At 41.6% G+C, this 72,089-nt stretch overlaps 1 pseudogene; it reads left to right on the plus strand.

Annotated features, from left to right (window-relative positions):
- The first annotated feature begins 17,660 nt into the window (after positions 1 to 17,660).
- On the plus strand, positions 17,661 to 28,876 carry LOC130463716 (uncharacterized; annotated as a pseudogene).
- The last annotated feature ends 43,213 nt before the right edge of the window (positions 28,877 to 72,089 follow it).

Below are 72,089 nucleotides of genomic sequence, written 5' to 3' on the forward strand. Positions count from 1 at the left end.
GACGTTGTGTTTTTTATTTGCTGCCCTAAATGCTTGGAAATGAAGGCTTAAATATAAAATTAGCCAGCTAAAATCCAAAAGCCACATGCGCCCTACGTAGGGCCCTGCGCCTGGCGCAGGTGACGTGGCCCAGGAAACGCCAAAGCAAGGACGATGACAACGTCCTTGCATTTGTCTTTTGTGAATGTACCTTTGTACGAATCGTACGAATGTTGGCACGTAGTGAATGCTTAATAATTAAGGATTTGATTTTGCGACTAAAAACAAGCCGTTTTCGGGTTTGAACTCGGTTATACGGGACGGGGCCCGGCATTCTCGGTTTTGTGGGTCGGCCCCCGAATTTAGATTGCTTAGTGTCATTTCGACTGGAAAAGGCTTTGTAAAACCAATGGAGAGGTCCATTGGGTGAGATTGTGTTTGGATTTTGAAATTGATTTTTGGAAATTGAATTTTGTACCGAGTTCCGAAATGGGAACGAGCTCGGGAATCGGACTTTGTATGTTGGATTTTGGAATATAATTTAGCAATTGGGACTTCCGCACGGAGTTGCACCAACCACCTAGCAAGGATAATAGTATCATCATCATCCCTTAGGGGAGACACGATTTAGGTGTCTACAGTACCCCCACTTTGACTGAGAGTTCGGTTAGGAGAGCGATAGTCAAAGTTTTCGAATAGGAACGGAGAACGATCAAGATGTTCTGCAATTAAGACAATTCTTTGTACGCCGGTACCTGCACAAGACAAGCATTAGGAAAAAGAATAGAGTCTACCTCCGTGTGGTTGTGACGACTCTGATCTTTGTATGGATTGTATTGCTTTTCCGCCTTTGATTTAGAACGGAGCTTGGCATCGAAAATTTTGAATTTTGAATTTTTGAATTTTTAATTTCGAATTTTGAATACTCGGAGTTGATCCGCTGGGGATGTGTCCACTGGGGAAAGAGTTTTTTGTATTTTTTTAATTTTTTTACTGGCTCTTGGAATTTGAATTTTCCCGGAGCTTGGGTCCGCTGGGAGTATGAGGCTTGATAATGCTTAGTACTTTTGAACTTCCCGGAGCTTGTGTCTGCTGGGATTGTTGTATTGAAGATTATACGGTAGCCCTTTTGAGGTTTGAAGTTTGTACCTTGGATTCTGTACTTTGGAATTGTAGATTCCTTGCTTGGCACAAGCTTGCTCGGTTAGAGATTATAGAACTTGAATTTTGAATTTTTGTACTTTGAATCTTGTACTTGGAACTTGTAGATGACAACTTCACTAGGGACCTTTTTGGGTCTTGTAAGAATAGGCTTGTATAGCCTAGACGTTGGTGTAGAATTTTGAATACTTGCTTCGGCATGGATAGCCTAAGCGTTGGTGTAGAACTCGAATACCTTCTTCAGCGTGGATAGCCTAGGCGTTGGTGTAGAGCTTAAATACCTGCTTTGGCGTGGATAGCCTAGGCGCTGGTGTAGAATTCTATTGGAGTAGAGGTCCCTGGCTAAACTTGTTTTGCCACTGGGGATTTTTTTAGGCTTGCTTTATATAGACTTGGGATAGTCTAGATTGAATTGACTATGCTAGTCGGCTTTGTGCATGTGTCACCCTTCTGTTGGGGATGCTGGTGCTCTTGATTTCGAACTAGGCTTAGGATTAGCCTAGATAAAATTGACTCTGCATAGTCAACTTTGAAGTAGGCTCCGTGTAGCCTCTTGAACATAAGCTCTGAATAGCCTTTTGTACTTGAAGAGGCTCGGAACAGCCTTTTTGCATTTGAAGAGGCTCTGAACAGCCTTGGCATTGAAGAGGATCTGAATAGCCTTTTTGTACTTGAATGGACTTTGAATAGCCTCTTTATAATTGGAGAGGCTCTGAATAGCCTTTTTGCATTTGGAGAGGCTCTGAATAGCCTTTTTGTACTTGAATAGGCTCTGTATATCCTTTTTGTATTTGGAGAGGCCTTAAATAGCCTTCACATTGAAGAGGCTCTGAATAGCCTTTTTGTACCTGAATAGGCTCTGAACAGCCTTTTTGTATTTGGAGAGGCTCTGAATAGCCTTTTTGTATTTGGATTTGTATGGTTTGAATTTTGATTTTGTATGGTTTGTATTTGGATTTATATGGCTTGTATTTGTATGTGTTTTGGCAGGGTTTGGATTGAATTTCGTATGCGTTGTGTGTGCTTTTGAAATTTGTTGTTATGTGTATGCATGCAAAATGAAAAAAATTGCCATTTTTTTGGGTGTACATACCCACTATAAGCCTCTACTTTGAGTTTTTTGGTTAGAAAAACGCAAGTCGAAGTATATTCAACTCTTGCTCATGCACATGCTGAGACTAAAAAAAATTTGCCCATTTTTTCGGGTGTATATACCCACTATAAGCCCCCACTTTGACTGAGGTTTTTCGGTTAGAAAAAGCGCAAGTCAAAGTATATTCAACTTTTGCTCATGCACATGCTTAATCGACTTAGGACGCCGATCTAGGACTTGAACTTGACTCATGAGCATGATTTTTTAAATGCCCTTTGACTGACTTGGACTCGAAACTTGGAAGAGTTTGACAAACTTTGAAGATTGGACATTGAATGTGCATGCTAATGTATCTAAGACCAAGATATTTGATGGGAGTAAAAACCCAATACACAGCCGCTTTGACACAATAAGGCAAGGTTGCGCTAAGTTGCCACTTGAACTTGGAAATATTTGACTCATGCGGTTTTGACGCTTCGAATTCTCTGAATTTGCTTTGATTTGAATGATGCTTGATGTGCTTGGACAAATAGTGCTCGTCTGACGCCATTGGGTGTGACAGAAGCCCCCAGCAGACATGACTGAATGAGACCTTGGATCTTGAATTGATATGTGCTTACTCGATTTCGAACATAGGATTCCATGCAAGGGTCCTAGACGGAGGGCGGTCATATGGTCGTAGCTGTGAAGTGTGTGAAATTGCAATGCAATTGATGATACTAAGGTTGGATGCAAAAGGTTTTGAAATTGAGTTAGGAAAATTGAATTTTGAAAAGGTGAGCCATGATTGATTGGCTCACGAGGCTGGTTAGGTCATGATGCGGGTTCAAGCCCCCAGTCTAGCTCTAATTGTTAAGGTATGAGCATTGGAAAACCTTTGAATGATAGTCTTTCGCATAATCATCATGTTCTTTCTTCATATGCGGGGGCGCAATCATCATATTCTTTCCTCATGTGCGACTTATGTGTTCTTGAATTTTTTGATCTTTGAATTTTGAAATTGAGTTTTTGAAATTGAAATTTGAATTTTGAAAAATTGGCTTTGAAATTGAAGTGGTCGGGCCCTGCGAGAGGTTGCCTACGTATCCATGGTGGAATCAGGCCATACGTAGCTCTTGGTTTTGGAAATTTTGCAATTGATTCCTACACCTTTGGTTGGACACCTCAATTCAGCTTTGGAGGGTTGTTACCAGGCTAGGTTTTGAAAGATAGATGGGATAGAGGTTCAGATTCTCGCCCCAGGCTTTATTTTGATGCTTTGATCTTGGATATTGCCATGCCAGGTTCTGGCACATTGATCCTTGAACTTTGAACTTTGAAACTTCATTGTTAAAAATTGAATCTTGAATGCTTGCCCCTTCAGTTTTCGGCAATTTTGAATCTTGTATGCTTGTCTTTTCAGTTTTTGGCAATTTGTATTCTTGAATGCTTGCCTCAAGTTTTCGGCAATTTTGAATCTTGTACGCGTGCTTCTTCTACCTTGGCACTTTTGAACTTTGAATGTTGAATGATGGATTCTTGGACTTGATGTTGTAATTCCTCTCCTCATCCCAAGGATAGAGTAAGGGAGGTTGAATAGAAAGGCTTTTTTGTAAGGTTGTTTTATGAGGATATCTTATAAGGATTTTTGTATGGTTGATTTTGAAAAGAGGGAGTGAATTCCCGGTTTGAATTTGAAGGGTGCTTTTGGAGTGTTGGGCTTGCCGTATATCATTGGCGTTCTGGTGCTTTGAATCAATTGCAAAATTTCGAGCCCTTTTGAAAGATCTTTTGAACACATGCTTTTTTTTTGTAAAGACGATCAAGTTAGGTAGTAAATGCTCATGTTATTGAATGGAAATTGAAAATGCATACATAGAGGTCCTTAATGCTAGACTTGCGGGGTAAGCTTAGAAAAAACATAGAAAAAAGACATAGAATCCTGAGCTAGACTCGAGTTTGCGCGCTTGCGGCTTTTTAGTCACCATCATTGTAGGAACCATCAGTTTCAATTTCTTTTGGCTCGCTTGTTGGGTCATCACTGAGTTGATCATCATTGTATGGGTCCTCTTCAATGTCAGTCTCGACCTCACTGTCTTGGTCATCTTCTATATCGATCCCAATGTCGTATGCCCTTTTGAAAGTCTCGAGGCCCAAGTAGACCATATGATTCTTGTACTTTGGAAGGAGACTTGCAATGAATGTTTTGACCAGCTTCTTCTCTGAAGGCCTTGATACTATTTGGGAAGCAACCTTTCTCCACTTGTTGGGGTAGGCGGTGAACCCTTCTTGATTGTCCTGCCGGAGTACTTCCAACTCACGTAGAGTGGTTTGAAGTTCAATGTTAGGCTTGTACTGGCTCATGAATGCTTGAGCGACACCTTCCCAAGTGCTAGTTTGATGGTCCTTGAGGGAGTAGTACCACTTCGGATAGACCGGTTCTTGGGACATTGGGAACACCACGGGGTACAACTCAGGATCAACCCCCTTGATGGCCATGATGGCTCTGAAATTCTTGAGATGGTATTTGGGATTATCAGCTGACTTGAATTTTGGAATATCTTTGGCAGAGAATTTGTCCGGCAAGTTTGCCCTTCCCTTGAGATTGTCTTCCATCGAAGTGTCGAAATAGTTCTCTTGATTGGTAACCTTGTTAACCATGTTTTCGATCTTTTTGGTCAGATCAACCGAAGGTGCAGCCTGCTCTACCACACCCAGACGGTTGCTCACATTCTCTAGGTTGGTGTTAAGGTTGGCTACGGCGGACATGAGCTGAGTGATTTGATCGAAGGTAGACATTTGAATTGATTCTTGAAAGGGGCTGGAAGCTTGATTTGTGGAAGGTGAACTTGCTGTTCGTTCGATGCCGGCTATAAGGGAGGCTAGGGCTGATGGAGCTCTCTTCAACCTTTCTCCTCTTCGGCGAACCCACAAGATCTTTGGACTCCTGGTTAGGACACATGACATGATTTTAGACCTTGGACTTCCCGACACATGATATGATATGCATGCAATGAATGAGACCTAGACTTGACTCTAAGCACCACGTCGAAGATTCGAGATTTTGGATTTTGTATTTGTGTCCGGGATTTGCAACCCGTTGGAAATGTTTGAAAGGAGCTTCATTCTTTTGTGGAGGCTACCTCCTTGTACTAGAACTTGGAGTATTGAAAGGGGGTTTCGACCCATTGGATTTTGTATAATCTAAGGGAGTTTTGACCCAACATAGAGTATAAAATATTCTCGGGGAATTTCAACCCGATAAGAACGTAGAAATTGGATATGTATAATTTCAAGGGATTTTCAACCCGGGAATAGAATTCGAAGATTGGACTTGTATTATTTCAAAGGATTTTCAACCCATTTGGAAGGAAAATTGGATTTTGTACTATTTCAAGGGGATTTCAACCCGTCAACGGAACTTGGAATATTTTAGGGGAATTTCAACCCATTAGAAATGTTTTTGAAGGTCGAATTTGTATAATTTATGGGGATTTTCAACCCGTTGGAATTTGGGAATCGAATTTGTATTATTTCAAGGGATTTTCAACCCGATATCGGATTTGGAATATTTTAGGTGAATTTCAACCCATTCGAAATATTTCAGAGGGACTTCAACCTATTGGAATTTGTACTCGTATCGAGATTTACAACCCGTTGGAAATATTTTTGAATTTTGTATTCGGGAGCAACAGAAAACAAGAATTTTTGTAGTTTGAAAGTGAATTTGTGATATGGTCATGAATGAGGAAGGCTCGTTAGGTGATGGTCGTGTACTCACAATTGGAATCGAAGCTTATTTGGTTTCGATGGCTCGTTGTGTGTGTGTATGGTATCTTGGATTGAGTCCGTTTGATGGTCCGTTTCACGGTATACATAATCTGGCAGCAACAAGTTTATTGCTTTTGTTTCTTATGTTTTTATTTAACTTAATAAGGGGACAATAGGTTAAATGCCCCATTTAGTTCATTCCTTTAACTAGCTTTATTTTTCTGCATTTAGAGGGGCTTTTGAATCAGCTTGTAACTGCCAATTTTGGCTAATTGAGTGAGGCTTTTAAAGCCTTGTAACCATCAGCTTTTAAACCCTTTAAATGGCTTTTAAATTGCTGTTTAATAGAGGCTTATTAGCTGCTTGTAACAGCCATCTTTGGCTGCTTTGTTTGGCTATATATAGCCACTTTTATAATGAGAATAATCATCCAACATTGAAGATAAAACACTTGTGTTCAGTTTCCTTCAATTATAGTTTATAAATCGGTTTTGTCATTGTTTAGGACATGCTTCCTAACCTTGGCTTCGATTGTGAGTCAATAGGTCTTGCCTTGCAATCACGATTAACGAGCTACAGGTCTAGCTTGTTAATCTACTATCCTAGTACGTATTTTCAGTTTGTTAACTCGTATCATTTGTGGTATCAGAGATAAAGTTCGTGATTCTTACGAGCTAACATGGATTTTGACGATCCTGACTTTCTACAACATCTCCGTGAGGCCTTGAAAAACGTCCAAGATGGAGGATTTCGAAGGCAACCAAGACGTGATCCACTACGTGTTGTGGATGAAATCAAAGTCACGGAACTTCCTGAATTTGTTGGTGGAACAGATCCGGAAGTTGATTTGGAATGGAAACGCAAGATTGATCGAATGTTCGATTTCAAGAACCTTGAAGATGAGAAGCATTGTAGATATGCAATATTGAAGCTAGGACCAGGGGCTTCATTGTGGTTCGAATGATTGAAAGCCAAGCGAATTCGTGATGGGAAGGAGAAAATCACATCTTGGGAGTCCTTGAAACGTAAGCTCTGTAAAAGGTATGTGCCAACAACTCATAGGATAACTACTTATCGTAAAATTGCTGAGTTGAGGCAAGGGAAATTAAGTGTGGCAGAGTATATTGATGAATTTGAAAAGTTGTATTTGATGGGTGATATTGACGAAATAGAGGAACAAAAAATGTCACGATTTCTACGTGGTTTGAATTACAATGTTGCTAATACGGTTGATCTATACCCATATTCTGATTTTGATGGGGGAGGGTCGAGTATGGATTACGGTAAGGCCAAATCTTGGTTTAAACCCGAATCTACCTTGAAATTAGCCACATCACCTAGCCCCGTAGGCTCTAGTAGTTCCATAGATGCTCCAAAATTGGCTAGTTCGACCAAAGAAACAAGTCTGTCCAAAGTTCGTTGTTTTAAGTGTCAAGGGTTTGGGCATTATCAAAATGCGTGTCCAAATAAAAGGGTAGTGACCTTAAGAGAGGCTGTTGAGTGCCGTGAGGGTTCGTTTGAAGAGGAGAAAAGGTTGGTGTTGTGGGAGTTTTTCCTTTGGATGATGACGAGGAGGTATCAGGTTCCACGTAGTGTCGAGTCCAGTCCACGTCGGCGGCGTACCTACAAAACAAGAATATTCCTGAAGGAATATTCCCTCTGATGCTTAAGTAAGACACGGGTTTTTAGGAAGATGTAATCAATGAACATAAAGCATTAAAGGTAAGTAGTAGAATGTTTCTCTATCTAGAATTGTGTGTCCATTTCTTAGGAATTGGAGGTATTTATAGTCTCCCCCTTTTAGGGGAAAACCCTAGAATCATGTCACATGATTGGCTAGTTCATTAGATAATGACATGTGGCACTATCACAACATTCCTTATGGGCCATGGGCCTCAAAAGGGACTCTTTCATCAGCATAGGCTGATTCTTGGGTGGCAGCCAAGATATGCAGCTGACCAGTGATCGGGTGCCACGTGTCGCGTGACGTTGATGCCACGTAGGTGGGGTATTTTTACCCACATCATTTCAGAAGGTGAAGGGAGCTTTCACGTAGGCTGGTGCGCTTTCAGAAGGTGAAGGGAGCTAAAGGTTGGTTCCAGTTGGCTAACAAAGGGGAGTATGCCACCACCTTTGACAAGCCGTCAAAACACCATTTCTGGAGAATGAGGTGGGTGGTGATGTGGACCGCCGATGAGGAGGCGGAGCTGAAGTTTAGCCGTTGGCAGCTAAATCCTCACTTTGCCGGAGGGAACGAGGAGTTGCCGACCTTAACGGCGCAGGAATGGGATCAAATCACGGTCCATTTCCAGGCTGAGGCCGTGACGGCCCAAGCCAAGAACTTAAACATTCCCCTATCCTGGCTTCCGTCGAGTTCTGAGCTCAGGGACTCTGTGTTTCTGGTGGCGGCTGGTCTAGACCATGGGTTGGACCAAGGTATCTTGGCCTTACTGTCTTTATGCATTGGATGTTACTTGTTTTCTAACTTCTATAAAATCGCCTTTTGCAGCCGTTGCCATGTCCAAGCTTCCGCCGCAAGAGAAGGGGGTCATTAACACCAAGGAGTGGTTAACCCAGATGGTTGACCAGAAGCTGAGAGGACTCGGCGGGGGTGCCCCGGCGAAGGTAAATTATCTTACTTTCACTGAGGTTGGTCTTATTGGTTCGTCATTTTCTTTATGGTGCTTGTGTCTGTTTTTGCAGAAGGGTGAGAAGGGTCCGGCTGGCTCAAAGCGCAAGGCCGACGAGGGGGATGCTTCCGCAGCGGGGAAGCGTCCTAAAGTCAAGGCGGGGATCCGGCGTCCCAAGAATGAGGACGTGCCGGAGAAGTCTAGGATTCTCCGGTTGAGGTCGTCCCCATGGCTGTGACTCCTCTTCGACAGCACCCCCCTCCAGAAGGCTCGGCCAAACGGGGGGATGCTAGGGGAGGAGCTGGGCCCAGCAGGAGGGCTGTGTCTCCTATGCCGGTTGAGATCCTCGACGGCGAGGATGATCACCCAACGGCTCAGGCAGCCCAAGCCCCAGAAGCGCCTCGTCCTCCTCCGCGAGGTGGTGACGATCCAGGTATGCTTAGTATCCTTCTAGGCTTAGTTGTTTTCTGGGTTAAGGACTGGTGTAATACTCTTGCCTTTCTTTCGTACAGCTTTTGGCCGGCAGGCAGCTTTGGACGAGGAGGTCCGCAATATTCCTCCGCCTCGGCAATTCTCATCCCGAGATAACGCTAAGATCATATCTTCAGTGATTAAGGCCGTGCCGAAGGAATATGTGGACCAATTCCCTCCGGCGGCAGATGCCTAGTTTGGGGCTATGCAGGCGGTTCTTTTGGATGTAAGCATCTTACTTTCTTCTCCATCTTTTTACTTAGCAATTTTATTCCTTCTTACTTGTATTTTTCTCGCAGCTGCTTATTAAGGCCGAGGGCTTTAAGCGCTGGCGAGCTGACGTCACCAGTCAGCTTCAGCGGCAGGTGCATAAGGCCACCAATGCTGGTGACTATGCCATGGCGACGGTAGAGAAGGTTCGGCTGGAGATGCAGGAGACCATTGAAGCTCAGAGTAAGGAGCTGGCCGTCCTGAGGAGTGACAAGAAGCAGTGCTTGGTCAAGATTAATGAACAAGTTCTAGCTATTGAGACCCTGAATGCCGAAGCACTTTCTACCCAGTCGTTCCTCCAGGAGGCCGAGGCCAAGGTGAAGGAAGTTGCAAGCTTGCGCCAGCAAGTGGCCAGTCTTGAAGAGATGGTCTCGGCTTCTCAGGCCGAGGTTTCTCAGGTGAAGGCCGAGGGCAAGTTGGCCGCGGAGGAGGTGAGAGAGAGAACTCGCCGAGCCTGGGACGCCTGCATGGAGGACTTCTCATTCGCCTGGTTTGAGCGGCAAATTCAAAAGCAGGGTGCAATTATTGAGGCCGAGAGACAAGGTCTTCCTCCTCCCGTTTTCGAGGATTTCGACGCCGAAAGTGAGGAGGTGAACTCACCGGCTCAGGAGGAGGAGATTTCAGCTCAGCCAACCTCAAAGCCTGTTGTCGACGGTCCAGATGGTGTGGGCACGTCGACTTCCGCTCATTCTGCCGCCGCTCGTCCTGCTGGGTCCTAACTCCACTCCCCCTTATCAAAATCACAATTTTTATGGCGCCTAGAGCGTCTGTAATGAATAATTTTTAATTCTGTTTTGACGCCTAGGGCGTTTGTCTGGATAATTTTTATTTTAATTTTTTGTTTGAATTTGGCGCCGTTTTGAGCGCGAACCAGTGGTGATTCGTCACCTTTTTATATTATCTTTTTCAGTTTTGGGACTTATAAACGCCTTCTCTGTTATTTATGCCTTGTATGATTAGCCGTCCATTTTATGCCCCAGAGCAGGTGTTTGCAAGTCTCTAGATCAGACTCCCATGCCCAAGTTTATTTTAGTTGATTGATTGACGCAAGTCAATCAATCAGTATGATTGCCGCTGAACTTGGGTATGGGGATTATTGTGCGGCTTTCTCACAGTTGGGTTACTTTTTGTTTCGGCATGTAGGAGTAATCCTACTTGCCTTAGAAAAATATTCGTTGTTCTAAGAAAACGACAAATTGTATGGGGTTTGCCCCCGTCACAAATTGGGCGCGGCATCTTTGATGCCGCGGCGTATGACTTAAGTGGGGGTTTTGCCCCCGTCGTCAATGTGAAGCGGCATGTTTGTTGCCGCGGCATACAGGAATGAGCCTACTGGCCTTAGATAATATTCGTGTTTTTTGAAAAAGCAACAAATGACGAGGGGATTGGCCCCGTCACAAATTGAGCGCGGCATGTTTGATGCCGCAGCTTTGAATTATGTGGGGGTTTGCCCCCGTCGCAAATTGGGCGCGGCATGTTTGATGCCGCGGCGTATGACTTAAGTGGGGGTTTTGCCCCCGTCGTCAATGTGAAGCGGCATGTTTGTTGCCGCGGCGTATAGGAATGAACCTACTTGCCTTAGATAATATTCGTGTTTTTTGAAAAAGCAACAAATGACGAGGGGATTGGCCCCGTCACAAATTGAGCGCGGCATGTTTGATGCCGCAACATTTAATTATGTGGGGGTTTGCCCCCGTCGCAAATTGGGCGCGGCATGTTTGATGCCGCGGCGTATGACTTAAGTGGGGGTTTTGCCCCCGTCGTCAATGTGAAGCGGCATGTTTGTTGCCGCGGCGTATAGGAATGAACCTACTTGAATTAGATAATATTCGTGTTTTTTGAAAAAACAACAAATGATGAGGGGATTGGCCCCGTCACAAATTGAGCGCGGCATGTTTGATGCCGCAGCATTTGAATTGTGGGGGTTTGCCCCCGTCGCAAATTGGGCGCGACATGTTTGATGCCGCGGCGTATGACTTAAGTGGGGGTTTCGCCCCCGTCGTCAATGTGAAGCGGCATGTTTGTTGCCGCGGCGTATAGGAATGAACCTACTTGCCTTAGAAAATTAAGACGCTCGTGTTTTCGGGAACGATTTTTACAAATTAATAGGTGATCAGCCTATGTTGATGCTAATCTGGGCCACTTCTTAGGCTTCAAACGATTAGGCTTGTAAATGTTGTGCTAATCTGGGGCCACTGCTTAGGCCCCTTATTCGATTAGGCTTTTTGCATGCATATGTTAGATTAGTAGAGAGTAATAAATAGGACGAAACAAGAGTAGTATTATTTATACTTGGTAAGGCAAATTTAGCCGGTTACAAGAGAGACTACTACTCCATTAGGACCATTAGCGACTGTTGTCTAGACCACAGATTCTTTCATAAAAGATAATCAGAATAAACCCTAGAAAAAGTATTTTTTGAGATTGTCTGCATTCCAGGTGCGTAAAATAGGCCGTCCCTGCATGTCTTGAATGCGATAAGTTCCATCTCTGACTTCGTCATAGATCTCATAGGGTCCTTCCCAAGTGGGCGTCAGTTTACCCTGTTCATTGGCTCGTCCCACAGACTCCATTTTTCGGAGAACAAAGTCGCCTACCTTGAGCACTCTTTTAGAGACTTTCTTGTTGTATTCCCTTGCCATCCTTATCTTGTACAGCTGTTGCCTCAACGCTGCATTTCCTCTCACTTCAGGTAAGAAATCAAGGGCCAGCTTCATCATTTCCCAGTTGGCATTCTCGTCATATAACATGACTCTTAGTGTAGGTTCACACATTTCTATGGGCAACACGGCCTCTGCACCATAGGCTAGCAGGAATGGGGTTTCGCCGGTTGAGTTTTTGGCAGTGGTGCGGATGGACCACAAGACGTTTGGCAGCTCGTAAGCCCATAGACCCTTGGCCTCATCTAGTTTCTTCTTTATCCCTTCGGAGATGATTTTGTTAAATGCTTCGACTTGGCCATTGGCTTGAGGTCGTCCTACTGAGGCAAAACAGCTGTGTATGCCGTGATCTGCTAACCACTCCTTCAGTTTAGGCGTTTCAAACTGAGGCCCAATATCAAAGACGATAGCTTGTGGTATTCCAAAGCGAGTCATGATATTTTTCCAAATAAACGCCCTCACATCACTTGTCTTTTTGTTTTTGAGAGCTTCTGCTTCAACCCACTTGGTGAAGTAATCAACAGCAACTATCACATAACGCCGGCCTCCAGGGGCCGCTGTATACGGCCCTAACAGATCCATCCCCCACTTGGCAAACGGAATAGGACTCATAATAGGAGTGAGTGGGTGGGCCGGCCTGTGGATGAGATGAGCAAACCGTTGGCACTTGTCACATTTTTGCACCATGACTAGGGCGTCTTCTCTCAAAGTGGCCCAATAATAACCAGTTCGCAAAGCTTTCTCTGCTAGGGCTCATCCTCCAATGTGGGAACTACATAATCCTTGGTGCAAATCGTCTAGAATTTCCTTTCCTTTCTCGGGAGTGACGCACCGCAGGAGAGGTCTGGAAAATGACTTTTTGTACAAAACTCCATTCCACCATTCAAACCAAGAACTCTTTTTTTGTATTTTGGCAGCCAAACTTGAATCGTCTGGAAGCGTACCGTCCATTTTGTAAGCAATGATAGGGTCCATCCATGTTGACGACCGATCCAGGACAGCTACTATAGGAGCGCACAATTCCTGTTCAATACTTCGCTTATCCTTTACTTCCCAAAACACGTGACGCGGAGTATCACAGGAAGCCGAGCTAGCTAGTTTCGACAGGGCATCGGCCTGATTGTTCTCCGTTCTGGGAATCTGCTTAGCTTCGAAGCTCTTTAGATGTTCTACTTCTTGATGCACAGCCTGCATATATTTGATCATGTTAGGGTCCCTTGCCTCATAGTCCCCATTCACTTGGCTCACAATGAGCTGAGAGTCAGAGAAGGCAAGTATCTCTTGAGCTCCAGCGGCTTTGCACATTTTTATACCGGCTAATAAAGCCTCATATTCTGCTTCATTGTTGGACGTTTGGAAGTTGAATCTCATGGCATATTCATACTTGTCTCCTTCAGGAGACTGAGATATTATGCCGGCTCCACACCCGTTCTGGGTGGACGAGCCATCTACATAGACTGTCCAGCGAGTCGCCACATTCTTTTCAAAATTCGGCCTCGTCATTTCTGCAATAAAATCAGCAAATGCTTGTCCCTTGATAGCTTTTCGAGGCTCATATGAGATATCAAATGCATTTAGCTCAATTGCCCATTTCAGCATTCGCCCAGCAGCGTCTAGCTTAGTAAGGGGTTGTTTCAAGGGTTGGTCTGTGTATACCACTAATTTGTGTGCCAGAAAATAAGGGCGCAACTTCTTGCTGGCCATAAACAGCGCAAGTGCGAACTTCTCAATTGGGGAATATCTTAATTCAGCGTTCTGCAGGACATGGCTCACAAAATAGACGGGGAGTTGCACTCCTTCCCTTTCAGTCAGCAAGACAGCACTCAAGGACCACTCGGAAATGTCCAAATATACATACAAAGTTTCCCCCTGGAGAGGACTGACAAGCCGAGGTAAGGTGTGGAGGTGTTCCTTTAATCGGACGAAGGCAGTTTCTGCCGCCTCAGTCCATTCAAATTTGCTCTTTTTCTTGATTGTGCCGAAGAAGTAATGACACTTGTCACCTGCCCTCGATAAAAACCGCCCTAGGGCTGCTAGACATCCCGTCAGGCGTTGGACTTCCTTGACTGATTTTGGCGACGTCATATCTATTACTGCTTGTACTTTGTGAGGATTGGCCTCGATTCCCCTTTCATCAATGAGGAATCCCAAGAACTTTCCAGCCGTCACTCCAAAAACACACTTCTTTGGATTCAACCTCATCTGGTATTTTCAGAGCGTCTCAAAAGTTTCTCTTAGGTCAGCCAAGTGTTCTTCACGTTGCTTGCTTTTTACTATCATATCATCAATGTAGGCTTCAATATTGCGCCCTAACTGACCAGAGAAGACAGTGTTGACCAGACGTTGAAATGTGGCCGGCGCATTCTTTAAGCCGAACGGCATTACTTTGTAGCAATACAGGCCTTGCTCAGTAACAAATGACGTTTTCTCTTGATCATCTGGCCACAAGGGAATTTGGTGAAAACCCGAGTATGCATCCATGAAGGACATCAAAGCATGACCTGCCGTTGAATCTACCAGCCGGTCTATCTTGCACAAAGGGAAGCTGTCTTTTGGGCAAGCCTTGTTTAAATCTGTATAATCCACACACATTCTCCAGGATTTGTTGGGTTTTGGCACCAACACTACGTTTGCCACCCAATCTGGATATTGACTTGGCCGAATGAACCCATCCTCTAACAACTTCCGAACTTCTTCCGCTGCGGCTTTGTTTCTTGCTTCCCCATGATTTCTCTTCTTCTGACGAACAGGTTTTAAAGACTCATCTACATTGAGTTTGTGGACGGCTATGCTTGGATCGATGCCCGGCATTTCTTCCACAGCAAAGGCAAAAATGTCTTGGAATTCTCTCAAGAGAGTGACCAATTGTGCCCCAAGCTGGTCGTCAGGAGAGACCCCTACTGGTACCGTCCTATCTGGACGTGCTTCATCGAGGATGATTTCATAATGCCCACCAACCGGCTTAGGTCGTCTGGCTTCCATGTGCGCAGTGGCAATGGTGAAGGTTTCTTTCCTGACGTTCTCCTCTATCTCATCTAGCTTTCTTTTAGAGCTTGTTCGTGCTTCGTCGGTTTTTCCCCAAGCCTCGGGGCTTAGCGTAGTGAGATAACAGTCTCTTGCTAGCTGTTGATCACCATGAATAGTGCCGACCTGGCCTTTATCGCAAACATATTTCATAAGATGAGTGACGACCACCGCTTTGGCCTGGTTTAAAGTTGGACGCCCTAATATGATATTATAGGCTGTGAGGTCTTCCACAATTAGAAATCGGACGTTCAGGTTCCTGCTCTGATGCCGACTTCCCACCCGTAGGGGCAAAGTGATTATCCCTTGGGGATGAATTATGCCGCCTCCGAATCCAATGATCAGGTAATGTATCTTTTCAATGGTCTTGGGGTCATGCTCAAGACGATTTAGACAAGCTGTGCTGATAATGTCAGACGAACTCCCCGTATCTACTAATATGCACCTTACCTTGAGGTTTGCTACCTTCAATTCAATAACCAGGGGATCGTCGTGTGGAGTGGCGATCTTGCCCCTGTCTGATTCACAAATCTCCACGTTAGGGAAGTGGTCCATTGGGGCTTTTCTAGACAACATGACCTGTCCCAATAGGCTTGCATAGTCCTTTTGACCTCTCATTGTTGGGCCACCAGCGACCAGACCCCCAGAAATGACGGCCACAATTTCTGGATCAGTATCATTGCCGTCACGGCGGTATGACGGTGACTTGCTTTTCTTGTAGAATTTCTTACCACTTCCTCCTGCACTTGAACTGAGATACGACTTCAAGAACCCTTTGGCAGCTAACCCATCAAGAGCCCTCCGCAAACTCTTGCAATCTTTTGTTTTGTGTCCTACATCACAGTGGAACTTACAATAAAGAGAGCTGTCCCTAGTTTCCACCGGCGACTTCATGGGAAATGGACGGTCAATCTCATATCTATCGCTGACATCCAGCAATATTGTGTACAGGTCAGTGTTGTATTCGAATCTTTCTTTATCATAGGGACGTCCTCTCTTCAGTCCTTGAGACTGAGTCGCCTGATAACCTCTCTTTTCAATGGCCCATGTTCCATTAGGACGGCTGGTCTTCTTGTCCGATTTGTCCTTTCGCTGCGGATGGTCAGTGGTCTCTGTTCCCTTAGACTCTTTCGGGACGGAGCAGATTTCAGTGGCATGAATGAAGGACTCGGCCTCATCTAGAGCGTCTGCCATAGTTCTAACACTTTTCTTAACCAAGTCAAACTTAAAAGACCCCTTCTTAAGTCCCCCGAAGAAATTATCAAAGGCCACACCGTCAGGTAAGTCTGGAATCTGTCCAGACTCCAAATTGAAACGTCGAACATAGCTTCGCAAGGACTCATCTTTCCCTTGCTGTATTCGGCCCAAATGCATGCTCGTCTTCTTCTCCTCCTTATAAGCCATAAATCTTGCAGAAAACAACATCTCTAACTCCGCATAAGTATTGATCGTTCTCGCGGGCAACTTCTCGAACCATTTTGAGGCAACTCCCTTCAGAGTGGACGGGAAGTATTTGCACCAGGTTGCATCGGTGGTTCCTTGGACATACATATGGTGCCGATAGGCCAAGAGATGCACATCAGGGTCAGACGTGCCGTCATAGGCGTCAATAGCTGGCGGCTTCACTTTAGGCTCCTTGGGAGCGTTCATGATATCAGTACAGAATGGAGTGGTGTAATCAAGGATAATGCCGGCCACTCCCTGCTGAATATGGCATATGGGATCCTTCCTCCTATTCTGGGATGTCCTACGCCGCTCGCTGTCCGCACGGCTGGCATGAGTCCTGGTGAGACGGCGCGAAGGGGCAGCGAGGGGTGAATCCTGCATGACGGGAGTGGAACCAGTATCTGACAGCTCAGTTTCTTGTGGCCTATCCAGCTGAATGATCGGTACTCTTCTGGACGGTTCAGGTTCAGGCCAAAACGTTGGTAGAACCCGACGCGGAGCTATGGGCTGGAAGGAAGTTCTGGTTCTATCAACGCGTCTGTCATGATCGTCATTTCGTGCTTGGTCTTGCCGCCAGACATTAGACCGAGTGAGTCCATTAAAGAATGGTATTCCCGTCCCCTGAGACTGAGAACGGATAATTTTGATCTCATCTTGTAGAGTGTCCATCTGCGCCTTGAATCCAGCGAGGATATCTTTAAGCTGCCCAGCAGACACCGGCAAATCTGGGTTTTCTTCCATAACTGTGTCGGCATCAGCTCTCAAATGGCCGCCTGGAGGAAGCAAAGGTTGACCCGTCTCATCGTCTACTTGAACCTGCTCAAGTTGAGGCTCAGGAGGAGGTTCAGGACGGCCACCTTGTCCTACAGACGGATTGCTTCTGTCGTCCCTCCCTCGAGGAGGACGATCACCATTGATTGCAGTTTCATCGTTTTCGTTTCGACTGATGGGCCCGTCTCCGAAGTGTTGGACGTCTACCATGTTACCTTACCTCCCCACAGACGACGCCAAATGTTGTGGGAGTTTTTCCTTTGGATGATGACGAGGAGGTATCAGGTTCCACGTAGTGTCAAGTCCAGTCCACGTCGGCGGCGTACCTACAAAACAAGAATATTCCCGAAGGAATATTCCCTCCGATGCTTAAGTAAGACACGAGTTTTTAGGAAGATGTAATCAATGAACGTAAAGCATTAAAGGTAAGTAGTAGAATGTTTCTCTATCTAGAATTGTGTGTCCATTTCTTGGGAATTGGAGGTATTTATAGTCTCCCCCTTTTAGGGGAAAACCCTAGAATCATGTCACATGATTGGCTAGTTCATTAGATAATGACATGTGTCACTATCACAACATTCCTTATGGGCCATGGGCCTGAAAAGGGACTCTTTCATCAGCATAGGCTGATTCTTGGGTGGCAGCCAAGATATGCAGCTGACCAGTGATCGGGTGCCACATGTCGCGTGACATTGATGCCACGTAGGTGGGGTATTTTTACCCACATCAGTTGGGTGACATATTTGTATTTGATGAGGGCGGCGAGGATGAGGAGGTGGAAAAGTATGAAGCTCCAATGTATGATACGAATCTGGTTCTTAGAACTCTACAAACCCAGATTGTATCTACTGATTCGGACCAACGAGATCAACTATTTCATACTAAATGCCTAATAAAAGATAAGTGGTGTAGCGTGATTGTTGATGGGGGGAGTTGTACTAATGTTGCTTCTAGTGAAATGGTTTCAAAATTGGGCTTAATCACTACAGCCCATCCCAAACCATACGCACTCCATTGGCTCGATGATGGTAATAGTATGAAGGTGTCGAAACAAGTGAGGGTTGGTTTGACTATGGGTTCATATGAGGATGAAATTCTTTGTGACGTTAATCCTATGGATGCTTGTCATATATTATTGGGACGTCCTTGGCAATTTGATAGAGACGTCGTACACAAGGGGTGAAGCAATGAGTAGGAGTTGAGAGACAAAGGCAAGAAAATTGTGTTAAAGCCTATGTCGTCACAAGCGATTCGATCTATGAGTACGAAACAAAAGAAGAAGCTAAATCTCACCATGTTGGCTAGTGAAGGAGAGATTGAGCAAGCCCTTGATCATGGAGAAATGGTGTATTTTCTCGTGGCTAAGGAAGATTCAATAAAAGGTAAGAACTGGAAGGAGGGAAGCCCCATTGCCGAATTGCTTTTTGAGTACAAGGATGTGTTTCTCGACGACTTACCACCAGGTTTGCCTCCAATTTGTGGTATTGAACATCAAATTGATCTTGTTCCAGGAGCTTCTTTGCCTAATAAGGCTGCCTATCGCTGCGATCCGGAGGAAACAAAGGAGTTACAAAAGCAAATTGATGAACTTGTAAGTCGGGGTTATGTTCGAGAAAGCTTGAGTCCATGTGTGGTTCCAGTTTTGCTTGTGCCTAAGAAGGATGGAACATGGCGAATGTGTGTTGATAGTAGGGTTGTGAATAACATTACCATTAAGTATCGTTTTCCAATTCCAAGACTTGATGATATATTAGATGAGCTCCATGGTTCGATGGTATTTTCAAAAATTGATTTGCGAAGTGGCTATCATCAGATTCGAATGTGTGAAGGAGATGAGTGGAAAACAACTTTCAAAACAAAACATGGGTTGTATGAGTGGACCGTCATGCCATTTGGTCTCACTAATGCTCCTAGTACGTTTATGAGGCTAATGAATGAAGTGCTTAAGTCATTCTTGGGCAGATTCCTTTTGGTTTATCTTGATGATATATTGGTGTATAGTAGGAGCGAATAAGAGCATCTGATCATCTGAGGCATGTTTTTGAAACCCTTAGAGCTCAAAAACTCTATGGGAAACAAGAGAAGTGCTCGTTCCTTGTTGATAGTGTGGTATTCTTGGGTTATGTAGTTTCGAAAGATGGAGTTTCCGTGGCAGTCCAAGATCGAAGCTATCAAATCCTGGCCTAGTCCTAAAACTATAAGCGAGGTTCGTTCGTTTCATGGCCTTGTGATACGGTCATGGATGAAGGTGATGGTCAAGATGACGGTCTTATGCTAACAATTGGAACCAAAGATGATTTAGGTTCGATGGCTCATTTTGTGTGCATGGTGACTTGGATTGAGTGAGTCGTTTGATGGTCCGTTTAATCAAGTTCGTTTGGTTGTCCGTTTAGGCTTATCTTTATTTGTTTTCGTTTAATTCAGTTTAATAAGGGGACATTTGTTTTAATCCCATTTAAATTCAGTCTTGTACTTAGCTTTAAATATTGCTGTTTGTAAAAAAGGTTTTAAGCCTTTGTAACCTCCAAATTGGTGACTGAATTAGGAGGCTTTTAGAGCTTTGTAACCACCGGTTTTAAAGGCTTTTAAATGGCTTTTAAATGGCTGTTTAAAGCTCTTGTAACCACCGGTTTTTAGCTGAGTGTTTAGGCTATTTATAGCCAGCTTGTTGAATGGAATAAAACAACCAATTTTGAAGAATAAATACTTGTTTTCAGTTTACTTTGAATTATTGATTATAATTCAACCTTTACTTTGTTTTGGACGTGTTTCCTACTCAAAGAGCCGATTGTGAGTCAATAGGTCTTGCCTTTGAATCACGTTTGACGAGCTATAGGTCTAGCTTGTTAATCAACTATCCTTACTCATACAACGAGCTTTTAAACTATCGAGCATGTCTAGCGGCAATCATACCTATTGATTGACTTGCGGCAAAACCACGCTCGTCAGAAAATGTGACGAGCCCAACTGCTAACCCAAGCGGCATAATCGTTCCTCCTTGCGGCAAAACCACTTGAAACTAAGGATTGTTAGCTATAGGACGCAGTGGCAAAGTACCAAGCCGCCCGTGATGTTGCCGTCCATCTTTTTCTGACGAGCTACCCGTTTTAGACGCGGCATTAAGACCTGCCTCACGACAATCATACCTGTTCACTTGAATAATGGTTAAGAAGGATCTAACGTATAAAACACAGATAGAAATAAACTAAAGGAGGCAATGTGTATCCCCATTCATTCAAGACGCCTAAAATGGCGCACAAAAACAACAAAAAATAAAGTGTTAGTGCTCAGCAGGCACAAAAGTACATACGCCGGCGGCGCAAAACATAGATAAACTTAAATTGCTTTTCCCTCAGGCACATAAACATCAAACTAAAATGTTTTATCCTAAAAGGCACATAAATAAAAAATCAGGAGGCAGAGGCATCATCTTGTCGTCAGACGGCACAAACTCTGGAGGCGGCAGACCAAAACGTTCAGCAGCAAGAACAACAGAACTATGCTCCAAACGCCGCTCAAACTAGGCGAGGTCATACTCCTCCATGTGGTTCTTCCACGCATGCTTGACAACATCCTTCATAGCCTGCTCTCACTGGTCATAAGACTCAATCAGACGCTCCTTCAAAGCACGAACTTGCGAACTGGCGGCTTCCAGCTCTCTCTGCACACGCTCGGACTGATTGGCTAACTCCTAAACTTGAGGATAGTCCTCAAGTTGAGTTTGGAGCTCCACCTTTTCAGCCGTGGACTTCTTGTTCTACGCCACCATCAATGTCATGTCCTTGTCCTGTTGAAGGATCTTCTTGAGTAGCTCCGCCTTGCTCGACTTCAGCGCCGCCTATTCCTTTGTCTGGAGATCTATGGTCGTCTTCTTTCCAATGCGAATCTCTTCAATGGATTTGAAGGCATAGTCACCATGGTGGACGGCATCGGAGGTCTGCACTTTGAGTTTAGCGGCCTTCTTCTTCCTCCAATTTTTGCAGAACTCCATACGAATGAACAACTACAGAGTAAGATCGATATGTTGGCAGGCACCCCCGAAAACAAAATAAAAAACCTAATGATACGAGTTAACAAACTGAAAATACTGACTAGGATAGTAGATTAGCAAGCTAGACCTGTAGCTCGTTAATCGTGATTGCAAGGCAAGACCTATTGACTCACAATCAAAGCCAAGGCTAGGAATCACGTCCCAAACAATGACAAAACCGAATTATAAACTATAATTCAAGGAAACTGAACACAAGTGTTTTATCTTCAATGTTGGATGATTATTCTTGATACGGTCATGGATGAAGGTGATGGTCAAGATGACGGTATTATGCTAACAATTGGAACCAAAGCTGATTTAGGTTCGATGTCTCATTTTGTGTGCATGGTGACTTGGATTGATTGAGTCGTTTGATGGTCCGTTTAGTCAAGTGCGTGTGTTGGTCCGTTTAATCAAGTGCGTTTGATGGTCCGTTTAATCAAGTGCGTTTGATGGTCCGTTTAATCTTATCTTTATTTATTTTCGTTTAATTCAGTTTAATAAGGGGACATTTGTTTTAATCCCTTTTAAATTCAGTCTTGTACTTAGCTTTAAATATTGCTGTTTGTAAGGAGGGTTTTAAGCCTTTGTAACCTCCAAATAGGTGAGTGAATTAGGAAGCTTTTAGAGCTTTGTAACCACCGGTTTTAAAGGCTCTTAAATGGCTGTTTAAAGCTCTTGTAACCACCGGTTTTAGCGGAGTGTTTAGGCTATTTATAGCCAGCTTGTTGAATTGAATAAAACGACCAATTTTGAAGAATAAACACTTGTTTTCAGTTTACTTTGAATTATTGATTAATTCAACCTTTTCTTTGTTTTGGACGTGTTTCCTAATCAAAGAGCCGATTGTGAGTCAATAGGTCTTGCCTTTCAATCACGTTTGATGAGCTATATGTCTAGCTCGTTAATCAACTATCCTTACTCATACAACGAGTTTTTAAAATCGTATCATTTGTGGTATCAGAGCTGTTGTTCGTGATTCTTACGAGCTAAAATGGATTTTGACGATCCTGACTTTCTACAACATCTCCAAAAAGCCTTGAAGAACGTTCGAGATGGGGGATTTCGAAGGCATCCTAGACGTGATCCACTACGGGTTCTGGATGAATTCAAAGTTACGGAACTTCCTGAATTTGTTGGTGGAACAGATCCAGAAGGTTATTTGGAACGGGAGCGCAAGATAGAGCGAATGTTCGATTTCAAGGACATTGATGATGAGAAGCGTTGTAAGTATGCCATATTGAAGCTAGGACGAGGAGCTTCATTGTGGTTCGAATCACTGAAATACAAGAGAATTCATGATGGGAAGGAGAAAATCACCTCTTGGGAGTCTTTGAAACGTAAGCTACGTAAAAGGTATGTGCCAACAACTCATAGAATAACGACTTATCGTAAAATTGCTGAATTGAGGCAAGGGAAAATGAGTGTGGCTGAATATATTGATGAGTTTGAAAAGTTGTCCTTAATGGGGGAGATTGAGGAACAAAAACTGTCTAGATTTTTAAGGGGTTTAAACTACAATATTGCCAATACCGTAGACCTTTATCCATATTCTGATTTTGATACTCTTTGTGGACTTTGTTTAAAATTGGAAAACCAAGGGAAGGCAAAATATGGGGGAGGGTCAAGTATGGATGGTAAGGACAAGTCTTGGTCTAAATCCGAACCTATCTTGAAACCAAACACATCACCTAGTACCGTAGGTTCAAGTAATTCTATGGCTGCCCCAAAATTAGTTAACTCAACCAAAGAAACAAGTCTGTCCAAGGTGCGTTGTTTTAAGTGTCAAGGGTTTGGGCATTATCAAAATGCGTTAATAAACGGGTATTGACCTTGAGAGAAGCTGTTAAATGTCGTGAGGACTTGTTTGAAGAGGAGTAGAGGTTGGGGGCGTATTTGTTTTTGATGAGAATGGCGATAAAGAGGAGGAGGAGGGGTATGAGGCTCTAGTTTATGACACAAATCTGGTTCTTAGAGCTCTACAAACCCAAATTGCACCTAATGATTCGGACTAACGAGATCAGTTATTCCATACTAAATGTCTAGTGAAAGATAAGTGGTGTAGTGTGATTATTGATGGGGGGAGTTGTACCAATGTTGCTTCTAGTGAGATGGTTTCGAAATTAGGCTTAATCACTACAGCCCATCCTAGGCCTTACGCACTCCATTGGCTCGATGGTGGTAATAGTGTGAAGGTGTCGAAACAAGTAAGGGTTGGTTTGACTATGGGTTCGTATGTGGATGAGATTCTTTGTGATGTTATTTCTATGGATGCTTGTCATATTTTGTTGGGTCATCCTTGGAAGTTTGATAGGGACGTGGTTCACAAGGGGAGAAGCAACGAGTATGAATTGAGAGACAAAGGCAAGAAAATTGTGCTATATCTATGTCATCACAAGCGGTTTGATCCATGAGTGTGAAGCAAAAAAAGAAGCCGAATCTCACCATGTTGGCTAGTGAACAAGGGATTGAGCAAGCTCTAGATCATGGAGAGTTGGTTTATTTGCTCGTGGCTAAGGATAGTTCAATCGAAGGCCAAAATTGGAAAGAAGGCAGTCCCATTGCCGAGTTACTTTTTGAGTTCAAGGATGTATTTCCCAACGAATTACCACCAGGTTTGCCTCCTATTCGTGGTATTGAACATCAAATTGATCTTGTTCCAGGAACTTCTTTGCCTAATAAGGCTGCTTATCGTTGCAATCCGGAGGAAACAAAGGAGTTGCAAAAACAAATTGATGAACTTGTGAGTCGAGGCTATGTTAGAGAAAGCTTGAGTCCATGTCCTGTTCTGGTGTTGCTTGTGCCTAAGAAAGATGGGACATGGCGTATGTGTGTTGATAGTAGGGCTGTGAATTACATTACCATCAAGTATCGTTTTCCAATTCCGAGACTTGATGATATGTTAGATGAGCTCCATGGTTCGAAGTTGTTCTCAAAAATTGATTTGCGGAGTGGTTATCATTAGATAATGATGCGTGAAGGAGACGAGTGGAAAACGACTTTCAAGACAAAACATGGTTTGTATGAATGGACCGTCATGCCATTTGGTCTCACTAATGCTCCTAGTACGTTTATGAGGCTAATGAACGAAGTGCTTAAATCATTTTTGGGCAGATTCGTTGTGGTATATCTTGATGACATCTTGGTGTATAGTAAGAACGAAGAGGAGCATCTCATTCATTTGAGGGATGTTTTTGAAACCCTTAGAGCTCAAAAACTCTATGGGAAGCTAGAGAAGTGTTCATTCCTTGTTGGTAATGTGGTAATCTTGGGCTATGTGGTTTTAAAGGATGGGTTGTCCATGGACCAGTCCAAGATCGAGGCTATCAAATCATGGCCTAGTCTTAAAACTATAAGTGAGGTGCGTTCATTTCATGGTTTTGCTTCATTTTATAGATGTTTTATTCGTGATTTCAGTAACATTACTAGTCCTATTACTAGTTGTTTGAAGAAAGGTGCGTTCGTATGGGGAGAGGACGCTCAAAAGGCATTTGATGTAATTAAGGAGCGTTTGTGTGCTGCTCCTATTTTGGCATTGTCGGATTTTTCTCAACCTTTCGAGGTCGAGTGTGATGCTAGTGGTGTGGGAATTGGTGTTGTTTTGGTCCAAGGTAAGCGTCCCATAGCTTATTTTTCGGAAAAGTTAGGGGGTGATCGTTTGAATTATTGCACTTATGATAAAGAGTTCTATGCCATTGTTAGAGGTTTGGATCATTGGAGTCATTATTTGCGTTCTAGTCACTTTGTCTTGCATTCTGATCATGAATCTTTAAAGTATATTAATGGGCAACAAAAATTGAATCCAAGGCATGCTAAATGGGTTGAGTTCTTGCAATCCTTTCATTTTTCTTCGAAGTACAAAGATTGTAAGAGCAATGCGGTGGCTGATGCATTATCACGGAGATATACTTTGCTTGCTACACTTGATGTTCGTCTATTGGGGTTTGAGACCTTGAAAGACTACTATCGTGATGATGGTGACTTTGGAGTTGCATTTGAGAAATGTGCAGTTGGTGCCTATGGAAGGTACATGTTGCAAGATGAGTTTCTTTTCAAAGGCAATCGTCTTTGTATTCCCAAGCACTCAATTCGTGAGCTACTAGTTCGTGAGGCTCATGGTGGAGGGTTGGCTGGTGACTTTGGCATAGCTAAGACCTTGCAGATATTGAGGGAGCATTTCTATTGGCCTAAAATGTTGGGCGATGTAACGAACATTATGGGTAAGTGCGTGACTTGTCATATGGCCAAGAGTTCTTTCAAGCCCGGTTTGTACTCACCATTACCAGTTCCGGTTCGTCCTTGGGAAGATGTTTCTATGGATTTTATAGTAGCTTTGCCTCGTACTCAAAGAGGTAAGGATGCTATCATGGTCGTTGTTGATAGATTTTCCAAGATGGCTCACTTTGTTTCTTGTCACAAAATGGATGATGCTTGTAATGTGGCTGATTTGTATTATAAAGATATTGTTCGTTTGCATGGAATTCCCAAGACTATTGTTTCTGATCGTGATTCCAAGTTTTTGAGTTACTTTTGGGATACATTGTGGAGAAAGGTGGGAACCAAATTGTTGTTTAGCACTTCACATCACTCTCAACTGATGGGCAAACGGAGGTTACAAATCGAACCTTGGGAACGTTGTTACGCGGGTTGGTAAGTAAGACGCAAAAGGATTGGGATGTCAAGCTTGCTCACGCTAAATTTGCTTATAATCGTTCTTCTACTTATGCTACTGGTCATTCTCCGTTTGAAGTGGTATTCCATTGCCAAAAGATGAGTTGGTTCACAAAGATGCCGATGCCAAGTTGAAATCTATGATGAAATTGCACCAACAAGTTCGTGACCGTATTGAAGCTATCAATGCCTCTTATAAACAGAAATCAAAGAAGAATCGCAAGCCTCGGGTGTTTGTCGAAGGTGATTTGGTTTGGGTTCATTTGAGGAAAGAGCGTTTTCCAAGCAAACGCAAGAACAAGCTTATGCCTAGGGCTAAAGGTCCTTACAAGGTGGTTGCACGTGTGAATGATAATGCTTACAAGATCGAGCTTCCGGGAGATTATGGTGTCCATGCTACTTTCAATGTAGGTGACCTCGATGATGATGGCTTTGCTGAATTGAGGTCAATTCCTTTTAAAGGGGGAGGGGATGATACGGTCATGGATGAAGGTGATGGTCAAGATGACGGTCGTATGCTAACAATTGGAACAAAAGCTTATTTAGGTTCGATGGCTCATTTTGTGTGCATGGTGACTTGGATTGAGTGAGTCGTTTGATGGTCCGTTTAATCAAGTGCGTTTGATGGTCCGTTTAAGCTTATCCTTATTTGTTTTCGTTTAATTCAGTTTAATAAGGAGACATTTGTTTAAATCCCATTTAAATTCAGTCTTGTACTTAGCTTTAAATATTGCTGTTTGTAAGGAGGGTTTTAAGCCTTTGTAACCACCAAATTGGTGACTGAATTAGGAGGCTTTTAGAGCTTTGTAACCACCGGTTTTAAAGGCTCTTAAATGGCTTTTAAATGGCTGTTTAAAGCTCTTGTAACCGCCGGTTTTTAGCTGAGTGTTTAGGCTATTTATAGCCAGCTTGTTGAATGGAATAAAACAACCAATTTTGAAGAATAAACACTTGGTTTCAGTTTACTATGAATTATTGATTATAATTCAACCTTTAATTTGTTTTGGACGTGTTTCCTACTCAAAGAGCCGACTGTGAGTCAATAGGTCTTGCCTTTCAATCACGTTTGACGAGCTATTGGTCTAGCTTGTTAATCAACTATCCTTACTCATACAATGAGTTTTTAAACTCGTATCACCTTGCTTTATTTTATAGGCGTTTTATTCGTGATTTCAGTACCATTACTAGTCCTATTACTAGTTGTTTGAAGAAAGGTGTGTTCGTGTCGGGAGAATACGCCCAAAAGGCGTTTGAAGTAATTAAAGAGCGTGTGTGTGCTGCTCCTATTTTGGCATTACCTGATTTTTCTCAACCTTTCGAGGTCGAGTGTGATGCTAGTGGTGTGGGAATTGGTGCTGTTTTGATCCAAGGTAAGCGACCATAGCTTATTTTTCGGAGAAGTTAGGAGGTGCTCGCTTGAACTACTGCACTTATGATATAGAGTTCTATTCCATTGTTAAAGCTTTGGATCATTGGAGTCATTATTTGCGTTGTAATCACTTTGTTTTGCATTCTGATCACGAGTCTTCGAAGTATATTAATGGGCAACAAAAATTGAGTCCAATGCATGCTAAGTGGGTTGAGTTCTTGCAATCCTTTCACTTTTCTTCAAAGTACAAAGATGGTAAGAGTAACGTGGTGGCTGTTGCACTATCACGAGGATATACCTTGCTTGCTACACTTGATGTTCGTTTGTTGGGGTTTGAAACCTTGAAAGATTATTATCGTGACGATGGTGATTTTGGAGTTGCATTTGAAAAATGTGCAGTTGGTGCCTATGGAGAGTACATGATACAAGATTGGTTTCTCTTCGAGGGCAATCGTCTTTGTATTCCCAAGCACTCGATTCGTGAGCTACTAGTGCGTGAGGCTCATGGTGGAGGGTTGGCTGGTCACTTTGGTATAGCTAAAACCTTGGAGATATTGAGGGAACATTTCTTTTGGCCTAAGATGTTAGGCGATGTAACGAACATTGTGAGTAAGTGTGTAACTTGTCATATGGCCAAGAGTTCATTCAAGCCTGGCTGGTACTCACCGTTACCAGTTCCGGTTCGTCCTTGGGAAGATGTGTGTATGGATTTTATAGTAGCTTTGCCTCGCACTCAAAGGGGTAAGATGATATCATGGTTGTGGTTGATAGATTTTCAAAGATGGCTTACTTTATTGCTTGTCACAAGACGCATGATGCTTGTAATGTTGCCGATTAGTATTATCGAGTGATTGTTCATTTACATGGGATTCCCAAGACCAGTGTTTCAGATAGTGACTCCAATTTTTTGAGTTATTTTAGAATACATTATGGAGGAATGTGGGAACCAAACTGTTGTTTAGCACATCGCATCACCCTCAAACTGATGGGCAAACGGAAGTTACAAATCGGACCTTGGGAACATTGTTGCGAGGGCTGGTAAGTAAGACTCAAAAGGATTGGGATGTCAAGCTTGCTCAGGCTGAGTTTGCTTATAATCGTTCTCCTAATTATACTACTGGTCATTCCCCATTCGAGGTTGTATATGGAATTAATCCATACCCATTGGATTTGATTCCAATGCCAAAAGACGAGTTGGTTCACAAAGACGCCGAAGCTAAATTGAAGTCCATGATGAAGTTGCATCAACAAGTTCGTGATCGTGTTGAATCTGTTAATGCATCTTATAAGCAGAAATCAAATAAGAATCGAAAGCCTCGGGTGTTTGTCGAAGGTGACTCGGTATGGGTTCATTTAAGGAAGGAGCGTTTTCCAAGAAAACGCAAGAACAAGCTTATGCCTCTGGCTGAGGGACCTTACAAGGTGATTGCACGTGTGAATGACAATGCATACAAAATTGAACTTCCGGGAGATTATGGTGTCCATTCTACTTTCAATGTAGGTGATCTCTCACCCTATCTGGATGATGATGGTCTTGCTGAATTGAGGTGAATCTCTATTATATAAGTCAGCTCCTGAGGTTATTTTAGTAACTTAACTTTTCGTGTCCACCATGAAAAAGACTAAAATACCCCCTCCTATTACTCACAACCCAATCGCGTAAAACGTAATCTCTAACCTATTCCTCCGCTGCTTCTTTCTCCCGTACTTTCTCTCTCCTCAGTTCTCAAATCTTCGGTTCTCAAATCTTCTCATCGCTGCTTCACTCTTCGCCGCATCACTTCACTCAAATTTAAGAGTCGAGGAAACCCTTCAAATTTTGTCTTGATCGAAAAAGTTGTGGATTTGATTTTTATTCTGGGATCATTTTGAGACTCAGAGGATTTGAGGAATCATCAGCGGATTAAAATGGAGAAATCGAAAACGAGGTGGTGATCCGCCACCGTCAACGATGAATGTGGAGTCATCATCATCACGTGCGCCGAATTCTCTAGCGTCAATCTCTGGATTGGAGATCCCCGACGGCGTCGACGTCAAGAACGTCGGCGATTCGGCCAACGTTGTCGTCGAGAAGCCGTGTACGGCGGAGATCAGTAAGGCGAATACTTACTTTTATTCCTTTTTTTGATTTAATTCATCAATTGCTTAATTTATATACCTTACTTCGATTCCTGTTTTTATTTGATTCAGTAAGGCGGAACGATCTATCCTCCAAATCAGAAGGTTGGTTATTTTCATTATGAAATCTCGAATTTCTCGAAATATTCACCCATTCTTTTACTTGAATTAGTCTGTTTATTAATGGAATTTTTGTTTGAGAATTTGATTCATCTACATTATTCAAAGTTCTTGAGAGTTGGAGATTTGATTGATTAAAGTTACAGTTCTTAGTCAATTTTTTTTTTATCAATTGACTAGGGTTTCCGATAAATCTCAATTTTTTCCCTAGGGTTTTTGGGATTTTTCTTAGGCAATTTTTTTTATCAATTGATTAGATGATTTATCTTCAAAATGGAGATGTTTCTGGAATTTGATTTTTCGCATTTAATTTTTTCTCTTGGTTTTTTTTTATAAAACTTTTTGGGATTGTTTCTGGAATTTTTAATCTGATAATTCAATCTCTATTTATTTTCAAGAGGTATTCATGCCAGTTGCACCAGTACTTTCAGCTTAATTTGTCACATCTGATATGTCGGTTTAACTGCATACCAGATCAAGAATGATGCCTTAGAAACCGGTGAACTCGATTACATTAATGGAGGTACACATTAATACAACAGCTCCATATGTTCAAACCGTTTGAACATATAGGCTTACTTTCTACAGAAATTTGATAAGTTATCTGCAATTTTTTTTCCAGCTGCAATCGTATGCTATCAAATAACATGGAATTTCCTTGGCCTTCCTGAAGTTATTGTACCGGTGAGAATACAATTCTTTTACCCTTTGCATTACTTATGTAAGTGAAAATGCGGTTAATCCTGTCACTCTTCCCTGAACAAATTCAATTACTTTTGTAGATTGGTTGCCTATCGGTCTACAATTTATCGGAAAATTTGGGGCTGAAGCAACATTAATTCACATAGCTTCTGCACTCTAGGTAAACCTTCCTGTTTTCAAGAACCCGTCTTGAAAAACTGTTATGGTCTTGCCATGATTTTACCAAAATAACTCTCATAATTGTCTCCTTCCAAATTTATCTCTTTGATTGCATGTATTATGTTTCTTTTATGGGATGATTTTATGATTTGGAAATTCTGATATCGATTTGAACTAGGATTTAAGAGGGTTAAGCAGGGTCCTCTTCCTAAACTTTTGGGTATAAACCCGAAAGAAATGATTGATCCTTCAATTATCAACTCCTACAAGTTGGTGGTACCTAATGGTTGTTTTCCTATGAAAGAATTCAGCTTTCAAAAACCGATGTGATGAATCGGTCATATTCTAATCCGGTATGGTGCATGGAAGGATCAACCACAAGCAGAAAACAGATAGTGATGAAGAATTCAATGTCAGATATTTTGAGTTTCAATGAAGATGCTAGCACTAAATGTGCTTCTTCTGCCAGCAACTTTTGTTCTTTTATGGTTATGTGATTTGATTTTCTGTTTGAACCCTCCTTTTTGGAAAAAAATCTTCCTTACTTTCCCAATTGATTGTCCTAATTTTTGTTGTTGTTTGATTGCTGTGTTTATAATGCAAAATTTCCATTTTAGTAACTTAATTGTTTCAGTCTAGCTGATTTTGATTTTTCAAGATTAGATATATTTCATTTTGCAAAATTTGGTTTTTAACCTAGGAATTTCCTTAGTACGGAGTATAGAATTTGTATTTTTGATTTGGGGTGTCTTGGATGTAATTTGTGGTTGTTTTGTAGGATTTGGTTTTCCTCATTTTATGATTTATTTGTTTCACTTTTGGTTATTTTTAATTTTTTGAGCTACCCAATTACTTAACTGTTAACAAAATTTTGGGTATTTTTTTGTTGTTGCCTTCAATTGTGTGGCAATGTTGAATTTAGCTAAATTTGGCATTATTTGTGCTTCAAGTGTCTATTGGTATCTCATATTTTAGGAGCCGTAGTGATTTAGTGAACCATGAATATAATATGTTAGTTCACTTGGGAATACACACCGGATAGAAAAAAAGATGAGGTGTGTGGTGTGTGTGTAAAAAAGCTGCGGATTTTATCATTACTCTCTGGCTATTGGATGAAGGTGTTTTTATGAGGAGAATCTTTAGAATACTTGAATTGGACCCTCGAAGTTTATGGATTACCATGTAGACATCTGCAGTTAGGGTGCTTTACTGATTTGAGTTCTTGCTGTTCTTATTTCTTAAGCTTAACGTATGATATTTTTTTTAGAAATAACACAAGTATTAATCTGATGGTGAACAATAATACACATCATTGAAGGTAATTTCAGATGATTTCTTTGCAGGGATAAAATAACTCCAAGTACTGGATCTCAGCAATATCCAAGTCTGGTGGCATTACCTACCTCAATATGTTTTCTCACAAACTTAAAGACTCCGTGTGGAAAACAATAACCTTAAAGATGGATCTGCACTTGGAGAGCTGAAATCACTTGAAATTCTTAGCTTGCGGAAGTCTTCATTTGGCAGGTTTCCAGCTGAGATAAAAAGTTTAAGTAATCTCCGTTTACTAGACTCGAGTGACTCCCAAGTTGGCGAGTTTCCAGCTAATGTGTTATCAAGACTCCTACATCTGGAGGAACTGTGAGGTAGCTACAGTGACTAGGAGGTAAAAGAAACGAAAAGCAAGAGAAAGACTACTCTGCTTGATCCCATATCTGGCTGTCTCTACAAGATCATGGGATCTCTTTAAGAAGTTTGCAGAAAATGTTGAGGATATTTATTTAATTTTCTATCTACATAACTTATTTTTATGTGATATGGATATTCATATATTAGATATTTCATATATTAGATATTTCATACTGTATTTATTTTGAAATAATTTTACAGGGTGATAGAGTACCATTACGCAAGTACATCGCAAGCAAATAAAACTATTATGTTAATTTTTTTACTTTGGTATTATAATTTAGTTATTTCATCATATAAGGGGATGAATATTATTTTTCTTGCCTACCGTTTGTGACAATTAAATATTACAACACAATTTTAGTTTTTATACTCACGCACGCATCGCGTGCATATAAGACTAGTTCCTTTTAAAGGGGGAGGTGATGATATGGTCATGAATGAGGAAGGCTCGTTAGGTGATGGTCGTGTACTCACAATTGGAAGCGATGCTTATTTGGGTTTGATGGCTCGTTGTGTGTGTATGGTGTCTTGCATTGAGTCCGTTTGATGGTCCGTTTGATCAAAGATGCATGCTACACATAATCTGGAAGCAACAAGTTTATTGCTTTTGTTTCTTATGTTTTATTTAACTTAATAAGGGGACAATAGGTTAAATGCCTCATTTAGTTCATTCCTTTAATTAGCTTTATTTTTCTGCATTTAGAGGGGCTTTTGAATCAGCTTGTAACTGCCAATTTTGGCTGATTGAATGAGGCTTTTAAAGCCATGACCACCAGCTTTTAAACCCTTTAAATGGCTTTTCAATTGCTGTTTAATAGAGGCTTATGAGTTGCTTGTAACAACCATCTTTGGCTGCTTTGTTTGGCTATATATAGCCAGTTTTATAATGAGAATAATCATCCAACATTGAAGATTAAACAATTGTTTTCAGTTTCCTTGAATTATAGTTTATAATTCGGTTTTGTCATTGTTTAGGACGTGATTCCTACCCTTGGCTTCGATTGTGAGTCAATAGGTCTTGCCTTGCAATCATGATTAACGAGCTACAGGTCTAGCTTGCTAATCTACTATCCTAGTACGTATTTTCAGTTTGTTAACGCGTATCAATTTGGAATTCGAATTTGATTTGGAATTTGAACTTGGAAAAGTGGCGTTTTGTATAGAATATGAGGCTTTGAATTTGGAACCTTAGACTTGAAAATCCGGCATTACGCCGCCATGGATTTTAGGCATTTGGAATTGTATTTAGGACTTTGATTTTTGAAAGGGGATTTGACTAGGAATTTGAAAGTTGAAAGTCCGGCATTATGCCGCCTCGGACCTGGAAATTTGAGGTGTTGATCATAGAATTTTGAGATTGAATTGGTTTGAATGGAAAATCCGGCATTATGCCATCATGGTTTTGAGACTTGAGGTTTGGGACATAGGACTTGAAATTTGAAAGTTTAAATTGAATAACATGGATTTGGGAATTTGAACTTGAGGTTTGAAAGGTTGAATTGAAAAGTCGGCATTACACCATCGTGAGTTTGGACATTTGAACTTGAGGTTTTGAACATGTAATTGGAGGTTTGAATGCTTGAATTGGAATCCAATATTATGACACCGTTGGATTGAGTTTTGAATTTGGAACTTGAAATTTGGACTAGAAAATTCGGCATTATGACGCCGTTGGATTGAATTCAAATTTGGAACTTGAAATTTGGACTAGAAAATCCGGCATTACGACGCCGTTGGATTGAATTTTGAATTTGGCATTTGTGCGTGAGGCATGTTTAGGGGTTTTGAATCAAAAGGAGTGGCACTCCGAAAAGACCCTAAATTGGCGATTTTAGATGCATGAGGTTTGAATGATGCTCCTAGGGGTTAGGTTTCCTAGTTGGAGGCTAATGGTTTTGGCAAAGCTAGAACTCGAGGTTAGTCATTCAAGCGTGCAAAGACGCCCACACAATGCACAAATAGCACGTTGTCACACTAACATGTATCATGAATGTGACATGCAAAGTTCTCAACCTAAGGCCGGTCTAAGTTTTGTATGATGCAAGTGGTCGGCTTTGGGTGTCAAAAGGGTGCTTGACTAAGAGGCGGATCTGGCAACAACTATGCACCTCCTCAAAGTGGAGGTGTTGGTTGGCGGACGACCTTCATACTTCACATCGGGAATGTCAAGCAAATGTCAAGTTTCGATAGGCGCGGAAATGGTCACACACTTTGGTCAGGAACCGTATGGAGAGTCACCATTTCGTTGCCCCCCGGGGTTAACTCGAATGTAAAACACATTCATGTTGGGCAAGGTAGAAATTCGTTTTGCACAAATATGGTTTTTGAAATATGCTAACATGCCTAGAAATTGAAAATTGTACTTGAATATTGTATTTAAAAAGCTCGTTTTTCAACATTTGTTCTCAAGGTTTGGGAGTGTCCTTCGAAATTCAAAACCAGAACTGACTCCCACTCGAAAACTTGGACAGCATGGGCAACCAGCCACTGGAAGCCACTGTGCTGGATGCAGGCAGCAGCGTCTGGCATCCAGAACTTGAGCGTGGCAGTGGCAAGTTGCTCAAAGCATGCTCGTATAATCAAATTTGAAACAAAACTCCCCAACAGAGTCGTCAGAATTGTAGGGGGTATTTTTCGTAATTTTTTGGATTACCCTACGGGGTTTTGAATGTTTTTGAATTTCGAAGGAGTCGCCACCAAACAATTTTAAGGGTCCGGTTTGGAAAGACCAAAGTTGACTCTTTTGTGGATAAGGCATTGAATCTTAGAAACAGATGGGTGAGATCCGGGCAAGGGAACGAAGTGCTTATTCCGCGAGCTTTAAAAATTGTATTCGAGTACATGACAAGAAGCATTTTCGGATAACCCTAGTCATGACACTATGTTGGTTTGAACTTTGAATTTAGGACATAGAATTTCTACTTGTATCGTGATCCTTCGCTTTAAAGTTAATTGAAGGAACCTAAGGCCGGTTTGTCCAAGAATTATCTTTGTTAAGCGTGATGTAACTTTATATTTTGTTGGATTTAGCATGTGAGGTGATGAAAGCAATAAGCACATAAAGCATCATCACAATAAATAACGGAATTATTGAAAGTGCGTACAAAACCAAATCACCTTATAATAAGGTGAGTAAAGAGTGCGGAATTGAAATTGCAATAGTAAAGGTGCGAAATTGAAATGCGACATTGAAAGGCGTTATTGAAAGGTGCGATTTTAAATGCGGTATTGAAATGCATTATTGAAAAGGTGCGATATTGAAATTGTACTATTGTATTTGAGATCCGAACGCCAAACGACTACTTAATAATAAGTGAGTCCGACACGGATTCAATTCTAAAAATCTCAACTTTAGGATAAGTTGCTCATCCAGAAGTGTCTTAGATTTTGATTATTGAAATTGAACTTTGAACATTGAATCTTAAATATTGAATATTGAACTTGAATATTGAAATTAGGAGTCTTGAATCTCAAAGGTTAAACATTTTAATGTTGAAAAGGTCTCACCTTTGATGTGCTCCATAACTTGAAATTGATTCTAGTTTAAGGAAGTGATTACAAACAACCTTAAACATCATAGAATCTTGAAAATGGGACTTGTACTCGAATATTGAAATTAGGAGTCTTGAATCTCAAAGATTAGACCTTTTAATGTTAAAAAGGCCTCACCTTTAATTTGCTCCATAACTTGAAAATTATTCTAGTTTAAGGAAGTGATTACAAACAACCTTAAACATCATGGAATCCATAACTTGTACTTGAATCATAAAATGTTTTGATTTTGTAAAATTGTGTGATTGTTGTAAGTAACACCTTTGAGAGCAAAAGTGTCAATTTTACTAATCATTTTTGGAATAAAAATTGAATATTTTATGGCATAATTGAAATGGTGTTTTGGACAATCATTTGGAGAGGATTTCAAGAGTGAAACCTCCAAAAGATGACACCTTTTGGCATAGATTTCCTATTTAATCAAGGGTATGAACCCTAATGATAACATCATAGGATTTTGTATTTAGAAAGGTAGAAGCGTAGAAAGCATTATAGATTTAAGTAGGGATTCGGAATTACCTAGTTAGGGTTAGGTTGGATTTCCGATTAGTGCTCCCAATTGCTTAAATATTTGAAATTGTATAGGAATTTGTAGATTGAAACTTGATTTTTGTATTTTGATTTTGAAAGCAGATTTCGAAATTACGACGTTGTGTTTTTGATTTGCTGCCCTAAATCCTTGGAAATGAAGGCTTAAATATAAATTAGCCGGCTAAAATCCAAAAGCCACCTGCCCCCTGCGTAGGGCCCTGCGCCTGGCGCAGGTGACGTGGCCCAGGAAACGCCAAAGCAAGGACGATGACACCGTCCTTGCATTTGTCTTTTGTGAATGTACCTTTGTACGAATCGTACGAATGTTGGCACGTAGTGAATGCTTAATGATTAAGGCTTTGATATTGCGACTAAAAACAAGCCGGGGTAGAGTGTGTAAATGGTCTTTCAATTTCAAAACGGCTGCCTCTGCTTTATCTAACCATTCAAACTTGGATTTCTTCCTGATTGCTCTGAAAAAGTAGTGACATTTATCCCCGGCCCTGGAAAGAAATCTGCCCAGGGCGGCCAAGCAACCTGTAATCCGCTGAACCTCTTTGACAGTCTTCGGCGAGCTCATATGGATTACCGCCTATATTTTATCTGGGCTGGCCTCAATTCCCCTTTCGTCAATTAAAAACCTAGGAATTTCTCGGAAGTTACCCCAAACACGCACTTCTTAGGATTCAGCCTCATGTTGTAAGCACGAATGGTTTCGAATGTATCCCTCAAATCATCTAGGTGTGCCGCTCGCTCTTTACTTTTTACTATCATGTCATCTATATAGGCTTCAATATATCTGCCAAGCTGCTTACTGAACACAGTATTAATGAGACGCTGGAATGTGGCAAGGGCGTTCTTCAATCCAAACGGCATAACTTTGTAGCAATATAGCCCTTGCTCCGTGACAAATGACGTCTTTCCTGATCATCCGACCAAAGAGGGATCTGATGAAACCCTGAGTATGCATCCATAAAACTCATCATGGCATGCCCTGCCGTGGAGTCAACAAGCCGATCGATCTTTGGCAATGGGAAGCTATCTTTGGGGCATGCCTTGTTCAAATTGGTATAATCGACACACATCCTCTAGGTGCCGTTTGGTTTTGGGACGAGGACCACATTAGCTACCCAATCTGGGTACTGGCTTGGTCGGACAAAGCCTGCATCCATCAGCTTTTTCACTTCAGCGGCCGCCGCTTGATTTCGAATCTCCCCATGGTTTCTTTTCTTTTTAGGGACCGATCTAGCATCCGGGTCCACATTTAGCTTATGAACAGCCACGGCTGGATCAATGCCGAGTATTTCTTCGACAGTAAATGCAAAAATATCCTCAAATTCTCTCAGCAAACGGACCAACTCTGTCGCCAACGGGTCGTCAGGACAAATTCCAATGGGCACTACCCTGTCTGCTTTGTCCAAGTTCAACACAATATCATTGTGAGTCCCAATAGGTTCTGGTCGGCGTCCCTCCATGTGAGCCGATGATATGGTTAAGGTTTCTTTCACAGATTTAGAATTTGTGCCGCCGCACTTTCTTTTGTTGCCTATCACATCTTTCTCCTCACCTGATCCCCAGGCATCTGGATTCAAGGTAGTTAAGTAGCATTCCCGAGCCTGCTGCTGATCACCATGTATAGTACTGACGCTCCCATCGTCACAAACAAATTTCAGAAGCGTTAAGTGAGTAGTTGACCGCTTTTGCCCTGTTCAGAGTGGGACGCCCTAGAATCACATTGTATGGAGTTAAGTCTTTGACTATGAGAAAGCGAACGTCCATTTTCCGGAATTCCTTCTTACTTCTCATCCGGAGTGGAAGGGAGATGATGCCGACGGGGTGGATGACGCTACCCCCAAAGCCAATAATCGGGTAGTGAATTTTTTCTATCTTGGAGGGGTCATGTTGCAACCGATTTAGACATTCGAGGCTGATAATGTCAGTGGAACTCCCTGTATCAATCAGAATGCGCCTAACCCTCAGATTGGCAATTTTCAGCTCGATCATCAGTGGTTCGTCATGTGGGGTAGCTATTTTTCCCCGGTCGGCCTCACCGATCTCTACTTTAGGAAACGGATCTGCTGTAGCCTTTCCAGACAACATTACTTGCCCCAGCTGTAACACCCTAATAATTCCTTGCTTTTTATAAAACATTTTCCGACTTAAAACACAGGAATTACCAAGATATTACCGCCACCGTGATAACGGCTAATGCTATTTACCATAATTACGCTAACTTTCAAAACATATTAAATAAATAGTTAATGGTCATTAAAACAAGTTGGAACCGTTGAGGCCCAAATCCAAAGTATTAAATCATTTAAAATCCATTAACTGTAGATAGTATTAGTCATGACTATAAATAGAGTTTATAAAATACGGAAGAATTAAACTCTCAACTCGAATCCCATGATAACTTCTCCCGCAAGTTATCTCTACAAACCTGCTTTATTAAAAAATCTACTCCCCAACAACGCAAATGCAATTGATGGATCATCGTAGGGTCATTAAGGCAAAGGCCATGACCAGAAGGCATGAAGCACGAAGTCAGCAAAAGCTGAGTACGAACAAGCTAGAATAACATTCTATCCTAACATGCTTCACTCGACAATTTAAATAATTGACATGCAAAATCCATGTAATAAAAAAAACAAACATGGAGACAAGACACGACACTTGACACGACTCTTGACTCACAGATTAATAAAAAGTAGCTTCGAACGGGTAAAGTAAAGTATCCTCAAAAGGAAAGAAAAGGGTGATGGGAGCCAACCATACACCAAAATAAGTCGGGCTACTACCGACAGTCGGGCCATACCGACAGGAATTCCAATGCACAACGGCATAAAAGAAGAATGAAACAACGTCTTGTATCATTCTAGGTGTACAAGTTTTCCGGCAAGACTCCCCCCTTTGTTAATACTCAAGGTATATACGTTCCAAGAGTTTTGAAGCTCTTTTGGGTTGCACTTTACGTTAATTAATATATTATGTTCAAGGCGACTCAAGACTTAATCAAAACACACCGTACAAACAATTGAACAATTAAACAATTCAACAATGACTCTTCATTATTTTAATTCTTTCGGACTTGTGATCAAACATAGACTCAAGTGAAATTACTCCCATTGTTCCTTCTCAAAAACATTGTTTGAGATAACCCGACATTGCCTATTAACAAGCGGGGTGTGCCCTTAGCACGAATTGTCCTTAATTCAATTCACATAGACTCTTTAACATATTCTACCCCTTGGTAGAATATATATTGCTCACTGGCAATATTCGACTGGCTCAATATTTATGCTAGACATCCTTTACTATAGCATAATAATAATAACAACTTGCATGCGCAATACTCATACATGCAAACCAACTTGAACAACATGCTTGACATAATTCAATGATTATAAATGTCCATAACATAATAGTTCAATAGAATCTATAAAGCATAATTCAATAACATGTTCACAAAGATTCAATAATAATTATAACATGCTCGTTCTCAATATCAAACATGAATTCATAATAACATATTCATTGCCAATCACCAATCATGAATTCACAACAACATATAAGTTCACATGATTCGCATTCAATACACTTCATAAAGTCCTCAAGGGATGGGTGGTCACCCTAGTCTTGTACGTACTTGGAATACCTAAGTACGGGGGCCATTGTGCGAATCACGACTTATTAGAAATCAACTCCTATAAACACAAAAGGAGAACTAAATTATTATCCATGTTTACTAAATTTCCAGCAACTATTTATGATTCTAAAACTCTTAGTTTAATTAGAAAGCATTCATTAATCGTTAATTTAATAGTCTCAAATAGTCAACTCAAGGACGTCCTAACATAAAAACATTGACTTTTTAGCTTTAAAACCATTAAAACCCAACTTTTTAAAGCTTATAAACAATCTAAAAATTTAAGTTGATTCCCATAATTTAAATTGTCATTAAATTATGTGAATCAATCGCTTAATCAATGGAAATCAAAACCCTAATAATAGTTTATCATAAAAACATGTTTTGACTTCAAAAATCAACACTTTATAAATTCATTAAATCTGAAAATAATAATTTCAATCATCAAAACCAATCTCTTTGATTAAAATACAACACTAACCCAATACGGTGTTCATAACCGTTCTAATCAATTTAAATAACCCAAATATTTAAAATAATCACAACGATTAAAACAATTTAAAACTGAAAATTAATATTTTTGAAAATATAATTTGATTGACCCAATTCAACAACACACACACACACACACAACAATTAATTGTGTTGTGTGTGTGCGCCGATCAAAACAACGCAACAACAACAAACACAACAGCACCGCACGCACCGCACAACGCGCGCAAGGGGACGAGAGGGCGAGGCTGCGGGGAGGGCGAGACACACACGAGACACATAACGAGGCTGTGTTGCGCTGCGATGCGGGACGAGGCAAGGAGAGGGGGCAGCAAGGGAGCAGGCACGCAGGCACCTTGTGTGCTGCGCTGCGGCTGCGAGGCTGGGCGCGCACGGGGGCTGGCGCAAGGTTGGGCGAGCAACACACGCACCGAAGCGTGCCTTGGGCTGCAAGCAAAGACGGGCGAAGGAGAGTGTGGGGCGTGCGGGTGCCGCAAGGAGAGAAAAGAGAGGAGAGAGAGGGAGTGCTGGATTTTCTTGTGAGGGTTTAATGAGAGGTCTATTTATAGTTTTTCTCTCCCATGTGGGCTAGGTTATGGTAGTTTGAGTTGGGCTTATTACCGGGCTCATTTAAGTTTATCCTCACAAGCTTTGTTGGGTTTGATCATGGCAAAACGACTGGGTTTTAATTAAATTAAATTCGTTTTTGAAATACGACCCAACAAATCCCGATTAAATAAACTCGTTGAATCTATTTAATAAAATACGGTTTTCGTAATTAATTAATAATTAAAATAAAATACATTTAATTCTCATTAAATGGAATTAATTTATAAAAATACTTTATAAATACAACGAAATGCTTTATAAATATAATAAAATATATTTATAGTTATAGAAAAAAACGAGGTATTACACCAGCCGCTTGGCATAATCTTTTTGACCTCTCATGGTAGGACCCCTAGCGGCCAATCCACCTGATATGACGGCTACACACTCGGGGTCGGTTCGGTTCCCGTCATCCTCCGAAGTAGGTGACTTGTTCTTTTTGTAGAGCTGCTTTCCTGTGCCTCCTGTATTCCTACTAGTGTAGTTCTTTGAAAATCCCTTGGCAACGAGGTCGTCCAGCACTCTCTTTAAAACTCTTCCATTCCTTTGTATTATTCCCAATGTCACTATGGAAATGGCAGTACAATTTGGGGTCTCTGCTTTCCGACGGCGATTTCATTGGGAATGGCCGATCAATCTCAAATTTGGAACCAACGTCCATTAGAACGGTGTACAGGTTTGTGTTATATTCAAAGCGTTCCCGATCATATTCAAAGCCTTTTCTGTCCGGCAGCCGCTGAGGCCCTATCCGGCTCTTTTGCGATAGCCCAGGTTCCATTTGGCCGGCTCTTTTTCTCAAACTTTTCTTTCTTTGCAGCTGGTTCTGCGGTGTCACTTCTCCTGGGATCTTTTGGAACGTACAAATTTCAGTTGCGTGGATGAAGGCCTCTGCCTCATCCAACACCTCGGCCATGGTCCGCACACTTTTCTTTACTAGATCAAACTTGAAAGAGCCCTTTTTAGTCCCCGAATAAAATTGTCAAATGCAACCCCGTCCGACAAATCCGGGATTTGCCCCGCTTCAAGGTTGAGTCTCTTTACGTAACTCCTCAATGGCTCATCTTTCCCTTGCTGAATCCGGCTCAGGTACATGCTTGTCTTCTTTTCTTCTTTGTGAGCCATGAACCGAGTGGAAAACAATAGCTCAAGCTCGGAGAAAGAACTAATGGTTCCAGCAGGGAGCCTCTCGAACTACTTAGATGATACATCCTTCAATGTGCCTGGAAAATACTTGCACCATGTGGACTCATTTGTTCCTTGTACATACATGTGATGCCTATAAGCTAGAAGATGTATATCCGGATCGGTCGTCCCGTCATAGGCATCAATGTTAGGCGGCTTACTCTTGGGCTCTTTAGATGCTCTCATGATGTTGTCTGCAAAGGGGGTGGAGTGACCGATGGCCAGATAGGATACTCCTTGTTGAATTTGGTACACAGGGTCTTGGTACTGCGAGTATGGCTGTCGCCGAGAAGGTTCCTTCCATCGGGTATGCAGACTCGGTAGGGTAGCTCGCGGACGTGTCTGAATTAAATGTGTGTAAGTCGGACGAGGAAGAGGCCTATCTTGCATAATCGGGGTGGAACCCGTATCAGCGAGTTCAGATTTAGAATCAGGCACTAGCTCGGCATGTGGCTGTCAACGTCCTTGAGACGTTTCTCTAATCAGTCGTTGAGGCAACCTGTGCGGCAGGTGAGTTTGAGCTGGATTGGCTTGATTCCATGGTAACCGCCTCCTGGCGTCTTCCTCCGCCTGCCTAGTCCAGACATTCGGGGGACGTAGGGAAAGTGATGGTCTGATTTCCGCCGGCCGCTCTCGGTCGTTAGGTGCCCTTGTGTTATAAATTAGCATATTCTTTTGTACCTCAGCATTGACCGTCTTGCCTGTGTCAACCTGAAAGCCGACAAGGATGGCTTGCAAGGTACCTACCAAGACAGGTGCATCTGGGTTTTCTTCTAGTATGGTGTCAGCCCGAGGGTCCAAGTGTCCTCCGGGGGGCGGGTGGTTCGCCTGATCGTCTTCGTCACTAGACATTTTTAACTCAGCGGCATGACGAGGAGTGTGCCCTGCAGCAAAAGTCCGAGCAGCATCACTCGTGATTCTTTGGATGGGCGTCTGCTGGTGCTCACACGGCATTTCCCTTTCTCGGGGCGGTCGCTCCTCTCGAACAGGCTGCCCAGGTTCATTCTCAGGTCGTTGATCTTCCACATTACCGTGCCTCCCCACAGACGGCGCCAAATGTTGTGGGGTTTTTCCGATCAGCTGATGACAAGGAGGTTTTCGGTAGAACACGGCACGACCTCAGCTCCGACCTGCGAAACAAGAATATTCCTCTCGGAATATTCCCTCCAATGTCTAAGTATGGGTTTTTAGAGAGAGAAAATAGAGAGAAGGCAGAGCATATAATATTTGTGGTTGTTGTGAATTGAATGTCCTTGTCCTTGGGATTTGGTGCTTTATATAGTACTAGGTTAAAGAAGGAATGACCTAGAATCCGTCCAATGTGATTGGCTGAGCACTTAAGGACTGACAGGTGTCACTAAGCATTAAGGCAGCCAGCCTAATATGGATATACATGGGCCTTTGTGTATGTTAAGTAAGAAAATCAATCTTTTCCCATTATATTAACAATGAACAATCCTAACTAGATGTGACAGTGGGCCCAGGACAGGTGTTGTGGTGTCAGCCCCTCTGTTGTGTAAGTTCTGCCACATTACGTAGCCTTTAGCAGTCCAGGTCGGACTACCAAGTGGTGTAATTCAGGCCACGTGTCACTCTTTTAGTGGCATAGGTGGCGTGGTAATTTTGCCTACAACAAAAACTATCAGTCAAAGAAAATTCTAAGGACAAGGAGCGGTCGAACTGCCATCCTGGACGTCCTGCCCGGCTGGGGAGTTCACCTCTTCTTCCTCCACGTCCTCCTCTTCTCCTTCACCGACGAACTCAGGAGGATCATGCCCGAGGCGCTGTGCAGCTAGGACAACCATTTGGTACGAAATCCGACGCTTGAACCAGAAGAAGTCCTTTACATCCATCTCCTGGTCCCACGCTCGTCGAGCACCCTCCAGAATGGCTTCCTCCCCGAGCTTGAAGGAACAAGCGGCCTCTCCTCCGATAGCCTCCACTTCACCCTCAGTAGCCTTAAGCTTCTTCTCCAGGGCATCCACCTTTGTGGAAAAGTTGGCAACCCGCTTTAGACGCGGCATTAAGACCTGCCTCACGACAATCATACCTATTCACTTGAATAATGGTTAAGAAGGATCTGACGTAAAACACAGATAGAAATAAACTAAAGGAGGCAATGTGTATTCCCATTCATTCAAGACGCCTAAAATGGCGCACAAAAACAACAAAAAAATAAAGTTTTAGTGCTCAGCAGGCAGAAAAGTACATACGCCGGCGGCACAAAACATAGATAAACTTAAATAGTTTTTTCCCTCAGGCGCAGAAACATCTAAAATTGTTTTATCCTAAAAGGTGCATAAACAGCGAATCAGGAGGCAGGGGCATCATCTTTGTCTTAAGACGGCACAAACTCTGGAGGCGGCAGACCAAGACGTTCAGCACCAAGAACAACAGAACTATGCTCCAAACGCCGCTCGAACTAGGCGAGGTCATACTCCTCCATGTGGTTCTCCCAGGCATGCTTGACGACATCCTTCATAGCCTGCTCTCACTGGTCATAAGACTCATGCAGGCGCTCCTTCAAAGCACGAACCTGCGAACTGGCGGCTTCCAGCTCTCTCTGCACACGCTCGGACTGATTGGCTAACTCCTAAACTTGAGGATAGTCCTCAAGTTGAGTTCGGAGCTCCACCTTTTCAGTCGCGGCCTTCTTGTTCTCCGCCACCATCAATGTCATGTCCTTATCCTGTTGAAGGATCTTCTTGAGCAGCTCCGCCTTGCTCGACTTCAGCGCCGCCAATTCTTTTGCCTGGAGATCTATGGTCGTCTGCTTTTCAATGCGAATCTCTTCAATGGACTTGAAGGCATAGTCACCATGGTGGACGGCATCGGAAGTCTGCACTTTGAGTTTAACAACCTTCTTCTTCCTCCAGTTTTTGCAGAACTCCATACGAACGAACAACTACAGAGTAAGATCGATATGTTAGCAGGAACCCCCGAAAACAAAATAAGAAACCTAATGATACGAGTTAACAAACTGAAAATACGGACTAGGATAGTAGATTAGCAAGCTAGACCTGTAGCTCGTTAATCGTGATTGCAAGGCAGGACCTATTGACTCACAATCGAAGCCCAGGTTAACGTCCCAAACAATGACAAAACCGAATTATAAACTATAATTCAAGGAAACTGAACACAAGTGTTTTATCTTCAATGTTGGATGATTATTCTTGATACGGTCATGGATGAAGGTGATGGTCAAGATGATGGTATTATGCTAACAATTGGAACCAAAGCTGATTTAGGTTCGATGGCTCATTTTGTGTGCATGGTTACTTGGATTGAGTGAGTCGTTTGATGGTCCGTTTAATCAACTGAGTGTGATGGTCCGTTTAATCAAGTGCGTTTGATGGTCCGTTTAATCAAGTGCGATTGATGGTTCGTTTAATCTTATCTTTATTTCTTTTCGTTTAATTCAGTTTAATAAGGGGACATTTGTTTTAATCCTATTAAATTCAGTCTTGTACTTAGCTTTAAATATTGCTGTTTGTAAGGAGGGTTTTAAGCCTTTGTAACCTCCAAATTGGTGACTGAATTAGGAGGCTTTTAGAACTTTGTAACCACCGGTTTTAAAGGATCTTAAATGGCTTTTAAATGGCTTTTCAAAGCTCTTGTAACCACCGGTTTTAGCTGAGTGTTTAGGCTATTTATAGCCAGCTTGTTGAATGGAATAAAACGACCAATTTTGAAGAATAAACACTTTTTTCAGTTTACTTTGAATTATTGATTATAATTCAACCTTTTCTTTGTTTTGGACGTGTTTCCTACTCAAAGAGCCGATTGTGAGTCAATAGGTCTTGCCTTTCAATCACGTTTGATGAGCTATATGTACTAGCTCGTTAATCAACTATCCTTACTCATACAAACGAGTTTTTAAACTCGTATCATTTGTGGTATCAGAGCTGATGTTCGTGATTCTTACGAGCTGAAATGGATTTTGACGATCCTGACTTTCTACAACATCTCCAAAAAGCCTTGAAGAACGTTCGAGATGGGGGATTTCGTAGGCATCCTAGACGTGATCCACTACGGGTTGTGGATGAATTCAAAGTCACGAAACATCCTGAATTTGTTGGTAGAACAGATCCGGAAGCTTATTTGGAACGGGAGCGCAAGATAGAGCGAATGTTCGATTTCAAGGACATTGATGATGAGAAGTGTTGTAAGTATGCCATATTGAAGCTAGGACGAGGAGCTTCATTGTGGTTCGAAGGACTGAAATCCAAGAGAATTCATGATGGGAGGGAGAAAATCACCTCTTGGGAGTCTTTGAAACGTAAGCTACGTAAAAGGTATGTGCCAACAATTCTTAGAATAACGACTTATCGTAAAATTGCTGAATTGAGGCAAGGGAAAATGAGTGTGGCTGAATATATTGATGACTTTGAAAAGTTGTCCTCAATGGGGGAAATTGAGGAGATTGAGGAACATAAACTGTCTAGATATTTAAGGGGTTTAAACTACAATATTGCCAATACCGTAGACCTTTATCCATATTCTGATTTTGATACTCTTTGTGGACTTTGTTTAAAATTAGAAAACCAAGGGAAGGCAAAATATGGGGGAGGGTCAAGTATGGATGGTAAGGCCAAGTCTTGGTCTAAATCCAAACCTATCTTGAAACCAAACACATCACCTAGTACCGTAGGTTCAAGTAATTCTATGGCTGCCCCAAAATTAGTTAACTCAACCAAAGAAACAAGTCTGTCCAAGGTGCGTTGTTTTAAGTGTCAAGGGTTTAGGCATTATCAAAATGCGTGTCCAAATAAATGGGTAGTGACCTTGAGAGAAGCTGTTGAATGCCGTGAGGAGTTGTTTGAAGAGGAGAAGAGGTTGGGGGTCGTATTTGTGTTTGATGAGAGTGGCGATAAAGAGGAGGAGGAGGGGTATGAGGCTCTAGTTTATGACACAAATCTGGTTCTTAGAGCTCTACAAACCCAAATAGCATCTACTGATTCGGACTAACGAGATCAGTTGTTTCATACTAAATGTCTAATGAAAGATAAGTGGTGTAGTGTGATTGTTGATGGGGGGAGTTGTACCAATGTTGCTTCTAGTGAGATGGTTTCTAAATTAGGCTTAATCACTACAGCCCATCCTAGGCCTTACGCATTCCATTGGCTCAATGATGGTAATAGTGTGAAGGTGTCGAAACAAGTAAGGGTTGGTTTGACTATGGGTTCCTATGTGGATGAGATTCTTTGTGATGTTATTCCTATGGATGTTTGTCATATTTTGTTAGGTCGTCCTTGGCAGTTTGATAAGGACATGGTTCACAAGGGGAGAAACAACGAGTACGAATTGAGAGACAAAGGCAAGAAAATTGTGCTATAGCCTATATCATCACAAGCGGTTTGATCCATGAGTGTGAAGCAAAAAAAGAAGCCGAATCTCACCATGTTGGCTAGTGAACGAGAGATTGAGCAATCTCTAGATCATGGAGAGTTGGTTTATTTGCTCGTGGCTAAGGAAAGTTCAATCGAAGGCCAAAATTGGAAAGAAGGCAGTCCCATTGCCGAGTTACTTTTTGAGTTCAAGGATGTATTTCCCGACGAATTACCACCAGGTTTGCCTCCTATTCGTGGTATTGAACATCAAATTGATCTTGTTCTAGGAACTTCTTTGCCTAATAAGGCTGCTTATCGTTGCAATCCGGAGGAAACAAAGGAGTTGCAAAAACAAATTGATGAACTTGTGAGTCGAGGCTATGTTAGAGAAAGCTTGAGTCCATGTCCTGTTCTGGTGTTGCTTGTGCCTAAGAAAGATGAAACATGGCGTATGTCTGTTGATAGTAGGGATGTGAATAACATTACCATCAAGTATCGTTTTCCAATTCCGAGACTTGATGATATGTTAGATGAGCTCCATGGTTCGAAGTTGTTCGCAAAAATTGATTTGCGGAGCGATTATCATGACAAAACATGGTTTTTATGAATGGACCGTCATGCCATTTGGTCTCACTAATGCTCCTAGTACGTTTATGAGGCTAATGAACGAAGTGCTTAAATCATTTTTGGGCAGATTCGTTGTGGTATATCTCGATGACTTCTTGGTGTATAGTAAGATCGGAGAGGAGCATCTGATTCATTTGAGGGGTGTTTTTGAAACCCTTAGAGCTCAAAAACTCTATGGGAAGCTAGAGAAGTGTTCCTTCCTTGTTGATAACTAGTCTTATATGCACGCGATGCGTGCGGATATAAGAAGAAAAAAATTGCGTTAGCATATTTTAACCTAAAATAGCATGCGTCTTTATAGAATTTTTTTATGGTCATTCTCCTGCTCAGCGCTCTGCACAATTTTTAAAACGGGTAAAAAAGCTATGTCGTGGCAAGAGATCACGATAAGAAGCGGGTATGAGGCAGTTGCAAACAATCTTATAGAGATTATATAAAAATTTAAAATTGTGTTTTTTTAACTAATCACAACAAATATCAAGCAACAAAAATGTTTGCAACTATCAATAGACAACTTTAATGTAAACGTCGACAAAGGAAACCATGCCCTCTTTAATTATCTTTGCCAAATTTTCTGAGTAATACCTACAATTGATAATAACTGTTAAATATAATACTTATGGTTATACAATATATGAATTTAGCAAGTTTGTGCATACCATGTACATAAAGATGTAGTAAGTTTATTAACGGGTTAACATAAACCCTGGTGTGATATCCTGTGGTAAAAAATGTACATGTTTGTAGGGATTAATTAGAAATCTTATCACATTAATATTATACTCTGAAATATATATTAAACGATTACATGGGCAAACAATGTAATACATAAACTTGGATGATGTACAATAAAAACCCTTGACATGCAAACCACATGCAACAATATTGATTGAAAAATCTTTTGAACTGAACATTATTCTTCTTTCCTTAGCAAAAACAAAACATTGATTGGAAAAATGTCAATTTGATTAAGACTGTCATCACCAAGAACGTGCACAAAATCATTTTTTTATCAACATTATTTAATTTTTTTAGTTAAATAATATTATAATCTTATTGATATTATTTCACCAAATTATTCAAATCAAAATTTCCATAATACAAATATCTAATTTAAAAGGCTACTCCCTCCATTCCTTTTTGTTCTTCCCATTTCCTTTTTTAGCATTTCTTTTTGTTCTTCCCCCATTGAATCTTTACTATTTTTGGCCATAGTTTTTTTACCAATTTACCCTAAGATTCCCCACTATTTACCAAAAAACCCTAAGATTCTACCCTTTTTCCACCCTCTTTTTCCCCACCACCCTTATTTAATTAATTTCCCATCCCCCATAACCCCACCCCACTACCGTCACTTTCACTCTCTCTCACCTCTCTGATTTCTCTCTCTCTTCATTTCTTTACTGATTCACTTCAACCCCCTCACCTCTCTGATTTCTCTCTCTCTCTCTCTTCATTTCCTTACTCTGTTTCTCTCCTCCTCTCATTTTCACTATCTCTACTCCAAAACATCTCTCTGTTCTTCAGAGATCTGGAATTGAGATCGCCGCCACCACTACAACCAAACCTCCGCCGCCGCCGCCCTCCATTGAAGTTGTAGAATACGAAAAAATGGCTTTAGATGGTGAAATTCGACCATAAAAACTCTAGATCTAGAGTTTTCATGGTCGAATTTGACCTCTAAATCCTTAAAATCTTGAGTGATAGTAAGGATCAAGTGGGTCTTTATTTATTTTTGTGTATTTTATTTGTCGAATTTTCAAGGCAAATTTTTTTGTCGATTTTTCTGGTTGAATTTGGTCGAATTTCTCAGTTGATTTTTCGTCGAATTTTTGGGTTAATTTTGGTCGATTTTTTGGCTGAGTTTTTGGGTTGAATTTGGTCGATTTTTGGGTTAAATTTGGTCGAATTTGTGGTTGATTTTGGGTTGAATGTGTTCGTATTTATGGGTTGAATTTGTTCATATTTCTGGGTTGAAGTTTGCTCGATTTTTGGTTGAATTTTTTCGAGTTTCTGGGTTGAATTTGTTAGATTTTGGTCGAATTTTTTTGGTTGATTTTGGTTGAATTTTGTGGGTTGATTGTGGTCGGAATTTTGGGTTGATTTTGGTCGAATTTTTGGGTTGATTGTTGTCGAATTTCTGGGTTAATTTTGGTTGAATTGCTCGTCGAATTTCTGGGTTGATTAATTCGAATTTTCGGGTTGATTTGGTCGAAATTTTGGGTTGATTTTCTCGAATTTCTGGGTTGTTTTGGTCAAATTTCTGGGTTGAATAAATCTCGATTTTCTGGGTTGAAGTTTGGGTGTAATTTTCTCGAACTTCTGGGTTCATTATACCGAAATTTTCTTCTGGGTTTATTTATGTCGAACTTCTGGGTTCATTGTACCGAAATTTTGGGTTTTATTTATGTCAAATTTTCTTGATTGTTTGTTTTGTTTGTTGATTTGTTGATTTCGAATCTGGTATTTTTGTTCGAATTTAATTTGGTTTTTTTGTTCGAATTTAATATTGGTTTTTTTGTTCGAATTCTTGATTGTTGATTTGGTCGAATTCTTGATTGTTTGTTGAATGTTTTGGTTTGATTTTTCTTGATTTTTTTGGTTTGAATTAAACTGGTTTTTTTGTTATTAATAATAAAATATCTCCTATTTATCTTATTTCTTTAATATTTTCTCTCTCCTTACTTTATTTTAAATATATAATCCCTTACACCCAATCATTATTCTTACACCCAATCATTACTCATATACCAATACAAACCAAGATTCAGTTTTCTTAAACCACACCCAACATTCTTTAGGGGAAGAACAAAAGGGAATGGAGGGAGTACTATATTAACCATACCCACATTCGAAATTGTCATAAGAGAAGGACAAAGAACATATCCTCTTAAGATGAATAAATGATTGTTTAGTTTAGGGAGAAGCCATTCTAGAAGCATGATCAAGCTAGTAATCTAATAGAAGTAGGACTCTTGTAAGAGGCGTGTAGTTAATATGAGAAATATAATACTCAATTATTTTGTGAAATACAATATCCATAAATCATAATGTCACCCAAAAATCTGATTTATTATTAAAAAACATTTTAAAAAAATAAATAAAAAATAAAATCCCAAAAATCTGATTTATTATTAAAAAAACATTTTAAAAAAATAAATAATAAATAAAATCCAAAAAATCTGATTTGATAATTATCTAATGGGTAGGCCTCGTTTAATTCAGAGAGCAGACTAATAGGCTCTTAAATCTAACTCACCTATTTTGAGTCTCTCTCCTCTTGTCGATGATTACAACTACACCATCACCCCCACCACCGACACAATCACACAAACACCAACGAAGAAATCTGAGCAAAAATGGCGAAAGTAATCCAACCTCGATCTCTCTCCTCCCGTGTTTTCCTCTCAAGAGACTCAACTCTTCAATATCCCTTAAACTATATTCCAGGTTCGTGTATGGTAGGTTCAAATTACCAAATCTGGAAATGATTTATCAAAAAAATTCGATCTTTGTATTTTCTGTATCGTGGTAGAAAAACCCTTTGAGTATTAGGATAGAATGTATGACATTTATATTATATAATTCTGTAAAAAAGTCAAACATATAATATTATGATGTAAATCAATCAAAAATTTGTAATATTTGACTATAGCTTAGAATTAGGCTGTAGATGAGCCGTTGGCTGGAATCACGCATAGTTTATGTAATTTAGTGTGTATGTAATTAATATAGGTCAATCACATTAATCAAGGAGAATGATTTCCAAATTCCAACTCTTTCAGACTTGTCATTAACTATGAGTAATCCGTTTTTCAATTGCAAAATCCATAATTTGCGTTATTGATATAAATAAACATTACCTGCTATAGTTATGCACACCAAAAGTGAAATTAAAAGGTGCTTTTTCTTATATCCGCTTAGTTATACACGCAAATATGCGTTATTGAAATAAACATTACCTGCTTTAATTATCACCGTCCATCATTATGGTACTAGTCTTATATGCACGCGATGCGTGCGGGTATATTAAAAAAAAAATTGTGTTATTATATATATCACCCCAAAATTTAGGCAATAAAAATTATTAATAAAGTTCGTCTTAATAAAAGTATGCATCACATAGATAAAATTTATGCTATTATATTGTTCACAGAGTTTATCGGATCCATTCCAATAGATAGCCCATTCCAAAGCAATATTAGAATCCATAGCAATATTTGCTACTGAAATTAATAATCCGTAGCAAATCTTTTACTACGGCTCTTACCTAACAACTTTCTGAAGGTACTACACCCTGCACTACAATAATCTGCTACGAAATAATGTGTTTTCTTCTTGGTCAACATTCGTTTTTGAGCTAAAACTGAATAATTCAATGGCATAAACCCAATACCTATCACAAAAGCAGGAATATGTAAGAACAATGAAGTTAATACAACAATAGTAATTTTCAAGTTCAAAAAGCATCCTCTACCCACTAAATTCCCTACAATTTACAAAAAACCAACCTCCCCAAACATACATGAAACCTTGTTGTGCGCATTTAGGTACATTTCCATCCAAAAGACATTTCCAACCAAAAGTATATTCCAAGACATCAAGGTTATCAGTGTTCCGTAGTCATTTGTTGAGAAAGTAGCTGGAATTGTGCTCGGAGAAGTTTCACTTGGTTTACTGTCTCATCGAGATATTTTGTTCTTTTAGATTTATCGAACTAAGTTTGATGATACGATTGTCGTGCTCTGATTGAGCCCTTTTACCTCTTGTGCTTGCATCATGCTTCTCAACCTTTTACCTCTTGTGCTTGCATCAGGCTTCTCCAAATATGACTTGGTAGCCAAGCCTAGGAGTGTGCACCAGTCCAAAACCGGTCCGGACCGGACCTGAACCGGAAAGGTCCTGAACTGGAATCACCAAATTTCTTGGTCCGGTGTCCGGACCGGTATAATTCCGGTCCAGACCTGATTATTCCGGTTTTAGTCCGGTTGGACCTGATTTTTCATTAAAAAAAATTAAAATTATTCCTCACAATTTGAAAATGAATGCAATAGAATTAATCTAAAACATGTATCATAAAAACTCACGAATTCAACAAATAAAAGAAAACCAATCTTCACAAAGTTGATCATTCACTTGTTAAAGTAACAAAATTCGAAATTAACAGGATATAAAACACTAATCACAAAAATTTAAGATCCCAGATTTGCCATGATAAAACCGTTTCGTCTCTATATCCAATTCCATATCCGTCATTCATGAGACCTTTGAGTTTTTCAATCGATCCCCTCCGTCATCCCTAAAGTCCAAAAGTCCCAGAAGAAACGGTTCAAAACCCCCAAAAAATAAACGGAAATTTTATACATAAAATTATGGGAAAATAAATTATTTAATGTACCTCAAATCAACTTTTCTATCAGTTGCAAGCCTGCAATATACTTCACTTGAGAACAAACAATGAACCGTCAACCATAATTTCCAAGCTTTATTTCATCCAAATTGCAATAGATGTGAAAATAGGAGAGAGAAAGAAGGAGATAAAGAAATACCCCTCCCACACACATGTAAATATTACAAACTAATCTGCACCGTCCATTCTAATACTTTAAAACTAATCGAACGACAAAACCGTCACTTAATCTGTGTCACTCAAATCGCACTAATCATCGCTCAGTAGGGAAAGCCAATGCCATATATTCTCCCTTCCTCATCAAATCCTCCAGCAATCATGTAGTTACGGATTCAAATCATACCCAGAATGTAAATCCTCCATCAAAAAAGAGTAAATTGCAAATTTTGTAACATTACAAAAATTCAAAATATAAATTGTAAATTTTGTAACACTACGAAAATTCAAATCATACCCAGAATGTAATTTATTTATTTTTTTGAAAGAACACTATAAAGTATAAAATCAAAAACTTCATCAAAATTCAAATCAGACTCTCAAAAAATAATACCCCATAAAATGCAAAATTAGCAATATTAAAAAAAATTAAAAAAAATCAGACACAAAAAATTACCAAAAAAAAATTAACAAAAAAAAATTAACAAAAAAAAATTAAGATAGAAAAGGGGAGGAAGAAGAAGAATACGGAATACCTCACAAACTCATTGAAGGGAACTATTATCGAGGCCATCCGTGAATATTTTTGCAGGAAGATGTTTCAACTGAGTTCACCTAACAATAAAAAGAAACCCAGATCTAATTCCAAACTCATAACCTAATTGTAATTTACCAAAATGTCGTAATTACAAAAGTGAAAAAAAATATGAAATTCGATTAAGAAATACTTACCCTACCGTAGCGATTATTCGGATCAACCTAAACGAACTCAGCGTCGGAATCAAACAGTTCTTGCTCCGAACTTGTGTCGCCATGCCATACTTCAACCTTAACCCATAAATTACAAATACAATATTCGCAATTTCTCAAAATTAATCAAATCTGTTTGTCACATCCAAAAACCAATTGAAAATCATTGATGTTGGTGTAATTGCTACACGAAGAATCAGGAAAAATAGAGAAGAAAAAGTGCGAAAAAAATGCAAAAAGAAAAATGCATTTGAGATCTTAAGAGATCAAGGAGAGGAGAGAGTAGAAGGGAATTGTTTGTAATTACCTGAGGATGAGATCAAAGATGAGAGAGAATCGAAGGTTTGAGATCTTTGAGTAAAAGGGAGGAGAGAGAAAGTATGGGGAAGTGAACGGTTGAGGAAGTGAACGGCCGAAGGTTTAGGTTTGTGTTGCAACTGATAAATTATAGGGGTATATCCGTCTTTTTGCTTAGAACTCTAGAGAATCTTTTTCTGGCAGACCATATTGAATCTTTTTGAGAAATCACACAATTTGAGCAAAAATAAATTGAATTAAAGAAGCTAGCTTAATGGAAGCTTCCAGAATCTCTGTGCCCTCAAGCTATTTTAAATTAGTTTAGGATACAAAGAGTATTATCTACAACTATTCTAGTTTGGTATTGAATTACGGGGTTTAGATTTTATCCCATTTCAAGAGAAACCCAAATCAATCTGTTTCCAGAAATTTCGTTCACAAACCAATTCAATTAAATTCCATACCACAAACCCAGAAGAATGTCAGTATTGGGACTAAAGCATTTCAAGACTACATGGCTACATCAGCTTACAGTCATAACCCAATCTTTTCGACTACACACACTTACAATTACAACAACGGGAATGTACTCGTCACCAAACTCAAACCAAAACCACACTAATTATTGCAAAAATTCATCCATTACGAATCATAAGGCAGTACACTATTAACCTTGTTCAATAAATCGAGTGCTACAAAAAACAAAGCAACCCAAGAAAAGTTTGCAACAACAATTTAATGAAACACCAAGTCACAACATAAAATTATTGAACAAATTATGTAGCAAAAACGTAAAATAATGTAACCATGTGACCATAATGCAAAAAAGACGAACCTGATTATCCCATGAAGTTGCAATAAGATGATTAGCCTTGGGACTAAAATGAAGGCTTGACACAGAATCAGTTGGTGGTTGAGGCACCTGGAGTTCATAATTTAACCACAATTTTCACATTATTTTTTTTACCCAAAAACTATTGTAATTCAGTATTTCAACAATCTAAGATCATGAAGACAAAAAAATGAAAAGTACATCATATGACGTAGTTGGATTTGTATTTTGACCCAAATTCGTAAGAGATGTAAAATTCGACATTAGAGCTGAAGAAAATAAACAATTGAACAAAATATCAAAGACGGTTAGTCAAACTTAATCAAATTTACAAACAATAATAGAGACCAATTTAAAATTTCCCCAATAAATTTAAATTCTAATTGATTAGGGCTTCAATTGAAAATCACAAATCCAACCATAATAATGATGAATTTCAAACTTAATCAAATTTACAGACAATAACAGAGTAACGGTACTGCTCAATATCTAATACTTCATACTAATGAAAAAATAGAGGCGGGAAAATAAAACCAATCCCCTGCAGCAATATCATTGGTTTTTTTCATTTGTTTCGGTCAAACACACACATTAGAGCAGCATTTCAGTCAAACACACACATTAGAGCAGCATTTCAGTCAAGTACACACGTAATAGTTTGTTGAACAATTTGCAAATACCCAACAATCAAAAAAAGTGAAGAGGGGAGAGAGAGTACTTTTGTTAGAATGGTTCAGACATGAGAATGATGTTAATTTCTTCACTCAAAAACTCGTTCTTATCTAAATGGGTCACTCTAAATTTGCAAGAATTTGATAGCCATATAACCAAAACTCAATTAAATTGAAGAACAATAGAATAAATGTGAGAAAATTGGAATTAAAGGGGAAAAAGGGTGTCAACTAATTAATTGAGTGCTTATTTGTAGCCCAAGGAGCTTCATTGCCTTAATATCAGTAATGTTAAACTCAGCAAAGTTTGATGATATCAGTACATAAATTTAAGATATAATCACCAGCATCCAAAGACCACAAATTTCAAAAATCAATAGAAAATAAAATCCGATTAAACGGTGGAAGCTGCTAATTTAAAAAACAAAATTGGCAAAATCAAGCATCAAATTTATCCAAAATTCGATTAACTTAGAATTCCAGATGCAAAACACCAAACTCAAAGAACGACACCCAGATCAAAATTAATGGCATAAGTACCTAATCATCAAACCGGTTTGTAGGAACCTTAAATTTGGGATTCTGCTCCACAAATGGTGGTGGTCTTTGATAAAGAATTGATGCCGAATCAAGATCCCAGCGGTTAGACCCCATATCACATACTCTTTGTAACTGTTTCATAATCAAACTAATGAATCAAGTACTTGCATCACATCCATTCTCTTTCCTCTGCTCTGTGATTTTCATCCTGAGATAACATTCCAACAGAATATGTCAAAAGAAAAAAAGCACGCAAAAACATGTATCTTGAAGGAAGATCTTAAACCAAAGAGCAAACCTTGATGAACATTTCCAAGGGAGCATCAAATATTGTTTCTACCTCAGCAGCATTTGGATCTGGCTTGAATGCATCCTCAAATCTGAACTCGATTTCTTCGAAAGATTTAAAAAATTGAAATCGAAATATTTAAGAAATAAGAGAAATTGAATGATTTACCTAATAGAGACGGATGTAGCGTGATTCTGAACTCGATTTCTTCCCCATTCACCAATTAGATCTCGAGTTTTTTTATGGATTTTTTTCGAGCATTTTGATGTTGCAGAAGATGAATAGATTGAAGGAGAGGATCTGATGGAGGAGAGAGAAGAAAACGAACGGGAGGGAGGAGAGAGAAGAAAACGGGAGGGAGGGTAAAGGGTTTGGGTTGCAGGGAGGGAGGAGAGAGAAGGAAACGGGAGGGGAGAGCGAAGGCCGAAGATTTGTGTTGCAGCTGAAGTGTGAAGGGTACTTTCGTCATTTTGCTTGGGGACACGAAAAGTTAAGTTACCAAAACGCCCTCAGCTGTTGGCTTATATAATAGAGATGCGTTATTGAAATATGGATTTCTTGCATTAATATAAAATATGAATTTCCTGCTATAATTACGGTAGGGGAGAGCGAAGGCTGAAGGGTTTTTGTTGCAATGAAGTGTGAAGGGTATATTAGACATTTTGATTGGGGACACGAAAAGTTATGTTACGAAAAAGCCCTCAGCTCTTGGCTTATAGAATAGAGATAAGGTAATCTTGGGCTATGTGGTTTCGAGGGATGGGGTGTCCATGGACCAGTCCAAGATCGAGGCTATCAAATCATGGCCTAGTCTTAAAACTATAAGTGAGGTGCGTTCATTTCATGGTCTTGCTTCATTTATAGACGTTTTATTCGTGATTTCAGTACCATTACTAGTCCTATTACTAGTTGTTTGAAGAAAGGTGCGTTCGTATGGGGAGAGGACGCTCAAAAGGCATTTGATGTAATTAAGGAGCGTTTGTGTGCTGCTCCTATTTTGGCGTTGTCGGATTTTTCTCAACCTTTCGAGGTCGAGTGTGATGCTAGTGGTGTGGGAATTGGTGCTGCTTTGGTCCAAGGTAAGCGTCCCATAACTTATTTTTCAGAAAAGTTAGGGGGTGATCGTTTTACTTATTACACTTATGATAAAGAGTTCTATGCCATTGTTAGAACTTTGGATCATTGGAGTCATTATTTGTGTTCTAGTCACTTTGTCTTGCATTCTGATCATGTTTCTTTGAAGTATATTAATGGGCAACAAAAATTGAGTCCAAGGCATGCTAAATGGGTTGAGTTCTTGCAATCCTTTCATTTTTCTTCGAAGTACAAAGATGGTAAGAGCAATGTGGTGGCTGATGCATTATCACGGAGATATACTTTGCTTGCTACACTTGATGTTCATCTATTTGGTTTTGAGACCTTGAAAGACTACTATCGTGATAATGGTGACTTTGGAGTTGCATTTGAGAAAGGTGCAATTGGTGCCTATGGAAGGTACATGTTGCAAGATGGGTTTCTTTTCAAAGGCAATCGTCTTTGTATTCTCAAGCACTCAATTCGTGAGCTACTAGTTCGTGAGGCTCATGGTGGAGGGTTGGCTGGTCACTTTGGCATAGCTAAGACCTTGGAGATATTGAGGGAGCATTTCTTTTGGCCTAAAATATTGGGCGATGTAACGAACATTGTGGGTAAGTGCGTGACTTGTCATATGGCCAAGAGTTCTTTCAAGCCCGGTTTGTACTCACCATTACCAGTTCCGGTTCGTCCTTGGGAAGATGTTTCTATGGATTTTATAGTGGCTTTGCCTCGTACTAAAAAAGGTAAGGATGCTATCATGGTCGTTGTTGATAGATTTTCCAAGATGGATCACTTTGTTGCTTGTCACAAAACGGATGATGCTTGTAATGTGGCTGATTTGTATTATAAAGAGATTGTTCGTTTGCATGGATTTCCCAAGACTATTGTTTCGGATCGTGATTCCAAGTTTTTGAGTTACTTTTGGAATACTTGTAGAGAAAGGTGGGAACCAAATTTTTGTTTAGCATTTCACATCACTCTCAACTGATGGGAAAACGGAGGTTTCAAATGGTGGGAACATTTTTACGAGGGTTGGTAAGTAAGACGCAAAAGGATTGGGATATCAAGCGTGCTCACGCTGAATCTGCTTATAATCGTTCTCCTACTTATGCTACTGGTCATTCACCATTTGAAGTGGTATATGGGATTAATCCATATTTTCCATTGGATCTGATTCCATTGCCAAAAGATGAGTTGGTTCACAAAGATGCCGATGCCAAGTTGAAATCTATGATGAAATTGCACCAACAAGTTCGTGACCGTACTGAAGCTATCTGTTGTGGGAGTTTTCCTTTGGATGATGACGAGGAGGTATCAGGTTCCACGTAGTGTCAAGTCCAGTCCACGTCGGCGGCGTACCTACAAAACAAGAATATTCCCGAAGGAATATTCCCTCCGATGCTTAAGTAAGACACGGTTTTTAGGAAGATGTAATTAATGAACAGAAAGCATTAAAGGTAAGTAGTAGAATGTTTCTCTATCTAGAATTGTGTGTCCATTTCTTGGGAATCGGGTGTATTTATAGTCTCCCCCTTTTGGGGGGGAAAACCCTAGAGTCATGTCACATGATTGGCTAGTTTACCAGATAATGACATGTGTCACTATCATAACATTCCTTATGGGCCATGGGCCTCAAAAGGAACTAGCACATTTATTGTAACCTTGCATCAGCATAGGCTGATTCTTAGATGGCAGCCAAAATAGGCGGCTGACCAGTGATCAGGAGCCACGTGTCGCGTGACGTTGGTGCCACGTAGGTGGGGTATTTTTACCCACATCATTTGCCCCTCAAGAAGGGTATTAAGGTAAGATGGTCTGCATGATGCCCGTTCTTGACCGCTGATCTCCTGATTAGGTTCTTTGAACCGGGGAGAGTGCGCCACGTGGCGACTTTTCCTATTCTGTCCTCCCTATATATAGGTGAGGGGGGTAAAATTTTTCATTTTTCACTTTCCAAAATTCACCTCTGTGCTTTTCTGAGAGAGAATTTACAGAGATTTCTGACGCAATCTTCAATTCGGCCCATATCCTAGGACGAAGGAAAGACCGCACGAACCCTTCGTCTCCTTTCTGTGACGCTTACCTTTGACGCCATCATCTCCGTTATTTTTGAGGTAAGCACCTGATTACAATATGTTAGTTATTTCCTGCATTTTTTGTTATTCGTCAGTCTTGGCATCGTCCATTTTTCTTTTCCTTTTGGAACGATGGTATACGGTTCTTGAGCCGTTAAGGTTGGAACTTCTGGATATGGTGGTCTGATCTGCGCCGCACCAATATCCCACATTTTTTAAGCCCGTCGTTAAGTTCGGCCTCTCATTGCGTCTTTATGCAGGACACGATGGCGAGGACGAAAAAGACGGCAAACATCGCTGACTTGCGGCTTAGAGGTCAGCAGATGGACCCTTCTTTCTCAGGAGGGAGATCCATCAAAGTGCCGGCAGGGGAAATAAGCCGGACTCCCCCAGGTGAGACTAGCAGTGCTCGTCAAGGAGTTACTTACTTTGATGAGTTTTGGATGGAAGAGATGGAAGCTGGTCCATCGAAACAGCCCGGTGCCTCGTTCGAGGAGTCGGAACCAGATGAGAGCGGCTGCGAGGCTGTGGGTGAAGAAGTTGAAGAGGAGGCGACTGGAGTGCCTCAGGTTGTTGCTGGAGGCGTCCAGGGTGAGCATGCTCAAATTGACGCGGGTCATATTGGGGCTGACCCGAAGTGGTTAAAATGGCTGGAGAGACATAAGGAGAATTGTGCCGCTGGCATGAATACCGGCCCTGGCTATGAAATGAGGTTTCCTGAGAGTGAGGCGTCCACCATTTTTGACGTGGGCCCAGGCGAGTTTCCTGTGTATGCTGGAGCTTTTAAAAGTGGTTTACGGTTTCCGGTCCATCCTTTTGTGGAGGAGGTATTGGATGGGTTCGGCATTGGCCTCTGCCAATTGTCACCCAATTCTTGGACGAACGTACTTGGGTACGTCGCAAAATGTGAGCTGTTGGGCCTGAGGCCGTCTTTCAATGCATTTCTTAGGTTGGTGCGTTTTCAAAAAGTAAAGGGAGCCGAAGGTTGGTTCCAATTAGCTAACAAGGGGGAGTATGCTACCACTTTTGACAAGCCGTCAAAACATCACTTCTGGAGAATGAGGTGAGTGGTGATGTGGACCGCCGACGAGGAGGCGGAGCTAAAATTTAGCCGTTGGCAGTTAGAACCTCGCTTTGCAGGGGGGGAATGAGGAGTTGCCGGCTTTAACGGCACAGACCAAGAACCTGAACATTCCCTTGTCTTGGCTTCCGTCATGTGCTCAGCTCAGGGACCCTGTGTTCCTGGCAGCCGCTGGCCTAGACCATGGGTTGGACCAAGGTATCAAGGCATTACTGCTTTTATGTATTGGATGTTACTTGCTTACTAACTTTTATAAAAAAATCTCCTTTTGCAGCCGTCGCCATGTCCAAGCTTCCGCCTCAAGAGAAGGGGGTTATTAGCACCAAGGAGTGGTTAACCCAGATGGTTGACCAGAAGCTGAAAGGGATTGGCGGAGGTGCTCCGGCAAGAGTGAGTTGTCTATATATTTCTTATTATTATATCATCTTTTTTTTTTTATCTTTCCTCCTCCAATATTTCAGAAGGGCGAGAAAGGTTCGGCCGGCCCGAAGCGCAAGGCCGAGGACAAGGACGCTTCCATGGCGGGGAAGCATCCCAAGGTCAAGGCGGGGAACAGGCGTCCTAAGAGGGAGGACTTGCCAGAGAAGTCGTCTGATTCTCCAGTGGAGGTCGTTCCTATGGCCGTGACTCCTCTGCGGCAGCATCCTCCTGCGGAGGGTTCGGCCAAAAGAGGGGATGCCAGAGGCGGGGCCGGTCCCAGCAAGAGGGCTGCTTCCCCTACGCCGGTTGAGGTCCTTGATGGTGAGGACGACCAGCCATCGGCTCAGGCGGCCCAGAATCCAGAAGCTCATCGTCCTCCTCATGTGAGGGGCGACGACCCAGGTAGATGCTAAATTCTTCAAGTTAAATTGTTTTCTTGATCAAGTACTTTTGTGGACTCTCACCTTCCTTTTGTATAGCTTCTGGCCGGCAGGCGGCTTTGGACGATGAGGTCCGCAATATTCCTCCGTCTCGGCATTTCTCGTCCAGAGATAAGGCTAAGATCATCTCTTCGGTGATTAAAGCCGTGCCGAAGGAATATGTGGAGCAGTTCCCTCCGACGGCGGATGCGCAATTCGGGGCTATGCAGGCGGTTCTCCTGGATGTAAGCATCCGTCTTCTTGTTTCATTCCTGTACTTAGCAATTTTTACTCTTTCTTACTTACATTTTTCTTGCAGCTGCTTATTAAGGCTGAGGGCTTTAAGCGCTGGCGAGCTGACGTCACCAGTCAGCTTCAGCGGCAGATGCATAAAGCCACAAATGTCGGTGACTATGCCATGGCGACAGTGGAGAAGGTTCGGCTTGAGATGCAAGAGACCATCAAAGCTCAAAGCAAGGAGCTGGCCGTCCTGAGGAGCGACAAGAGGCAGTGCTTGATCAACATCAATGAACAAGTTCTTGCTATTGAGACCCTTAATGCCGAAGCCCTTTCTGCCCAGTCGTTCCTCCAGGAGGCCGAGGCCAAGGTGAAGGAAGCTGCGAGCTTGCGCCAGCAAGTGGCCAGTCTTGAAGAGTTGGTCTCGGCTTCTCAGGCTGAGGTTTCTCGGGTTAAGGCCGAGGCCAAGTTGGCTGAAGAGGACGTAAGAGAGAGAACTCGCCGAGCCTGGGACGCCTGCATGGAGGACTTCTCCTTCGCCTGGTTTGAGCGGCAAATTTGAAAGCAGGGTGCAATCATTGAGGCTGAGCAACCAGGTCTTCCTCCTCTTGTGTTTGAGGATTCTGATGCCGAAAGTGAGGAGGTGAACTCACCGGCTCAGGAGGAGGGGACTTCAGCTCAGCCAAACTCCAAGCTTGCTGTCGACGGCCCAGATGGTGTGGGTACGTCGACCTCTGCTCATTCCGCCGCTGCTCGTCCTGCTGGGTCCTAACTCCACTCCCATTGTCAATCAAAAAATCAGTTTTTATGGCGCCAAGAGCGTCTGTAATGAATAATTTTATTTTTGTTTCAACGCCTATGGCGTTTGTTTGGACAATTTTTTATTTTTGTTGAATTTGGCGCCGTTTTGGGCGCAGACTAGTGGTGATTCGTCACCTTTTTATGTGATTTTTCAGTTTTAAAATTTTAAACGCCTTCTTTGTTATTTTGTCGAGTATGATTGGACGTCTACTTTGTGCCCCAGAGCAGGTGTTTGTAAGTCTCTGAACAAGACTCCCATGCCCAAGTTTATTTTAGTTGATTGATTGACGCAAGTCAATCAATCAGTATAATTGCCGCTGAACTTGGGTATGGGGATTGTTGCGCGGCTTCTGATCGTCGGCTTACTTTTTGCTTCGGCATGTAGGAGTAATCCTATTTGCCTTAGAAAGATATTCGTTTTTAGGAAACGACGAATTTGTATGGGGGTTTGCCCCCGTCGTAAATTTGGCGCGGCATGTTTGACGCCGCGGCATATAGGAGTAATCCTATTTGCCTTTGAAAAATATTCGTTTTTAAGAAAATGAAAAGTTCTATGGGGGTTGCCCCCGTCGTAAATTGGGCGCGGCATGTTTGATGCCGCGGCATATGGCTTGTAAGGGGATTTGCGCCCGTCGTCAATTTGGAGCGGCATGTCTGTTGCCGCGACATATAGGAGTAAACCTATTTGCCTTAGAAAAATATTCGTTTTTAAGAAATCGATAAGTTGTATGGGGGTTTGACCCCGTCGTAAATTGGGCTCGGCATGTTTGATGCCGCGGCATATGACGTTTGGGGATTTGCCCCCGTCGTCAATTAGGAGCGGCATGTCTGTTGCCGCGGCATATAGGAGTAAACCTATTTGCCTTAGAAAAATATTCGTTTTTAAGAAAACGATAAGTTGTATGGGGGTTTGCCCCCGTCGTAAATTGGGCGCGGCATGTTTGATGCCGCGGCATATAGGAGTAATCCTATTTGCCTTAGAAAAATATTCATTTTTAAGAAAACGATAAGTTGTATGGGGGTTTGCCCCCCTCGTAAATTGGGCGCGGCATGTTTGATGCTGCGGCATATGACTCTTTTGGGGATTTGCCCCTGTCGTCAATTTGGAGCGGCATGTCTGTTGCCGCGGCATATAGGAGTAAACCTATTTGCCTTAGAAAAATGTTCGTTTTTAAGAAAACGATAAGTTGTATGGGGGTTTGCCCCCGTCGTAAATTGGGCGCGGCATGTGTGATGCCGCGGCATATGACTTGTTTGGGGAATTGCCCCCGTCGTCAATTTGGAGCGACATGTCTGTTGCCGCGGCATATAGGAGTAAACCTATTTGCCTTAGAAAAATTTTCGTTTTTAAGAAAACGATAAGTTGTATGGGGGTTTGCCCCCGTCGTAAATTGGGCGCGGCATGTTTGATGCCGCGGCATATGACTCGTTTGGGGATTTGCCCCCGTCGTCAATTTGGAGCGGCATGTCTATTGTCGCGGCATATAGGAGTAAACCTATTTGCCTTGGAAAAATAGACGTTCGTGTTTTCGGGAACGGTTTCTACAATTTAATAGGTGATCAGCCTATATTTATGCTAATCTGGGCCACTCCTTAGGCTTCAATCAATTAGGCTTGTAAATGTTGTGCTAATCTGGGGCCACTTCTTAGGCCTTTATTCGATTAGGCTTTTTGCATGCATATGTTAGGTAAGTTAGTAAGAGTAATAAATAGGACGAAACAAGAGTAGTATTATTTATACTTTGTAAGGCGAATTTAGCAGGTTACGAGGTAGATTACTACTCCATTAGGACCATTAGCGGCCGTTGTCTAGACCACAGATTCTTCCATAAAAGACGAAGTCAGAATACATCCTAGAAAAAATATTTTTTAAGATTGTCTGCATTCCAGGTGCGTAGGACTGGCCGGCCTTGCATGTCTTGAATGCGATAGGTTCCATCTCTGACCTCGTCATAGATCTCATAGGGTCCCTCCCAAGTGGGCGTCAGTTTACCCTGTTCGTTGGCTCGTCCCACAGATTCCATCTTTCGGAGAACAAAGTCTCCTACCTTGAGCACTCTTTTAGAGACTTTCTTGTTGTACTCCCTCGCCATCCTTATCTTGTACAGTTGTTGCCTCAATGCTGCATTTCCTCTTACTTCAGGTAAAAAGTCAAGGGCCAACTTCATCATTTCCCAGTTGGCATTCTCGTCATATAACATGACTCTTAGTGTAGGTTCACACATTTCTATGGGCAACACGGCCTCAGCACCATAGGCTAGCAGGAATGGGGTTTCGCTGGTTAAGTTCTTAGCCGTGGTGCGGATGGACCATAAGACGTTTGGCAGCTCATCAGCCCATAGACCCTTGGCTTCATCTAGTTTCTTCTTGATCCCCTCGGAGATAATCTTGTTAAACGCTTCGACTTGGCCATTGGCTTGAGGTCGTCCCACAGAGGCAAAGCAGCTGTGTATGCCGTGGTTTGCTAACCACTCCTTCAGCTTAGGCGTCTCAAACTGAGGCCCATTATCAAAGACGATAGCTTGTGGTATTCCAAAGCGAGTCATGATATTTTTCCAGATAAACGCCCTCACATCACTTGTCCTAGGAGCTATCCAGGTTGACGACCGATCAAGAATAGCTACCATAGGAGCGCACAATTCCTGCTCAATACTTCGCTTATCTTTCACTTCCCAAAACACGTGACATGGGGTATCACGGGAAGCCGAGCTAGCTAGTTTTGACAGGGCATCGGCCTGATTGTTCTCCGTTCTGGGAATCTGCTTAGCTTCAAAGCTCTTTAGATGTTCTATTTCTTGATGCAAAGCTTGCATATATTTGATCATGTTAGGGTCTCTTGCCTCATAGTCCCCATTCATTTGACTCACAATGAGCCGTGAGTCAGAAAAGGCAAGTATTTCTTGAGCTCCGGCAGCTTTGCACATTTTTATGCCGGCTAATAAAGATTCATATTCTGCCTCGTTGTTGGATGTTTGGAAATTGAATCTCATGGCATACTCATACTTGTCTCCTTCAGGGGATTGACATATTATGCCGGCTCCACACCCGTTCTGGGTTGTCGAGCCATCTACATAGACTGTCCAGCGAGTCGCCACATTCTTTTCAAAAGTTGGCCTCGTCATTTCTGCAATGAAATCGGTAAATGCTTGTCCCTTGATAGCTTTTCGAGGCTCATATGAGATATCAAATGCATTCAGCTCAATTACCCATTTCAGCATTCGCCCAGTAGCGTCTAGCTTAGTAAGGGGTTGTTTCAAAGGTTGGTCTGTGTATACCACCAGTTTGTGTGCCAGAAAGTAAGGGCGCATCTTCTTGCTGGCCATAAACAACGCAAGTGCAAACTTCTCAATTGGAGAATATCTTAATTCAGCGTTTTGCAGGACATGGCTCACAAAATAGACGGGGAGTTGCACTCCCTCCCTTTCAGTTAGCAACACAGCACTCAAGGACCACTCAGAAATGGCCAAATACACATACAAAGTTTCCCCCTGAAGAGGACTGACAAGTCGAGGTAAGGTGTGGAGATGCTCTTTTAATCGGACGAAGGCAGTTTCTGCCGACTCGGTCCATTCAAATTTGCTCTTCTTCTTGATTGTGCCGAAGAAGTAATGACACTTGTCACCTGCCCTTGATAAGAACCGCCCCAGGGCCGCTAGACATCCCGTCAGGCGTTGGACTTCCTTGACTGATTTTGGCGACGTCATATCTATTATTGCTTGTACTTTATCAGGATTGGCCTCGATTCCCCTTTCATCAATAAGGAATCCCAAGAACTTCCCAGCCGTTACCCCAAAAACACACTTCTTTGGATTCAACCTCATCTGATATTTTCGGAGCGTCTCAAAAGTTTCTCTTAAGTCAGCCAAGTGTTATTCACGTTTCTTGCTTTTTACTATCATATCATCAATGTAAGCTTCGATTTTTCGCCCTAACTGACTAGAGAAGACAGTGTTAAGTGGACGTTGAAATGTGGCTGGCGCATTCTTTAAACCAAATGGCATCACTTTGTAACAGTACAGGCCTTGCTTAGTAACAAATGACGTTTTTTCTTGTTCATCTGGCCACAAAGGAATTTGGTGAAAGCCCGAGTATGCGTCCATGAAAGACATCAAAGCATGACCAGCTGTTGAATCTACCAACCGGTCTATCTTGGGTAGAGGGAAGCTGTCTTTTGGGCAAGCCTTGTTTAAATCCGTATAGTCCACACACATTCTCAAAGATTTATTGGGCTTCGGCACCAACACTACATTTGCCACCCAATCTGGATATTGACTTGGCCGAATGAACCCAGCCTCCAACAACTTTTGCACTTCTTCAGCTGCGGCTTTATTTCTTGCTTCCCCATGATTTCTCTTCTTCTGACGAACAGGTTTTAAGGACTCATCTACATTGAGCTTGTGGACGGCTATGCTTGGATCAATGCCTGGCATCTCCTCCACAGCAAAAGCAAAAATGTTTTGGAATTCCCTCAGGAGAGTGACCAAATGTGCCGCAAGCTGGTCGTCAAGAGAGACCCCTACTGGCACCGTCCTATCTGGACGCGATTCATCAAGGATGAATTCATAATGTCCACCAACCGGCTCAGGCCGCCTTGTTTCCATGTGAGCCGTGGCAATGGTAAAGGTCTCCTTCTTGACTTTCTCCTCCATCTCATCTAGTTTTCTTTTTGAGCTTGATCTTGCTTCGTCAATTTTCCCCCAAGCCTCGGGACTTAGCGTAGTGAGATAACAATCTCTTGCTAGCTGTTGATCACCATGAATAGTGCCGACCTAACCTTTATCACAGACATACTTCATGAGCATAAGATGAGTGACAACCACTGCCTTGGCCTGATTCAAAGTTGGACGACCCAGTATGATATTGTAAGCAGTGAGGTCCTTTACAATTAGAAAGCGGACGTTCAAGTTCTTACTTTGATGCCGGCCTCCAACTCGTAGGGGCAGAGTGATTATCCCCTAGGGATGAATTATGCCTCCTCCGAATCCACTGATCGGATAATGTATCTTTTCAATTGTCTTTGGATCATGCTCAAGACGACTTAGACAAGCTGTGCTGATAATGTCCGACGAACTCCCCGTATCTACTAAGATACGCCTTACTTTGAGGTTTGCTACCTTCAATTCAATAACTAAGGGGTTGTCATGAGGAGTGGCGATCTTGCCCCTGTCAGATTCACAAATCTCCACCTTAGGGAAATGGTCAATTGGAGCTTTTCCAGACAACATGACCTGTCCCAACCAGCTTGCATATTCTTTTTGACCTCTCATTGTTGGGCCCCCAGCGGCTAGACCTCCTGAGATGACGGCCACAATTTCTGGGTCAGTGTCGTTGTCATCACGTCGGTATGACGGTGACTTGCTTTTCTTGTAGAATTTTCTACCACTTCCCCCTGTGCTTGGGCTGAGATAGGATTTCAGAAACCCTTTAGCGGCTAATCCATCGAGAGCCCTTCGTAGGGACTTGCAATCCTTTGTTTCATGTCCCACATCACAATGGAACTTACAGTAAAGCGAGCTGTCCCGAGTTTCCACCGGCGACTTCATGGGGAACGGTCGATCAATCTCATACCTATCACTAACATCTAGCAGTATCGTATACAGGTCAGTGTTGTATTTGAACCTTTCTTTGTCATAGGGTCGTCCTCTCTTTTGTCCTTGGGAGCGGTCTGCCTGATATCCTTTCTTTTCAATGGCCCATGTCCCATTCGGACGGCTGGTCTTTTTGTCTGACTTGTCCTTGCGCTAAGGATGATCTGTGGCCTCCATTCCCTTAGACTCTTTGGGGACGGAGCAAATTTCAGTGGCATGAATAAAGGACTCGGCCTCATCCAGAGCGTCGGCCATAGTTCTCACACTTTTCTTCACCAAATCGAACTTAAAGGACCCCTTCTTAAGTCCCCTAAAGAAATTATCAAACGCCACCCCGTCAGGTAGGTCTGGAATCTGTCCTGATTCCAAATTGAAGCGTCGAACATAGCTTCGCAAAGATTCATCTTTTCCTTGCTGTATTCGACCCAAAGCATGCTCGTTTTTTTCTCTTCTTTATAAGCCATAAATCTTGCTGAAAATAACATCTCCAATTCGGCATATGTGTTGATCGTTCCCGCAGGCAACTTCTCGAACCATTTGGAGGCAACCAAGTTGCATCAGTAGTTCCCTGAACATACATACATATGTGAGTTCTCGAACCAAGTTGCATCAGTAGTTCCCTGAACATACATATGATGCCGATAGGCCAAGAGGTGTACATCAGGATCAGACGTGCCATCATAGGCGTCAATAGCCGGTGGTTTTACTTTAGGCTCCTTGGGGGCATTCATGATATCAGCACAGAATGGGGTGGTGTAATATAGGATAATGCCAGCTACTTCCTGTTGAATATGGCATATAGGGTCCTGCCTTCTATTCTAGGATGTTCTACGCTGCTCGCTGTCCGCGCGACTGACATGAATCCTGGTGAGACGGCGCGATGGAGCAGCAAGGGGTGAATCTTGCATGAGGGGTGGAACCTGTATCTGACAGCTTAGTTTCTTGGGGCCTATCTAGCTGAATGATCGGTACTCTTCTGGGCGGTCCAAGTTCAGGCCGAAAGGTTGGCAGGATCCGACGCAGAGCTATAGGCTGGAAAGAAATTCTTGTTCTGTCGAAGCGTCTTTCATGATCGTCATTTCGCGCTTGGTCTTGCCGCCAAACATTAGACCGAGTGAGTCCATTAAAGAAAGGAATTCCCGTCCCATGAGACTGAGAACGGATAGTCTTGATCTCATCTTGGAGTGTGTCCATCTGTGCTTTGAATCCAGCCAGGATATCTTTGAGCTGCCCAGCAGACACCGACAAGTCTGGGTTCTCTTCCATAACTGTGTCGGCGTCAGCCCTCAAGTGACCACCTGGAGGAAACGAAGGTTGACCCGTCTCATCTTCCACTTGGACCTGCTCGGGTTGTGACTTAGGAGGGGGTACAAGACGGCCGTCCTTCCCTACAAACTGGTGGCTTCTGTCGTCCCTCCCTCGAGGAGGACGATCACCGTTCATTGCGGTTTCGTCGTTTTCGTTTAGATCGATGGGTGCGTCTCCGAAGTGCTGGACGTCTACCATGTTACCTTAGCTCCCCACAGACGGCGCCAAATGTTGTGGGAGTTTTTTCTTTGGATGATGACGAGGAGGTATTAGGTTCCACGTAGTGTCGAGTCCAGTCCACGTCGGCGGCGTACCTACAAAACAAGAATATTCCCGAAGGAATATTCCCTCCGATGCTTAAGTAAGACACGGGTTTTAGGAAGATGTAATTAATGAACAGAAAGCATTAAAGGTAAGTAGTAGAATGTTTCTCTATCTAGAATTGTGTGTCCATTTCTTGGGAATTTGGTGTATTTATAGTCTCCCCCTTTTGGGGGGGAAAACCCTAGAGTCGTGTCACATGATTGGCTAGTTTACCAGATAATGACATGTGTCACTATCATAACATTCCTTATGGGCCATGGGCCTCAAAAGGAACTAACACATTTATTTTAACCTTGCATCAGCATAGGCTGATTCTTAGATGGCAGCCAAAATAGGCGGCTGACCAGTAATCAGGAGCCACGTGTCGCGTGACGTTGGTGCCACGTAGGTGGGGTATTTTTACCCACATCACTATCAATGCCTCTTATAAACAGAAATCAAATAAGAATCACAAGCCTCGGGTGTTTGTCGAAGGAGATTTGGTTTGGGTTAATTTGAGGAAAGAGCGTTTTCCAAGCAAACGCAAGAACAAGCTTATGCCTAGGGCTTACAAGGTGGTTGCACGTGTGAATGATAATGCTTACAAGATCGAGCTTCCGGGAGATTATGGTGTCCATGCTACTTTCAATGTAGGTGACCTCTAACCCTATCTTAATGATAATGGCCTTGTTGAATTGAGGTCAATTCCTTTTAAAGGGGGAGGGGATGATACGGTCATGGAAGAAGGTGATGGTCAAGATGACGGTCTTATGCTAACAATTGGAACCAAAGCTGATTTAGGTTCGATGGCTCATTTTGTGTGCATGGTGACTTGGATTGAGTGAGTCGTTTGATGGTCCGTTTAATCAAGTGCGTTTGATGGTCCGTTTAATCAAGTGCGTTTGACGGTCCGTTTAAGATTATCTTTATTTGTTTTCGGTTAATTCAGTTTAATAAGTAGACATTTGTTTTAATCCCATTTAAATTCAGTCTTGTACTTAGCTTTAAATATTGCTGTTTGTAAGGAGGGTTTTAAGCCTTTGTAACCACCAAATTGGTGACTGAACTAGGAGGCTTTTAGAGCTTTGTAACCACCGGTTTTAAAGGCTTTTAAATGGCTTTTAAATGGCTGTTTAAAGCTCTTGTAACCACCGGTTTTTAGCTGAGTGTTTAGGCTATTTATAGCCAGCTTGTTGAATGGAATAAAAAAACCAATTTTGAAGAATAAATACTTGTTTTCAGTTTACTTTGAATTATTGATTATAATTCAACCTTTACTTTGTTTTGGACGTGTTTCCTACTCAAAGAGCCGATTGTGAGTCAATAGGTCTTGCCTTTCAATCACGTTTGACGAGCTATTGGTCTAGCTTGTTAATCAACTATCCTTACTCATACAACGAGTTTTTAAACTCGTATCACCTTGCTTCATTTTATAGGCGTTATATTCATGATTTCATTACCATACTAGTCCTATTACTAGTTGTTTAAAGAAAGGTGTGTTTGTGTGGGGAGAAGACTCCCAAAAGGCGTTTCATGTAATTAAAGAGCGTGTGTGTGCTGCTCCTATTTTGGCATTACCTGATTTTTCTCAACCTTTCGAGGTCGAGTGTGATGCTAGTGGTGTGGGAATCGGTGCTGTTTTGATCCAAGGTAAGCGACCCATAGCTTATTTTTCGGAGAAGTTAGGAGGTGCTCGCTTGAACTACTGCACTTATGATAAAGAGTTCTATGCCATTGTTAAATCTTTGGA

Source organism: Spinacia oleracea, chromosome 1 (genome assembly GCF_020520425.1).
Source record: "Spinacia oleracea cultivar Varoflay chromosome 1, BTI_SOV_V1, whole genome shotgun sequence".
NCBI lineage: Eukaryota > Viridiplantae > Streptophyta > Magnoliopsida > Caryophyllales > Amaranthaceae > Spinacia > Spinacia oleracea.